Here is a 72,089-nt window from a genome sequence, read left to right on the forward strand (position 1 = left end):
CACTCTGTGGTTCATTTGGCCTTTGGGCATGATGGTGTCTGGAGGCAGAAACAGAGAGCCGGAGGAGGACACGGAGAGCTGGAAGAGGACACAGAGCGCTGGAAGAGGACACGGAGAACAAAGAAGGACACGGGGAGCCAAAGAAGGACATGGGGAGCCAAAGAAGGACACAGGGAGCTGGAGGAGGGAACAGGGAGCCAGAGGAGGGAACGGGGAGCCAGAGGAGGGAACGGGGAGCCAGAGGAGGACACAGGGAGCCGGAGGAAGGAAAGGAGAGCCGAAGGAGAACATGGGGAGCCGAAGGAGGGAACGGAGAGCCAGAGGAGAGAACTGAGAGCCAAAAGGAGGACACAGGGAGCCAGAGGAGAGAGCAGAGAGTCAAATAAGGGCCTGGGGAGCCGGAGGGGGAAATGGAGAGCCAAAAGAGGGAATGGAGAGCCGGAGGAGGAAACGGAGAGCCAAAAGGAGGGAACAGAGAGCCGGAAGAGGACACAGGGAGCCAAAGAAAGACACAGGGAGCCAAAGAAGGACAAGGGGAGACAAAGAAGCAGACAGGGAGCTGGAGGAGGGAACGGGGAGCCAGAGGAGGGAACAGGAAGCCAGAAGAGGACGCAGGGAGCCGGAGAAAGGAAAGGAGAGCCGAAGGAGAACATGGGGAGCCGAAGGAGGGAACGGAGAGCCAGAGTAGAGAACTGAGAGCCAAAAGGAGGACACAGGAAGCCAAAGGAGAGAACAGAGAGTCAAATAAGGGCCTGGGGAGCCGGAGGGGGAAATGGAGAGCCAAAGGAGGGAATGGAGAGCCGGAAGAGGACACGGGGAGCCGGAGGAAGGAACGGAGAGCCAACCGGGGACACAGGGAGCCGGAGGAGAGAGCAGAGAGTCAAATGAGGGTCCAGGGAGCCAGAGGAGGAAATAGAGAGCCGGAGGAGGACACAGGGAGCCGGAGGAGGGAACAGAGAGCCGAAGGATAAAACAGAGAGCCCGAGGACACGGGGAGCCAGAGGAGGGCATGGAGGCCCAGAGATTAGGGAACATTTGATGGGCAGTCAGGGGTGATTGGTGTGGTGGTCTGGGGAGTTACAAGCACAGATCTCCCTGTATAACTTTATTAAAAACTATACAGGGAGATTGGTGCTTGTAACTCTCCTCTGCCACACTGATCATCTGTGGGAGGCTGCCTGGCACCGTCCTGGCCGGGGACAGACTTGGTCTGACAATAGTGTCTTCATTCCGGGGACGTCTGGTCACCCTATTTATAAGATCCCACACCAAAATGGCTGCAGAAGTTACAGCATCCAATCAGACATCTGGTCCCTCAGACACCAGCCCCTTGAGCCACAATAAAATGTCTGCAGTACAGAGGACAGCGTGGTCTGCGGCCGGGCACCTGTTCCCCCTCCCTCCAGTGTTTGCAGCTTTTCCCTGCAGTCAGTCAGCTCCTTCACAGGACACACAGGCTGGTTTCTCACAGGAGCCCGCACTGCTGGTCTAGGATAGGATCACAGCACACGTTCTATTGTAGGCTCCTGGCGAGAGCTTTGTTTGCTTCCATAGTTCGGCCTCTAGTGAGCTGTGTGCTGATTGGTTCAGCTCCGTAACATTCATTGGTGTGGAGCGGAGGCCTCGCCCGGTATGTTTCCCCATTGGTTGTGTGAGTGGGCGTGTGTGGAAAAAGACAGTCCAGTGGAAGTACGGTGTGAGGTGAGTAGGTGTGTATGTAGTCCGTAAAGTGAGCTGCACTGTGAGAGAACGGAGAGTAGGTCGGGGTACTGAGAGACATAAATCTTATTATGAGCGTCCTGAGTGGGCTTATCCTGACACCTCATACATATACATATTATACATGGCTTCAGACAAGGACACAACTAGTCATGTCCGGGGATCCTCCATATGAAGAACATCCACACCCTGATCTCATATTATTATATTATTATAGGTGTCAGGAAGTGATGGCAATCCCATATAATGGGGACACATGTCACATCTCAGCTGCTGACAGATATTGGGGAGTTTAATCACACTTACTGACGCTTTTCTGGAGGTACAATATCCCTACTAAGGATGAGCTCCGGCGTGTTGCACAGTCCACGTGCAGAGCCCGCCAAGAAGTCGGCGCTGCCAGCTGAGCATCAGGACAATGTCTCCCTGCCTGTGATTAGCGCAGCGCGGTGCCGACTTCTTGGCGGGCTCTGCACGTGGACTGTACGAACATGCCGGAGCTCATCCTTAATCCCTACTGACACTTTTCTGGAGGTACAATATCCCTACTGTCACATTTCTGAAGGTACACTATCCCCACTGACAGTTTTCTGGAGGAACAATACCCCTACTGACACTTTTCTGACGGTACAAGATCCCTACTGACACTTTTCTGGAGGTACAATATCCCTACTGACACTTTTTTGGGGGTACAATATCCCTACTGACACTGCTGGAGGTACAATATCCCTACTGACACTTTTCTGGAGGTACAATATCCCTACTGACACTTTTCTGGAGGTACAATATCCCTACTGACACTTTTCTGGAGGTACAATATCCCTACTGACACTTTTCTGGAGGTAAAATATCCCTACTGACACTTTTCTGGAGGTACGATATCCCTACTGACACTGCTGGAGGTACAATATCCCTACTGACACTTTTCTGGAGGTACGATATCCCTACTGACACTTTTCTGGAGGTACGATATCCCTACTGACACTGCTGGAGGTAAAATATCCCTACTGACACTTTTCTGGAGGTACAATATCCCTACTGACACTTTTCTGGAGGTACGATATCCCTACTGACACTTTGCTGGAGGTACAATATCCCTACTGACACTTTTCTGGAGGTAAAATATCCCTACTGACACTTTTCTGGAGGTACAATATCCCTACTGACACTTTTCTGGAGGTACAATATCCCTACTGACACTTTTCTGGAGGTACAATATCCCTACTGACACTTTTCTGGAGGTACGATATCCCTACTGACACTTTTCTGGAGGTACGATATCCCTACTGACACTGCTGGAGGTAAAATATCCCTACTGACACTTTTCTGGAGGTACAATATCCCTACTGACACTTTTCTGGAGGTACGATATCCCTACTGACACTTTGCTGGAGGTACAATATCCCTACTGACACTTTTCTGGAGGTAAAATATCCCTACTGACACTTTTCTGGAGGTACAATATCCCTACTGACACTTTTCTGGAGGTACAATATCCCTACTGACACTTTTCTGGAGGTACAATATCCCTACTGACACTTTTCTGGAGGTACAATATCCTACTGACACTTTTCTGGAGGTCCATAAATCCCCGCCACCCATTCTGGAGTCTTTTCCAACACATGCAGCACATTCAGGGAGTTTATAATGGCACCAATATTAACCACCTCCCATTCAGGCCATTTCTTATACTTCACTCATACAGCTAAAAATCTACTACTTTTTTTGCTAGAAAATTACCCCCAAACATTAATATATATATATATCTACACAGTATATACAGTAATTGTTTTAGCAGAGACCCTATAGAGTAAAATTGTGGGTGTTGCAGTTTTTTATATCACAGTATTTGCGCAAAGGTTTTTCAAACACAATTTTTTGTGGAAAAAAAACGCTTTCCCGAATTAAAAAAACAAAACTAAAGTTACCAATTCTTTTTTTTTATAATGTGAAAGATAATGTTATGCCGAGTAAATAGATACCTAACATGTCACGCTTTAAAAATATGTCTGCCCGTGGAATGGCGGCAAACTACAGTGCTTAAAATTCTCCATAGGCGACAATTTAAACCGTTTACAGATGTGTGTGGGAGTAACGTATGCGTTTACATTTGTGTGTAAGCTAATTTTTTTTTTTTATATTAACTTTATTGCTATCACAAGGGATGAACAACATCCCTTGTGACAGCATGGGCTGTGACAGATCCTCTTTATGGAGAGATTTGGGGTCTATTAGACCCCAAATCTCTCCTCTGGCCTCACATGTAGCCGATCAGTCCGATCTGTGATGCTTTCCTGGCCGCTGGAGGCAAGGTAAACAAAGGGGTGGAACAGGAAGTGACAAGCTACTGGTCGCTCCCAGTTTCCGTGGTTACAGAGAGGAACAATGCCAGTTCCTCTCTCTCTGTACAGGGCAGCCAGCCACCAGTTGCATTGCTCCAGGCCTCCGTGATGGGACCAGAGAGCCCAGGGGAGGCAGCAGTGGGGGGTGGGACCCCTCTCCACCCCCTGCAAACGTGATTGAATGGCTAATCAGCCAATTGGATCACTTCTGCATGAGAGAAAATCGCTGGCTGAAAAGAATGATAACGGGACAATGCTTGTAGGGGCAGGAATCATCCCGGTATAACCACTTCCCATCCAAGGATGTACAGGTACGTACTTTAGGTGGGAAGTGGTTAAAATGCACCAAATTCAGGAATAATTGCCTCCACTTTGTAGATAATAAAAGTGAAGGTACTGTTTGTTAAAGCGGGGGTTCACCCTTAGAGGGCACTTTTTCCCCTTAGATGTATGCTCGTTTTCTCTAGGGGAATCGGCTATTTGTTTTAAAATATGTGCAGTACTTACCCGTTTACGAGATGCATCTTCTCCGCCGCTTCCGGGTATGGGCTGCGGGAATGGGCGTTCCTTCTTGATTGACAGGCTTCCGAGAGGCTTCCGACGGTCGCATTCATCGCGTCACGATTTTCCGAAAGAAGCCGAACGTCGGTGCGCAGGCGCAGTATAGAGCCGCACCGACGTTCGGCTTCTTTCAGCTACTCGTGACGCGATGGATGCGACCGTCGGAAGCCTCTCGGAAGACTGTCAATCAAGAAGGAACGCCCGCTCCCGAAGACCCATACCCGGAAGCGACGGAGAAGATGCATCTCGAAAACGGGTAAGTACTGCTCATATTTTAATACAAATAGCCGATTCCCCTAGACCGAACGAGCAGGAAGCTAAGGGGAGAAAAAAAAAAATTTAACAAATGGGTGAACTCCCGCTTTAAGAACACTATTGGCTTCACACCCGACTGCCTCCTAGAGTGACACTGCAGTGGATGGAGGATCTACAGACACTAGTTCCCCGTCAGGTCCACTCTGTCCTTATGATGGGCAGCAGGCACTGTGCAGATTCTATAGTCAATAACAGGCTAACTATTGGCTAAGGCTGCATTCACACCTGAGCGTTTTGTCGCCTGAAGCGCAACGCCCCAAAACGCTAGAGGGGAAAAAATACATTATTCTCTATGGAGATGGTTCACATCTCCACTACAAAACGCCTGACGCCGAACGCCTGAAGCCCAAACAAGTTCTGGACCCTTTTTTGTCGCTCGAATTGAGCGTATTAGGGCGTTTTACATTGGTGACCCCAGACCTGTACAAAATTGCGGTAAATCGCGGTAAAAACGCAGCGTTTTGCGCCGCAAATCGCGGTAAAAAACGCCGCAAAATGCTACGCTCAGGTGTGAATGCAGCCTAAGGATCTGCCCACTGCCTGCTATTAATCACAAGGGGAGTAGACCTGATGGGGAACTAGTGTCTGTGAATCCCCCAGCCATATACAAAACTTGTTACTGCTGATCTGTCTTTGTAATAGCTGCAGGAGCAGGATTAGGCACTTGAAGACTAAGACCCCTTTCATACTGAGGAGTTTTTCAGGCTGTACAGCGCTAAAAATAGCGCTGCTATACCGCCTGAAAAACTCCTGCACTGCGTACTCAATATGAAAGCCCGAGGCGATGCGCTGGCAGGAGACAAAAAAATCTCCTGCCAGCAGCATCTTTGAAACGGTGAGAGGAGCGGCATGTATACCGCTCCTTCACCGATCCTTCCCATTTAAAACTATGGGAAACCGCGGCAATACCGCCCGCAATGCGCCTCTGCAGAGGCGCATTGCGGGCGGTATTAACCCTTTATCGGCCGCTAGCGACAAATCGACGGTATAGCACACTGTACAGGGACCGCCCTGTCTTTTCTCCGCTCTCCCCTATGGGGGATCGGATGAACACGGACCGTGTGTCCGTGTTCATCCGATCCGCAGACGGAAGAAAAAATAGGGTTTTCTTCCATCCGCAAAATCGGATCTTTGCGGAGGCGGGTGATTACCCGCAATCACATAGGGACCAATGTATGTCCCGTTTTCATCCGCAAACGGATGGATGAAAATGCGGACATACGGTCCGCACATGTGAAAGGGGCCTAATAGTCACGTGTCAGGTATTTATTTGGAGGGATTTTGCACTTAAAGCGGTGGTTCCCCCTTAAAAACAACTTTTTTTTTTTCACGATTTTTTTTCACGATTGGCGAAAGGAGCCGAACGGCGATGTGCATGCGCAGTATAGCGCCGACTCGCCGTTCGGCTCCTTTCGCCAACCGTGACGCGGCTTACGCGACAGGGGAGAGCTCGTTTTTGGGCAAAACGTCAATCAACAGCATGTGAGGAACGCCCACTCCCGCGGGACTCGCAACCCGGATGCACAGGTGAAGATGCTGTATCAAGGTATGTACAGCAGCAAAAAAATAATAAGAGCCTTAATTCGATTGTAATGTGGGGGGGCAGTGGAATAAAAAAAAAGTTGTTTTTAAGGGGGAACCACCGCTTTAAGTGCATTCAAAACGCCAATTCGACAGTTTTGAATACAGATTATTATTTTTTTTAAATCTGGCGCCTTTACGCCTCCAGTAAGTGAAGTGACATAACTTCCGGGTTTCTATATCTGAGACCCGATTGAAGCTGATTCCAGCTTTGTTCAGGTTTCTGGCCAGCCAACGAACGTGCCAGCTGATCACTTGGGCCTCCCGATGGGACAGGAGAGCCCGGACAGAGCGACACGTTTGTAGACGTTAGAACTTTTGCGCAAACCAATCAATATACGCTTATTGACATATATATTTTTTTCTTTTTTTTTTTTTACCAAAAACATGTCGAAAAATACATATCGCCCTAAACTGAGGAAATTATTATTTTTTTTTTTAAATGGGATATTTACTATAGCAAAAAGTAAAAGGTAATGGGGGTTATTTGCGAAAGGCAAATCCACTGCAAAGTGGATTTGCCTTTTGTAAATAATCCCCATTGTGTTTTTTTAAATATTGTCACAGTTTTTTTTGTTTATAGCGCAAATAATAAAAACCACAGATGTGATCAAATACCACCAAAAGCAGGCTCTATTTATGGGAAAAAAAGGACATCAATTTTGTTTGGGTGCAACATTGTCAGTTAAAGCGACGCAGTGCCGGTTCGCTAAAAATGGCCTAATATGGTTAAAGGTGTTGTAAAGGATTTTTTTCCCCCCTAAATAGCTTAATTTACAGAGGCTTTCTCCCTGATGTGGAGAAAGCCTCTTGAGGGGGGAGGGGGCGAGCAGGCAAGTCAGGACACTCTCTACTTTGCAGATAGATAAAGGAACTGTGTATTAGTGGGCGTCCTGACTCTCCTGCTCGCCCCCTCCCCCCTCAAGAGGTTTCCTCCACACCAGGGAGAAAGCCTTGCATGTATGTGTGTAGTTACAGACAGAAGAAAAGGAAGTGAGGATTTCTCAGAAGAAATAAGGACATTTAAAAGCAAAATTGAAGGATGAGGTAAGTGAAGGAGGACTGCACTAAGGTAAAGGAAGCTATTTAGGGAAAAAAATGTTTTCCTTTACAACCCCTTTAATATTTTCAAACACAATTAAGGTTTCCTATTTAGAATAATAAGCTGTCATGTTAGTAAAACAGCGATATCAGAAGCGATTAAATCATACAGTTTGTAGTGAACATAGATTTGCAAAACAATGGGCTAAAGGAATATTCCTGAACTTTGTTTTATCTCATGGCTACTGTAAAATTGTGTGAATGCATCAATGCAGTGTATGTTATCTCAGCTTGCGGAGCTTGAATTCATTGAATGAATGTAAATATTATGTTATAATATATATATATTGCAGAATATACAGCCTCACGCTACATAACTAAGCTCCATTTCATGCTGAATAAACTAATAGCCAGATTCAGCAAGACTGGCATAACTTTGAGGCGGTGTAGCGTATCGCATTTACGCTACACCGCCGTAAGTCAGAGAGGCAAGTGCTGTATTCACAAAGCACTTGCCTCCTAAGTTACGGCGGCGTAGCGTAAATGGGCCGGCCTAAGCGTGCCTAATTCAAATGTGGAACAGGGGGGCGTGTTTTATGTAAATGACTGGTGACCCGACTTGATTGACGTTTTTTTACGAACGGCGCATGCGCCGTTCGTGAAAGAATCCCAGTGCGCATGCGTCGGATAGAATGCCTAATATACGTCGAACACTGCCTACGACGTGACGTAACTTACGCACAGCCCTATTCGCGTACGACTTACGCAAACAACGTAAAAAGATAGGCCTGTTCCGACGTCCATACCTTGCATGGGCTGCGCCACCTAGGGAGCAGCTTTATTTTTACGCCGGCGTATCTCTTCTGTAAACGGCATAACTAATTGCGACAGGCGTACGTAAGTTCGTGAATCGGCGTATCTTGCTCATTTGCATATTTGATGCAGAAAACAACGGAAGCGCCACCTAGCGGCCAGCCTAAATTTGCACCCTAAGATACGACGGCGTAGGAGACTTACGCCGCTCGTATCTTAGCCTAATTTAAGCGTATCTGGTTTCCAGAATACGCTTACATTTACGACGGCGTAGATTCAGAGTTACGACGGCGTATCTACTGATACGCCGGCGTAACCCTACGTGAATCTAGCTATAAATGATTAATGTATCTTAAAGTGGTTGTAAACCCACATTTTTGACTTTTGCCTACAGGTAAGCCTATAATAAGGCTTACCTGTAGGTATAAAGAATATCTCTTAAACCTGTATATCATCGCCGCTCCAGCCAATCACAGCGCTGGAGCGGCGATACCTGGAAGACACGCCGAGTCAAGATGACATCTCGCGTGGACCAGGTAAGTTCCTCTCACCTCGTTCCGAGGTAAGTATTTCATAATGAGCTAATATGCGGTGCATACTAGCTCATTATGGCTTTTGCCTTTCAGGTGAAAAAAAAAAAAAAAAAAAAAATTAATCGCGGGTTTACAACCGCTTTAAATAGAAAACTATCTTTAGATAGATTTTTACTTCAAAAGCATTTTAATAAAATAAATTTGATAAAAATAAAAAAATAAATCGATTTAAATAAAAATAATCAGATTATTTTTTGGGGGTGGATCTATAGCCGCTTAAGGACCGGCGCACGACTTTTTACGTTGACAGAATGGCACAGCTGTACAGGTATGTCCCCTTTTAATTTGCCGCAGTGTGGTCGCGAGCTCCGTGACTGTGTCCATGAGGCCCGTGGACTCGATGTCCGCCGGTGTCCCGCGATCGGGTCACAGAGCTGAAGAACAGGGAGATGTCAGTGTAAACACAACATCTCTCCGTTCTTCCTAGTGACATGTCACTGATCGCCTGCCATCGGGAACTGCGATCAGTGATGTGTCACTCATAGCCACGCCCCCTAACAGTTAGAATCACTCCTTAGGACACACTTAACCCCTTCAGCACCCCCTACAGGTTAACCCCTTCACTTCCAGTGTCATTTTTACAGTACTCGGTGCATTTTTATAGCACTGATCGCTGTATAAATGACAATGGTGTCAAAAGTGTTCGATGTGTCCGCCATAATGTCGCAGTCACGATAAAAATCGATGATGGCCGCCATTACTAGTAAAAAAAAAAATTATTAATAAAAATGCCACAAAACTATCCCCTATTTTGTAGCCTCTATAACTTTTGTACAAACCAATCAATAAACGCTTATTTGAATTTTTTTTTTTACCAAAAATATGTAGAATAATATGTATCGGCCTAAACTGAGGACATTTTATATATATATATATATATAATATATATACACATTTTGGGCATATTTATTATAGCAACAGCTCTATTTTTGTTTATAGCGCAAAAAAAAAAAACACAGAAGTGATCAAATACCACCAAAAGAAAGCTCTATTTGTGGGGGGAAAAAGGACGTCAATTTTGTTTGGGAGCCACGTCGCACGACCGCGCAATTGTTAGTTAAAGCGACACAGTGCTGAATCTCAAAAAGTGGCCTGGTCTTTTGCAAGCCAAATACTCCGGGGCTGAAGTGGTTAACCACTTCCATACTGGACCAATTCTGGCACTCCTCTCCTACATGTAAAAATCATCATTTTTTCGCTGGAAAATTACTCTGTTTTTTTTAGCAGACATCCTAGGGAATAAAATGGCAGTCATTGCAAATTTTTATCTCGCTTGGTATTTGCACAAGAATTTTTCAAACGCCTTTTTCTGGGAGATAAAAAAGTTTCACAAATTAAAAAATAAAACAGTAAAGTTAGCCCAATTTTTTGTATAATGTGAAAGATGACGTTACACCGAGTAAAAAGATATCCAACATGTCACGCTTTAAAATTGCTCACACTCATGGAATGGCGTCAAGCTTTGGTTTTTAAAAATCACCATAGGCGACGCTTTAATTTTTTTTTACAGGTTAGCGCTTTTTAGAGTGTAGTCTAGTGCTAGAATTGTTGCTCGCGCTCTAACGCACAGGGCGATAACTCGCATGTGTAGTTTGAACGGCATTTACATATGTGGGCGGGACTTGCGTGTGTTCGCTTCTGAGCGCGAGCTGACGGGAGACAGGGGCTTTTTTTTTTTACTTTAATTTAAAAAAAAATACACTTTCTTTTACATTTTTTTATTTATTTTTTAAACATACCTTGTAATAGGAATCTATCGTGACAGGTCCTCTTTATAGAGAGAGTTGGGGGTCAATAAGACCTCACCTCTATCTACTCCAGGCTGGAAAGCATGAGATTGAGAAAAAAAATATTCACCGATCTCATGCTGACAGCCGCGACTTTGTTTACATCCGTGGCCCGGACGTGACCTCATAACATCGGGCCCGGGCCTCTGACGGTCATAGATACTGGTAAATCTCTATGATCATCATCCGGCAAAGGCGATTCTTTCTCTGGGTCCCCGATGGCGCGGGAGAGCTCTGAGAAGCACTGGATGGCGGTAGGAGGGGGGTGTTCCGCTTCCATCGCCTGTAAGAACGATCAAGCGGCGGAACTGCCGCTATGATCATTCTTATCGTGCACAGAATCAACACCAGAAAATAATGATATCTGAATGATACCTGTAGCTGCAGGCAGAGGCGGCTCTCTAATTAGGCAAATTAGGCGGTCGCCTAAGGCCTCGCGCTCACAGGGGCCCCGCCTAATTTGCTTAATTAAAGAGCTGCCTCTACTGACAGCCGGGATCTCCTTCCCTGCCCCCGCCATCAGCACAGTGGTGAGTCCGCTCGCTGCTACATGGAGAGATAGCGTGTTGTTTTCAAGATGATCGGAGCTCACGTACAGCTCCGGATCTCAGTCAGAGCCAGCGCTCCGCCTCTCAACTCCGCCCCCCAAGTTCGGCTCTCACACCTTGCTTGCAGCGGTACCCGATTCCTGCCGATAAGGTAATGTGAGCTAAGTGGGGTCTCTGGGGGTACTCTAATGTAAGAGGCATCATTCTGCTCCCCCTGTACTGTGCCCACTCTTCCTCCCCCTGTGCTGTGCCCTCCTGCTCCCTCCTTTACTGTACTGTCTTGCCATGTGCCCACTTACCCTCCCCCTACTGTACCCTCCTTCCCCGGTACTGTGCCCACTTACCCATCCCCCATACTGTACTCTCCTGCCCCGGTACTGTGCCCACTTACCCTCCTCCTGTTCTGCACCCCCTGCCCCGATACTGTGCCCACTTACCTCCGTGCTCCCCTTCTCCCTGCTTTACTGTACCCTCCTGCCCCCTGTACTGTGCCCACTTACCCTCCCCCCAAGTGCTGTGCCCTCCTACTCCCCCGTACAAAATCTTCTGCCCCCCCCCTGTACTGTACTGTGCCCACTTACCCCCTGTGCTCTACCCTCCTGCCCCGTACCCACTTACCCTCCCTCTGTGCTGTGCCCACCTGCTCCCTCCTTTACTATATCCTCCTGCCCCTGTACTGTGCCCACTTACCCCCCCCCTGTGCTTTCCCCTTCTGCTCTCCCCTGTACTGTACCCTCCTGCACTGTGCCCACTTACCCTCCCCCTGTGCTGTGCCCTCCTGCTCCCTCATTTACTGTACCCTCCTGTCCCCTGTACTGTACCCACTTACCCCCATCCTGCTCCCTCCTTTACTGTACCCTTCTGTCCCCTGTACTGTGCCCACCTACCCCCCTGTGCTCTCCTGCACCCTGCTTTACTGCACCCCCTGTCCCCTGTACTGTGCCCACTTACCCTCCCTGTGCTTTGCCCTCCTGCTCACCCTGTACTGTACCCTCCTACCCCCTGTTCTGTGCCAACTTACCCTCCCCCTGTGCTGTACCCTCCTGCCTGCTGCACTGTGCCCACTTACGCTTCCCCTGTGCTGTGCCCTCCTGCTCCCTCCTTTACTGTACCCTCCTGCCCACTTACCCTCCCCATGCTGTGCCATCCTGCTCCCCCTGTACTGTACCCTCCTACCGCCTGTACTGTACCCTCCTCTCTCCTTTAATGTACACTCCTGCCCCCTGTACTGTGCCCTCCTGCTCCCCCTGTGCTGTGCCCTCCTGCTCCCCCTGTACTGTACCCTCCTGCTCCCCCTGTACTGTGCCCATTTACCCTCCCCCTGTGCTGTGCCCTCCTGCTCGACCCTGTGCTGTGCCCACTTCCCCTTTCCCCTGTTCTGTGCCCTCCTGCTCCCACCTTTATTGTACCCTCCTGTCCCCTGTGCTGTGCCCACTTACCCCCCCCCCCCCGTGCTGTGCCCTCCTGCTCCCTCCTTTATTTACCCTCCTGCCCCCTGTACTGTGCCCACTTGCCCTCCCCCTGTGCTTTGCCCTCCCTTACTGTACCATCCTGCCCCCTGTACTGTGCCCACTTACCCTCCCTGTGCTGTGCCCTCCTGCTCCCCTGTACTGTACCCTCCTGCTTCCTCTACTGTGCCCACTTACCCTCCCCCTGTGCTTTGCCCTCCTTCTCCCCCTGTACTGTACCCTCCTGCCACCTGTTCTGTTCCCACTTACCCTCCTCCTGTGCCCTTCTGCTCCCCCCTGTACTGTGCCCACTTACCCCCCCCTGTGCTTTGCCCTTCTGCCCCCCCTGTACTGTACCCTCCTGCCACCTGTTCTATGCCCGCTTACCCTCCCTCTGTGCTGTGCCTTCCTGCTCCCCCTGTACTGTACCCTCCTGCCCCCTGTACTGTGCCCACTTACCCTCCCCCTGTGCTGTGCCCTCCTGCTCCCCATGTACTGTACACGCCTACTCCCTGTACAGTGTCCACTTACCCTCCCCACCTTGTGTTGTGCCCTCCTGCTCCCTCCTTTACTGTACCCTTCTGCCCCTGTACTGTGCCCACTTACCCTCCCCATGCTGTGCCCTCCTGCTCCCCCTGTACTGTACCCTCCTACCCCTTGTACTGTGCCATCCTCTCTCCTTTAATGTACACTCCTGCCCCCTGTACTGTGCCCACTTACCTTCCCCCGTGCTGTGCCTCCTGCTCCCCTGTACTGTGCCCACTTACCCTCCCCCTGTGCTTTGCCCTCCTTCTCCCTCTGTACTGTACCCTCCTGCCACCTGTTCTGTTCCCACTTCCCCTTCCCCTGTGCTGTGCCCTCCTGCTCTCCTGTACTGTAACATCCTGCCCCCTGTACTGTGCCCACTTACCCTCCCCCTGTGCTTTGCCCTCCTGCTCCCCCTGTACTGTACCCTCCTACCCCCTGTACTGTGCCCTCCTCTCTCCTTTAATGTACACTCCTGCCCCCTGTAGTGTGCCCACTTACCCTCCCCCCATGCTGTGCCCTCCTGCTCCCCTGTACTGTAACCCCCTGTACTGTGCCCACTTACCCTCCCCCTGTGCTTTGCCCTCCTGCTCCCTCCTTTAATGTATGCTCCTGCCCCCTGTAGTGTGCCCACTTACCCTCCCCCCGTGCTGTGCCCTCCTGCTCCCCAGTACTGTAACCTCCTGCCCCCTGTACTGTTCCCACTTACCCTCCCCCTGTGCTTTGCCCTCCTGCTCCCTCCTTTAATGTATGCTCCTGCCCCCTGTAGTGTGCCCACTTTCCCTCCCCCCGTGCTGTGCCCTCCTGCTCCCCAGTACTGTAACCTCCTGCCCCCTGTACTGTGCCCACTTACCATCCCCCTGTGCTTTGCCCTCCTGCTCCCTCCTTTAATGTATGCTCCTGCCCCCTGTAGTGTGCCCATTTACCCTCCGCCTGTACTGTATCCTCCTTATACAGTAAATTGTTATCGCTTGAATTATTTTTCCCATCAGTGGGGCCTCATGGCTAAGTTTTGCCTAAGGCCTCACAAAGCCTAGAGCCGCCTCTGGCTGCAGGCATCATTCAGATATCCCCTTGAAAGTCAAGGACGTCATATGACAGCGTGCGGTAGGGAAGTGGGTAAAAAAAAATCATTGATTTATATCCACCCTGGTTGGTCTCCATTTTTAGGCACTGCTGAGGTTGTAGAGGTCAATTTGCCCCCTGCTCAAGAAAGCACATGTACAGGCCTGTCTGAAGTTTGTAATGAACATCTGAATGATTCAGAGGAGAACTGGGTGAAAGTGTTGTGGTCAGATGAGACCAAAATCGAGAGCTCATTGGTATCAACTTAACTCGCTGTGTTTGGAGGAGGAGGAATGCTGCCTATAACCCCAAGGACACCATCCTCACCGATAAACATGGAGGTGGAAATATTATGCTTTGGGGGTGTTTTTCTGCTAAGGGGACAGGACAACTTCATTGCATCAAAGGGACGATGGACGGGGCCGTGTACCATCAAATCTTGGGGGAGAACCTCCTTCCCTCAGCCAGGGCATTGAAAATGGGTTGTGGATTCCAGCATGACAATGACCCAAAACACATGGCCAAGGCAACAAAGGAGTGTCTCAAGAAGCAGCACATTAAGGTCCTGGAGTGTCCTGAGAAGAAGCACATTAAAGCGGAGTTCCACCCACTTTTGAGAGGTGGTCTTAAACGAAAGACCACCTTTCCACCCCTTGTTTTTGAATATATATATAAAAAAAATTCTTCTTCTATAGTACCTTTTTTATGAAGTACAGCCTGTACTTCCTATCCATCCGGTCCGCGGCGCAGGACGTCCTTTCCTTTTGTGCTGCGAGCCCCCCTGCTGTCTTCTGGGACCCGTGTGTGTCCCAGAAGACAGCTGGCCATTCACAAAGCGCTGCGCAACTCGCACATGCACAGTAGGAAACGGGCAGTGAAGCCGCAAAGCTCCACTGCCAGTTTTCCTTAGTTAGAATGGCGGCACCTGCACCCGATCCGATGGACGGGGCGACATCGCAGGCTCCCTGGACAGGTAAGTGTCCTTATTAAAATCCACTTCAGCCAGGGAAAATGTTCCCCCTTAATGACCAAGCCATTTTTTGCAAAATGGCACTGGATCGCTTTAACAATTGCGTGCCCGTGCGACGCTGTACCCAAACTAAATTTACATCCTTTTTTTTCCCCCCACAAATAGAGCTTTCTTTTGGTGGTATTTGATCACCTCTGTGGTTTTTATTTTTTGCGCTATAAACAAAAAAAGGCCAACAATTTTGAAAAAATATATATTTGTAACTTTTTTGCTATAATAAATATGGAAAAAAAAATGAATTTATTCATCCGTTTAGACCAGTGCTTCTCAATTATTTTCTGTCATGCCCCCCCTAGGAAGAAGAAAACATTTCGCGCCCCCCCGCGCGACTGTAAATAGTATCATTTGACTATAAAATTGTTATAAGTACACCTCTGCATAACACTGTATCCACATATCCCCCCACACAGTATTGCCCTTCTTCACATATCCCCCCACACACAGTATTGCCCTTCTTCACATATCCCCCCCACACAGTATTGCCCCATCACATATCCCCCCCACACAGTATTGCCCCATCACATATACCCCCACACAGTATTGCCCCCTTTACATGACCCCATCACATACCCCCCCCCCCCCCCATAAAGTATTGCCCCCTTTACATGACCCCCATCACATATCCTGCACACAGTTTCCCCCATCACATAACCCCCCTTTTCCCCCCACAGCACAGCCCCCACTCCTCGTCCTTAACATTTCCATATATTTTTCCTCCCTTCCTCCCTCTCCACTCCTACCTGTAACTTTTCAGCGCGGAGAGCAGGAGGCGGGACATTCGTCAAGTGAAGCCGCAGCAGCACTGGGCGGGGCGGGGAGACTTTTGGGCGAACTGGCGATTGGCTGCTAGGACCGCCTCCTAGCAGCCAATCACCTGCCGTCCAACATGACAGGCTGCTACCTCTCTGGTTCCGTCCCCCAGTTCAAAAATGTCCCGCCTCCCGCCGTCCGCTCCTCTAACTAGCGGAGGAGGCTGGGGACAGAAGCGGATACTAAATGGCGAGATCGCCGTGGTCCGGAACGAGCCCCCCTTTGTGGAGCCTCAGGCCCCCCCTGGGGGGCGCGCCCCACTATTTGAGAAGCACTGGTTTAGACCAATATGTAGTCTTCAACGTATTTTTGGTAAAAAAAAAATCACAATAAGTGTATGTTGATTGGTTTGGGCAAAAGTTATAGCGTCTACAAAATGGGGGTTAGATTTATGGCGTTTTAATTAATATTTATTTTTTTACTAGTAATGGCGGTGATGAACAATTTTTATCAGGACTGCAACATTGCGGCGGACAGATCAGACACTTTTGACCCTTTTTTGGGACCAGTGACATTTATACAGCGATCGGTGCTATAAAAATGCACTGATAACTGTAGTTCTGTCTCTCACTGTTAAAGTATACGGCCTCCCGACCTGGTGCCGATGCGCGTGCCTGGCGGCCGCAATGTCCGCCAGGCAACCGCGATCGACAGTCACAGAGCCAGGGACGTGGATCTCGGCCTAAACTGAGAAAAAAATAGTTTTTTTACATGGATATTTATTACAGCAAAAAGTAAAAAATATTGTGTTTTTTTTCTAAATTGTTTCTCTATTTTTGTTTTATAGCACAAAAAATTAAAACGCAGAGGTGATCAAATACCATGACCGCGCAATTTGTCATTCAAAGCGTGACAGTGCTGAAAGCTGAAAATTCGCCTGGGCAGGAAGGGGGTATTTGTGCCCAGTAAGCAAGTGGTTAAAGCGGGGGGTTCCGGGCATCATTTTTTTTTTTTTTGCAAGCTAAAATTAATCACAATAAATAGTCCCTAAAACATATTAATAACTTCCCTAATCATTCCAGAAATCATTGCAAACACTTGCCTTTTATCCTCCAGCTCATGTTGTGGCCGTATCCATCATATGTGTGGGCATGTGAAGCCCAGTTCCTTTTTCTTCCTGGTTTTCAGGGAGAGGTGCATGCTGGGTGATTTTTAGGCACAGTAATGCCCAGGAGGCAATGGGGTCTTAGGAAGTTGGACCACCTAGGACCAGGAAATAGGCAGATTACAAAATCTGCCTAGTAACAGCCAGATAGAAGTGAGTAAAAAAATTGTATTTTTTTTTTTTTTTACATTAACCACTTGCTTACTGGGAACATAAACCCCCTTCGTGCCCAGGCGAAATTTCAGCTTCCGGCACTGCGTCGCTTTAACTGACAATTGCGCGGTCGTGCGACGTGGTTCCCAAACAAAATTGACGTCTTTTTTTCCCCACAAATATAGCTTTATTTTGGTGGTATTTGATCACCTCTGCGGTTTTTATTTTTTGCGCTATAAACAAAAAAAGAGCGACAATTTAAAAAAAATATATATATTTTTTTTACTTGTTGCTATAATAAATAACCCATTTTTTTTTTTTAAACTATTTTTTTTCTCAGTTAAGGCCGATACGTATTTTTCGACGTATTTTTGTAAAAAAAAAAAAAAAATCGCAATAAGCGACTGGTTTGCGCAAAAGTTATAGCGCCTACAAAATGGGGGATAGATTTATATATATATATTTTTTTTTTACTTGTAATGGCGGCGATTTGCGATTTTTTTTATTTTTTTATTTTTTTTTTTGTCAGGGCTGCGATATTGCGGCGGACGTATCGGACACTTTTGACACAATTTTGGGACCATTCACATTTATACAGCGATCAGTGCTATAAAAATGCACTAATTACTGTATAAATGTGACTGGCAGTGAAGGGGTTAACACTAGGGGGTGAGGAAGGGGTTAAATGTATTCCCTCATTGTGTTCTTACTGTGTGGGGGGAGGGGACTGACTGGGGGAGGTGACCGATGCTGTGTCCTTATGTAAAGGGACACAGATCGGTCTCGCACTCGCATCGGCTCCCGAGCGATGCGCCGGGCACGTTGTTTCCCCGCTGCGCGCCCCCAGCGGCGCGCACAGGGAACAACAACAGCAGGACGTCCATCGACGTCCACCCGGCACTTGAGAGCCGCGCTGTGGACGTCTTTCGACCATAGCGCGGATCTCAAGTGGTTAAAGGCAAGCTGTTAATAGAAAGTTCATTCTTAGGGTGGAACTCCGCTTTAATCCCTATTTCTGGGCTAAATCTGCCTCCAAATTAATGTACTAGCTGTCCCCAAAAACATGTACTATATGATCAGGTATACTGCAAAATCTAAAAATACCATCCCAATACATACCAAAAGCATAAAAACTAGCTATTCTATAGCTCTCTGGACATGTCGGGGTTGGACTTGAGGCCCCTTAGATTTGTCAGGTTGATCACCATCACTCTAGGAGGAGATGTGGGAGTTTCAGGCCACAGACAGCCCAGAAATGTAGCATTTGCAGTGTAGTGTAGATGACTTGCTATGTGATTTTGATTCACATGCTGTTTATTTTTTGCTTGTTCTCAGGTTTCCTTGGAGGATGGTGGGATATGACCCTCACTCAAAGGGACGTCTTCTGTCTACCACTGAAGTAGCTACTGCTGGTTCACTTTCTGGACTGGTGACAAGGGCCTTCATTAGTCCTCTGGATGTCATAAAAATTCGCTTCCAGGTATTTCTATATATTTTCTACTAGAAATGGTGGGGTTCTTATTCTTAAAGTGAACCTGTGGATGGCATTAAAGCGGAGTTCCGGACACAATTTCACTTTTTAAATATAAATAGCCCTGTAACACACAAGCTTAATGTATTCTAGTAAAGTTAGTCTGTAAACTAAGGTCCGTTTTGTTAGGTTGTTACAGCATTTAGACACTTTATAAAATAGAAATTGACTGGGGCCATCTTAAGTGTGGGCATCATGAAGCCAGACTGTATGACTTCCTGGATTTCAGCCTTGCAGATCTCGCACATGCCCAGTGCTTCACAAGCAGTGTAATAGGTTTCAGATCAGGTTTCAGCACCTGTACTGTCCAAGTCACATGATTCTTCGAGACTGGGGAGTGCACAGACTCCTGGAAAGTTACACCCACTACATTCCCAGGAGTCTGTGTGGTGTAGGTTAGGAAGCTTAAGCACCTAGTTGCAGGAAGAGGAAAGATAAACTATTCTGCCTAGCAACAACACTTTGAAGGCATCTAAAAAAAAAAAATGTTTTCTTAAAGGACTAATGACATTTTTTTAATACTACTGATGTAATGTTATATTTATGGGTGGAACTCCACTTTAAGTTGTTAAGTGAATACTTTAATAAATTTAAGTACAAGCACTTTCAGGTGCCTACACACCTGCTTTCGTTTTACATAGAGTACACTGCAAACCCAGAAAATTGAAATGCTCAGTTACTTTCTTTGGCCCCTCCATTTGGACTTATTGGTGAGAAAGGCAGCCTATAATAATGATGGGCCAGTACTGGGAGTGGGCAGGCCAAACCTGGTGCCATTGGCGATGCATGCCAAAGCAACACACTTTTTTTTCTTAGATTCCAACTAGAAATTACAGCGTAGGCAAAATCCACAAACGTGGATCTTCCAGCAGCCTTTAAGGATAAAAAAGCAGCTCCAGCTTCCTGTCTGGCACTGTTCCCAGCAGATACACCTGTTTGTCGAATCAGCGCTGCTGTTTTCTGGGTTGGATGATGCTCAGCATTCTCAAACTCACTTCCTGTGAGCCCAGGGTGTCAAGGGCATGCCTCCTACTCTGGACTCACAGGAATATGCTGCAGAGAGCAATAACATGTCATCTTGCGGCACACCAATCTGCATCGTTTTGGATCCCGTCCACTGCCAGGAAATAAAGGGATGAAGAGCACCTGGGATGTCACTAGAATGAAGGTGCCTAAAAAAATAAAAGTCTTCAGGGGTAGCGGAGGAAAGAGAAAAACAAGCAGGGAGATTTATAGACCAGAGTCAGGCTTTAAAGTTTGCAAACACATTTAGGCGCTTACACAAATTGGTTTTGAATTGATAGCTTAAATCCTCCATGTATTCATTTTAAGAGCCCTTTCACACTGTTTTTAGCGGCACTTTACCGTTGGATTTGCGGCGCTATTCGGCTGCTAGCGGGGCGATTTTAAACCCCCGCTAGCTTTCAAAAAAGGGTTACAACTGCCCACAAACCACCATGCGGTGCTGTCCATTGATTTCAATCGATATCTCAAGCTTTGAACATCTCAAAGAGCACTGTTCAACCCATCATCCGAAAATGGAAAGAGTATGGCACAACTGCAAACCTACCAAGACATGGCCGTCCACCTAAACTGACAGGCCGGGCAAGGAGAACATTAATCAGAGAAGCAGCCAAGAGGCCGATGGTAACTCTGGAGGAGCTGCAGAGATCCACAGCTCAGGTGGGAGAATCTGTCCACAGGACAACTATTAGTCGTGCACTCCACAAATCTGGCCTTTATGGAAGAGTGGCAAGAAGAAAGCCATTGTTGAAAGAAAGACATAAGAAGTCCTATTTGCAGTTTGTGAGAAGCCGTGTGGAGGACACAGCAAACATGTGGGAGAAGATGCTCTGGTCAGATAAAACCCAAATTTGTACTTTTTGGCCTAAAAGCAAAACACTATGTGTGGCAGAAAACCAACACTGCACATCACCCTGAATACACCATCCCCACCGTGAAACATGGTGGTGGCAGCATCATGTTGTGGGGATGCTTTTCTTCAGCAGAGACAGGGAAGCTGGTCAGAGTTGATGGAGTCTGCAAAAGACTTGAGACTGGGGCGGAGGTTCACCTTCCAGCAGGACAATGACCCTAAACATACAGCCAGAGCTACAATGGAATGGTTTAGATCAAAGTATATTCATGTGTTAGAATGGCCCAGTCAAAGTCCAGATCTAAATACAATTGAGAATCTGTGGCAAGACATGAAAATTGCTGTTCACAGACACTCTCCATCCAATCAGACAGAGCTTGAGCTATTTTGCAAAGAAGAATGGACAAAAATGTCCCTCTCTAGATGTGCAAAGCTGGTAGAGACATCCCCAAAAAGACTTGCAGCTGTAATTGCAGTGAAAGGGGGTTCTACAAAGTATTGACTCAAGGGGGTGCTATACAAATGCATGCCATACTTTACACATATGTATTTGAAAACATTTGAAAAACCATTTATAATTTTCCTTCCACGTCACAATTATGAGCCACTTTGTGTTGGTCTATTACATAAAATCCCAATAAAATACATTAATGTTTTTGGTTGTAACATGACAAAATGTGGAAAATTTCAAGGGGTATGAATACTTTTTCAAGGCACTGTAAGTAGATGTCAGGCTGCCCCAACTCCCAGGACACAAAGACTACTAATTTCATTTGTGCATTTTTTTGTTTTTTATAGCAAAAAAAACCCCATTAAGGAATATAGTGATCTCTCTGTTTTTTTATTTCACAGCTGCAAATTGAGGGTCTGAGTAGTCATGGAGCCCATGGGAAGTATAGTGGTATTGTACAGGCATTCAGACTGATTCTGAAGGAGGAAGGCTTGCCTGGGTTCTGGAAAGGACATGTCCCAGCACAGCTCCTCTCTGTCACCTATGGTGCTGTACAGGTGAGTTCACTTACCTCATTGTATTCGTTAGGACTCTCTACAGTGGAATAAAAAGAATGGGTGCATTTACATCCAAGCTGCACTTTTTATTATTGGGATGTCCCTTATGTGTTTGAGGATAACATCAAGTATCTCAGGCACTATCCTTTCCTATTATTCAAAACAATTTCATAAAATATGTCTCACTAAATGTGCTGGATGTGAGAGAAGGGAAGATTTCCCTTGACTTTCTTTGTCTATGACAGGGGTTCTGAAGTACATTAAAGCGGTGGTTCACCCACACTAACAACATTTTGGCATTAAATTAGGCATAGTAGCGCGAGCTACAGTATGCCTGTATTGATTTTTTTAGCCCGGTACTCACTGTGCAATCGTATATAGAAGATTCCGACTCCCCGCGGGGAATGGGCGTTCCTATCAAGAGGGAGGATGATTGACGGCCGGCTATGGCACGTCACGCTCCCCGAAGATAGCCGGAACAGGTCTCTGCTCTTTGCGGCGCTATACGGCGCCTGCGCAGAGACTATGCGCAGGCGCCGTGAAGCGCCAAGTCCTATTTAGGCTGTTTCCGGAGAAGCGTGACGTGCCATAGCCGGCCGTCAATCATCCTCCCTCTTGATAGGAACGCCCATTCCCCGCGGGGAGTCGGAATCTTCTATACAGGCATACCCCACTTTTAAGTACACAATGGGACCAGAGCATGTATGTAAAACGAAAATGTACTTAAAGTGAAACAATACCTTTTTTCACTTATAGGGTGTAGTGGGGGGTCAGGGGGTGTAGTGGGGGTGTTAGGAGCTGTAGTTAAGGTCTCAGGGGCTGTAGTGGGGGTGTCAGGGGCACACTGGAACAGGACAGGCTATGCTCTCTGAGCTTCAGCTCCTTCTACTGTGGCTGCAAAATGTCTGTACAGTGCTTGTAAGGCACTTTACATACACTCGTGGGTATGTCCTTACTCGCGAGTGTATGTAAAGTGAGTGTACTTAAAGCGGGGTATGCCTGTATAGGATTGCACAGTGAGTACGGGGCTAAAAAAATCAATACAGGCATACTGTAGCTCGCACTACTATGCCTAATTTAATGCTATAAAAAAAAAAAAAATTTATTAGGGTGAACCACCGCTTTAAGTGAAGGGACATGTATCCAATTGGGACACACACAGCAACAACAATTTAGATCCTCTGTGAAGTGTTTTTTCTCCTATGTTAGGGAGAGAGTCTACCACTTCCCACAATAAAAATAAAAGTTTTGGCTGAAGCTAGGCTTGTTAAAGTCCCTTTCAAGTGGGGCCAATCCTTTACTATACTATGAAAATGGGTAAAGGGTTTAACCTTTTCAGCCCCGGAAGATTTAGCTGCTCAATGACTTGGCCATTTCTTGCGATACGACACTGTATTGCTTTAACTAACAATTGTGCGGCCATGCACCGCTGGACGCAAAGAAAATGTATGTACCCCCCCCGCAAATAGAGCTTTCTTTTGGGGGTATGTGATCATCTCTGCTGTTTTTATTTTTTGCGCTATAAAAAAAGGGCACCAATTTTTAAAAAAACACAATATTTTGTACTTCTCCATTTTTTCTTTAACCACTTCCCGACCTCCTCATGTACATTTACGTCGGCAGAATGGCACGGACAGGCACAATCACGTACCTGTACGTGCCTGCCTAGACGTGGGTGGGGGGTCCGATCGGGACCCCCCCCCCGGTACATGCGGAGGTCGGGTCCGCTCGGGGAGCGATCCGGGACGACGGCGCGGCTATTTGTTTATAGCCGCTCCGTCGCGATCGCTCCCCGGAGCTGAAGAACGGGGAGAGCCGTATGTAAACACGGCTTCCCCGTGCTTCACTGTGGCGGCGCATCGATCGAGTGATCCCTTTTATTAGGGAGACTCGATCGATAATGTCAGTCCTACAGCCACACCCCCCTACACTAGTAAACACATACACAGTGATCCCTAAATGTTACAGCGCCCCCTGTGTTTAACTCCCAAACTGCAACTGTCATTTTCACAATAAACAATGCAATTTAAATGCATTTTTTGCTGTGAAAATTACAATGGTCCCAAAAATGTGTCAAAATTGTCTGAAGTGTCCGCCATAATGTCGCAGTCACGAAAAAAATCGCTGATCGCCGCCATTACTAGTAAAAAAAATAAAAATGCAAAAAAACTATCCCCTATTTTGTAAACGCTATAAATTTTGCGCAAACCAACCGATAAACGATTATTGTGATTTTTTTTTTTACCAAAAATAGGTAGAAGAATACGTATCGGCCTAAACTGAGGAAAAAAAAAATTTTATATATGTTTTTGGGGGATATTTATTACAGCAAAAAGTAAAAAATTATTGCATTTTTTTCAAAATTGTCGCTCTATTTTTGTTTATAGCGCAAAAAATAAAAACCGCAGAGGTGATCAAATACCACCAAAAGAAAGCTCTATTTGTGGGGAAAAAAGGACGACAATTTTTGTTTGGGAGCCACGTCACACGACCGCGCAATTGTCTGTTAAAGCGACGCAGTCCCGAACTGTAAAAACCCCTTGGGTCTTTAGCCAGCATATTGGTCCGGGGCTTAAGTGGTTAAAGGCAAATTTTTTCCTCAGTTTAGACTGATATGTATTCTACATATTTTTGGTAAAAAATTTAAATAAGCATATATTGTTTGGTTTGTGCAAAAGTTATAGCGTCTACAAATAGAGGATAGATTTATGGAATTTTTATTATTATTATTTTTTTACTAGTAATGGCAGCGATCTGCGAATTTTTTCGGGACTGCGATATTGCAGCGGACACTTTTGACACATTTTTGGGACCATTGACAATTATACAGCGATTAGTGCTATAAAAATGCACTGATTGCTGTATAAATGTCACTGTCAAGGAAGGGGTTAACACTAGGGGGCAATCAAGGGGTTAACTGTGTTCCCTCACTGTGTTCTAACTGTAGTGGATTAGGACTGACTGGGGGAGGAGACCAATCGGTGTTAATACTTAGTATGAACACACAATCAGTCGCCTCTCCCCTGAAAGAACCGGGATCTGTGTGTCTACACACACAGATTCCAGTTCTCGCTCTGTCACAAGTGATCGTGGGTGCACGGTGGTGATCGCGCCTGCCGGGCACTTGCATTAGCTCCAGCGGCGAGCTGCGCGTGCCCCCCTAGTGACCAAAAGGCAAAGTGACGTAAGGTAACATCGCTTCGCCCAGCTGTGCCATTCTGCCACAGTGCACTGCTGTCAGCTTCAGACAGGAATCATGGTGGGTACTAGCAGTCGCAGTAGGTTATAGAGGTTTTGTTCTGCCCATTATTTTATGTCTGTCTGTTTTGTTGTGTTGGGGTTCAACTTTCTCCCTGTCTCTTCAACCTACAGTTTGTAAGTTTTGAAGTCCTAACTGAAGGTATTCATACATCCACCTCCTTGGACCCACGAGCACCCGCAGTTCACTTTATGTGTGGAGGTCTGGCTGCCTGTTCAGCAACTCTCACTGTACAACCCCTGGACACACTGAGGACACGCTTCGCTGCTCAGGGGGAACCCAAGGTAAGTTGGACTTTTCTTGAAGGGAATGCATGGTGATTGTTTTTATATAATTTCTTTATTTTTATGGTCTGGACTAAAAAAAAAGAATGTTAAAGGCTAACTCCACCTTTTGCACCCGGTTTTGATAAAGCGGTTCCCATATATTTATTCCACCCTTATATATAGCTGTTTGTTTGGAGTTGGGCTTCAAGTATAATTATTGGCATTGCTCATCGCAGCTGATGATACACATTCAGTGACTTGAAAAATTATTCATACCCCTTAAAAATTTCAACATTTTGTCATGTTGCAACCAAAAACATAAATGTATTTTATGTGATCGACCAACACAAAGTGGCACATAATTGTGACCAAACAGGTCAGGGATAAAGATGTGGAGAAGTTTAAAGCAAGGTTAAGTTAAAAAAATATATATATATCCCAAGCACTGTTCTATCCATCATTCGAAAGTATGGTGGATAAGAGTATGGCACAACATCAAACCTACCAAGACATGGCCGTCCACCTAAACTGACAGGCCGGGCAAGGAGAGCATTAATCAGAGAAGCAGCCAAGAGGCCCATAGTAACTCTGGAGGAGCTGCAGAGATCCACAGCTCAGGTGGGAGAATCTGTCCACAGGACAACTATTGGTCGTGCACTCCACAAATCTGCCCTTTATGGGAGAGTGACAAGAAGAAAGCCATAAGAAGTCCAGTTTGCGAGAAGCCGTGTGGGGGAAACGGCAAATGTGTGGAAGAAGATGCTCTGGTCAGATGAGACCAAAATTAAACTTTTTGTCCTAAAAACGAATTGCTATTTGTGGCAGAAAACGAATACTGCACATCACTCTGAACACACCTCCCCCACCGTGAAACATGGTGGTGGCAGCATCATGTTGTGGGGATGCTTTTCTTCAGCAGGGACAGGGAAGCTGGTCAGAGTTGATTGGAAGATGGATGGAGACAAATACAGGACAATCTTAGAAGAAAACCTGTTGGAGTCTACAAAAGACTTGAGACTGGGGCGGAGGTTCACCTTCCAGCGGGACAACGACCCTAAACATGCAGCCAGACCTACAATGGAATGGTTTAGATCAAAGCACATTCATGTGTTGGAATGCCTAGTCAAAGTCCAGACCTAAATCCATTTGAGAATCTGTGGCAAGATTTTAAAATTGCTGTTCACAGACGCTCTATATACAATCTGAACTTGGGATATTTTGAAAAGAAGAATGGGCAAAAATGTCAGTCTAGATGTGCAAAGCTGGTAGAGACATCCCCAAAAAGACTTGAAAGGTGATTCTATAAAGTATTAACTGAATACAGATGCACGCCACACATTTCACATATTTATTTGGAAAACCATTTGTCATTTTCCTTTCACTTCACAATTATGTGCCACTTTGTGTTGGTCTATCACATAAAATCCCAATAAAATACATTTATGTATTTTATTGTAACATGACAAAATGTGGAAAATTTCAAGGGGGTATGAATACTTTTTCAAGGCACTGTAAGTTCAATACTGAAGGGTTGTTGGAAGAGCGGGCTTGAAGTTAAATATAACCAGATTCTCCAATACCCAAATCTATAAGGCCACATTGGAGTTTTTTGCCTGATGTAATGTAATTTGTGTACATTAAAGTGTGGCCTGCAATGCGTACTAATGTCCTTCTATGATACATAGGTTTTAGTATACTTTGTGGAAAACTCTGGCCATGTCATACTTTTATACATCATAATGTGATTGAGCAGCAAGGCCACGTAATTGCAACTACTGCAAATGCATAGGACTTCTTAATCTTAAATCTTCATGCAGATAAGCATAGAGCTCACATTTAAAACCATCACAATTACAAAAGGAACATAACCTTGTATGTATATTTGCCGGAAGATTTGTCTCAACTGACATCTTCATTTTAATTAAGCCTTGTCAGTACATGGAAAGGCATGGGATAACACATGGCTATGAATAAGGGTTTTTACCAAAACGCGTAAGCTGCTGTAACTTGCACACTGTACCCTTTATCAATAAAGTACCTTTATTGGGAGTTGGCGGCTCTTCACCTCATACTCTCATGCTGTTTAAAGTGCCAGGAAGACACTGAGCTTTGGAGCACCATTGGTCTTCCTCGCGGGGAAATTAACCTAGGCATATATCTTTTTTTTTTTTATTTTTTTTTTTTTTTTTAATGCAATAACCCAGACCAATATTGATGCTGATTCATTGCAGTAATGCATGATTTGCAGTTTTTTTTGTGGCCCTGTTACTATGCACAGCTGCACCAGATTATGTGTTCTCTACTTTTAGTAAATCCCCTGCAATGAGTCTATAATGTAATTTAATAAAGGAATCCTGAAATGAGAGACATGTCATTGCTGACCTTCTTCTGAAAATAGTTGTTGCCTGTTGTCTGACTTTGGTACTTTGAGAGACAGCCCTGGAATAAGTACACACCTTACAAGCCAGAATTAAGTCAGACCATCTGAATACGTGCACTGAGTGACTTAGAAAGTATTGAAGCCTCTATTATTTCATAAACATTTTGCAAAGGCTGCCTACATAGTATCTATCTACAGGTTAGAACAAATGAGATCACTTTCCCTTAACTGATGTGTGATGAATGCAAAATGTCTCTGAGCATAAAAAATACTAATTGTAAAATGTAAGGCTCCAAAATATGAAACACAAGATTTTTGCAATGAATTATCGGACTTTTTCATTAACAAAATTGAAAAAATTAGTGAAACAATTAAGCAAAAAATAAAAAAAAACGCGATTTTGTACAGGTCTAGGGTCACCAATGTAAAACGCCCAAATACGCTCAATTCGAGCGACAAAAAAGGGTCCAGAACTTGTTTGGGCTTCAGGCGTTCGGCGTCAGGCGTTTTGTAGTGGAGATGTGAACCATCTCCATAGAGAATAATGTATCCTTTCCCCTCTAGCGTTTTGGGGCGTCGCGCTTCAGGCAACAAAACGCTCAGGTGTGAATGCAGCCTAAAGCAAGGCATAATTAAACCCCTTCTAAAAAAAAAAAAGACCCAAACAACCGTCGACCTATAACCGGCCTCAACGTCTTCTCCAAGGTTATTGAGAAAGCAGTAGTACTACAACATCATTTAGACACCCACAAACTACTGGACCCACTACAATCGGCTTTCCGTCCAGGACACGGGATGGAAACAGCACTTCTCAAAATATGGGATGACGCTCTCGAAGCAGCAGACAACGGAGAATCTTGTCTTCTGATACTTCTGGACCTTAGTGCTGCCTTTGACACAGTAGACCACAAATTGTTGCTTACTCGCCTCGCAGAAGTAGCTAGAGTTGCAGACTCAGATCTATCATGGTTTTCATCATTCCTGGAAAAACGATCCCAGACAGTGAAACTAGAACCTATTACTTCGGAAACACGTATCGTGTCATGCGGAGTCCCCCAAGGATCACCCCTATCGCCCGATCGTACTATTCAACATTTACCTCTGCCCACTCCTAAAAATTATCAGTAACCAAGACCTACTCTATCACTCCTACGCGGACGACACTCAACTTTATTTTAGTATCAGCAACAAAAAGGACCAATACCCCGTATTAGAACAATGCCTCACTCTGATAGACAACTGAATGACAGAGAGTCACCTCAAACTCAATGGATCAAAAACCGAACTCCTTCTACTCCATGCAAGAGACTTGCCAGGATGACATGGATGCCCATCTTGGGACAAACCATTACCCCTAGCACCAAAGTCAAAAGCCTCCAGAGTAATTTTTGACTCTGACATGACAATGGATGCACAAATAGGATCAGTAGTTAGCGGATCTCACCATCTTCTACGTCTGCTACGAAGACTCGTTCCCTTCATCCCGAAAGAGGACACAGCAGTAGTCTTAGGAACAATTATTAACTCTAGACTAGATTATGCAAATTCCCTCTACCTCGGACTCCCAAAATACCAGATTGCCCATCTCCAAGTCATCCAGAACACGGCGGCATGACTGGTAACAGGAAAAAAAAACCTGGGAATCAATCACTCCGTCCCTGAGATCCCTCCATTGGCTGGCCGTAAAGGACCGAGTCACATTTAAGGCCCTATGCCTGACGCACAAATGTGTACACGGAAGCGCCCCCCAATATTTAGGTGAGAAAATAAAATACCAAAACCCCAATCGCGTTCTTCGATCAACTAACCAAAAACTACTACAAATCCCCAAAGCCCGCTACGAGACCAAAGGAGAACGAAGATTTGCAGTCCAAGGACCTCGACTGTGGAACGCATTACCAACTAACATCCTAACGGAAGTGGATCACCAGGCCTTCAGAAAAAAACTCAAGACCCACCTATTCTGAAGGCTAAATAGAAGGAAATTGGATGGCAAGTGCCTTGAAGCGATTTAGTTCGCATTTGTAGCGCTATATAAGTTATTCACTCACTACAAAAGATGTATAGTATATGTTATGAATATTGTCTCTTTACAGTACATTTGTTTGGGAAGAACAGTTCTGTGTACATAATGATCTTCTATAAAATGCAAAGCACCTCTAATTTACTGTTTCTTTCCAAGGTGTATAGAACACTCCGCCATGCCATTGTCACTGTGTTCAAGACAGAAGGATTTCTCACATTTTACCGGGGGCTCAGTCCTACTCTATTAGCAGTGTTTCCATATGCCGGCCTTCAGTTCTCTTCCTATAATCTGTTACAGAGAGTTTGGAATGCTCCCTCACCACCAGACCATGATAGAAGAGGTACGGAAACCTGACTGCATGTTCACATGTCATCCTCTATTCTTTCCCACAACTAGTTACAGTAATTATTTAGGAATCTTATGGGCAAGTAAATTGTGTGTGTGTGGTATGAATATACGGTACAACCACTTGCCTTCCCTATAAACTACTTATAAGGTGGCACTGCTGCACCGGATCACATACCTAGTATGTGATCTGACACTTCCAGGTGTGGAATACGCATGCGCACCGCCGGTGAACCGCTCTGATTTATACACAGCAGGAACTGATCCGTGGGTACTGCGGACTTGATGTCCATGACACCCACTGATCATTCAGCACAGAGGCAGAACGGTGGTCTCCCTATGTAAACAAGGAAGATAACTGTCAGTAGGGAAGGCATGGTTCCTGTTTTTCTGCAAAGCAGGGACAAGGACCCATGTCTCCCCCTAGTAAAAGCACCTCCCGCAATAAACTAGCTAGGCACACGTTTAACCCTTTTATCACCCCTGATGTTAACCCCTTCCCAGCCAGTATCATTAGTACAGTGACTGCATATTTTTAGCACTCACCACTGTACTAGTGTCACTGGTCCTCAAAAAGTGTCACTTAGTGTCCAACTGTCCACCACAATTATCGCAGTCTCGCTATAAGTTGCTGATCGCCACCATTACTAGTAAAAATATCCCATAGTTTGTAGACGCTATAACTTTTGTACAAACCAATCAATATACACTTATTGGGTTTTTGTTTTACAAAAACATGTAGCAGAATACAAATTGGCCTAAATTTATGAAGAAATTCGATTTTTGTTTCAATTTTTTTATTGGATATGTTTTATAGCAGAAAGTAAAACATATTGTTGTTGTTTTTTCAAAATTGTTGCTCTACTTTTTGTTATTGGCGCAAAAAATTAAAACCGCAGAGGTCATCAAATGCCACCAAAAGAAAGCTCTATTTGTGGGGAAAAGGACCTAAATTTTATTTGAGTACATCGTTGCATGACCGCGCAATTGTCCGTTAAAATAATGCAGTGCCATATCGCAAAAGATGGCCTGTTCATGAAGGGGGGTAAAAATCTTCCGGACCTGAAGTGGATAATTAAGGTGTGTGTGTATAATATATGCACCCATTTCGGTTATAGGATGGTGCTGATATCAAATATGTGTTTTTCAATATAGTAAAAAGGAAAACCTTGATATGAAAAAATATATATGCAGGTGATAAAAAACAAAACTATAGGGGAACAAGTACTGGAAGGTTCTTCAATCCAACTAACATGTTAATTTGTCGGTAATTCCTTGTCTTCTGATTTCAGCACCGGTTGCTTTTAAAGCTTGATTTTAGGGAAATATGAAAAACATTTAAGTATGTGAAATCTGACTCTATATTATCTTCATATAACCTGTTACACGGCAGAACGGCAGACAAAGAGAGGCTATGTATTACAAAAGATGTTGAAAGTAGTGGATTATTAATTTAAAGTGTGAATCCACCCTAAAACTAAAATCCCTGCATCTACAGTAATTTTATGAAGCCGATCCGATCTTCAGCGGCGGAAGCTCTGCAGAGGACAACAGCTGTGAAATGAATGGGATGTGACGTCACCCATAGACTTACCGTACTATGGGGCTTTCGTTGTCGGATAGGTGCTCTGCACCCACCTCCACAGCGAAGGCGCAGATGACAGCTCAGCGTAGGATTGGGTCGGATCGGCTGCAAAAAAGGTAGGTATACTGATTTTTTTTTTTCTTTACAGGGCTAGATAGGTTAGTGTTAGATCGCTGTTGTTCTATAGATGGTGGGATTTTAGTGTTAGGGTGGACATCTACTTTTAAGGAATGTTAACGTAATTAAATTTCCTCTGTTACTGTTCAAATGGTCTTTTTTATCAACTTTTATATTTTCTACTACACATATAAATGATTACTTTTTTACTTATATTCTTTAAACAGGTAACTTGAAGAACCTCCTTTGTGGTAGTGGGGCTGGAGTGATTAGTAAAACAGCCACTTATCCGCTGGATCTGCTTAAAAAAAGGCTCCAGGTTGGGGGCTTTGAGCAGGCAAGAGCAGCATTTGGAGAGGTAAGAACTTCTACTTCTTGGGCTAGGGATGGGGATGCCTTGCATGTGCCATTGAGCAAAATATACAAATACATTAAAAGAATTAAGGCAAAGCTATGAGCGAATACAAAAGGCGCACATTTAATCCTGTTACAGAATGTATTCATGAACAAATAGTTAAAGCCATTCTCTATAGCAGTGATGGTGAACCTTGGCACCCCAGATGTTTTGGAACTACATTTCCCATGAGGCTCAACTACACTGCAGAGTGCATGAGCATCATGGGAAATGTAGTTCCAAAACATCTGGAGTGCCAAGGTTCACCATCACTGCTCTATAGTTTTAATGATTTAACTTGCCTGTAATGAAGGACGTACCACATTGTGCCTGCAGCTGGATTTTGTAGAAATCTTGCAAGAATGCCCTGTCCTCTTCCTGTCTCTGAACTTCCAGCACTGCTGGGGTTATTAGCTTTGGGTCTTCAGTGAAACTGCTTTGAAATAGTTCCCGACCAGAACTCGCCCCCCTCCTCTCTTTTTCCTCTATTGAGAAAGATTTTTTCATTTCCTGTAACACAATCTGTGAATGAGAGAGAAAATCTGGTTGCTCATCAGATTCTTCCCCCAGTCACAGCCCTGTACACACGATCGGTTTGTCTGATGAAAATGGACCGATGGACTGTTTTCATTGGATGAACCGATCGTCTGTGGGCCCCCATCGGTTTTTTAACCATCGGTGAAAAAAAATAGAACATGTTTTTTAAATTTTTCTTATGGTTAAAAAAACCATTAAAAAAAAAACGATCCTCTGTGGGGAAGTCCATCGGTCAAAAATCCACGCATACTCAGAATCAAGTCGACGCATGCTCGGAAGCATTGAACTTCATTTTTCTCAGCACGTCGTAGTGTTTTACGTCACCGCGTTGGACGTGATCGAATTTTTAACCGGTGTGTAGGCAAGACTGATGAAAGTCCACTTCATCGGATATCTGATGAAAAAATCCATCAGATTAGATTCCATCAGATATCCGTTCGTGTGTACAGGGCTTTACAGTCAATGAAAGCAATTACATTTTTTTTTTTTTTAAAGTGGGTGGGTTCACAGAAGATCCAAATCTGTTAACTCCCACAGCACCAGAAGGGAAGTAGGAAGAGGACAGGGCATCCCTCTGCACAGCGGGTAGGGGTAAGTTGGCTCACTAAAGGTATAGATTGTTTTATATAACTAGATTTCAACTTCAAATGTATTTTTACATATTAACACCATTCTAATATTTCTAACAGCTATTGTGCAGTGGTAGTATGAAGAGTATAGGAAAGTGCTGTCAGGTGTTTACACAGAGTGCTTGTTGGTGGGATGATAGAGCACAGGGATGACTTCATCAATTAGCTTGTTTCTTCACTATTCAGGCAAAGGCTGGAGCAGGCCTTTGACCTGCCTATGTTGTCTGGAAGGGGTGAGTGAGAGACAGTGGAGTAAAACAATTCACAGATTTATTTTTCAGTTGTTTAGTTGCTTGCCTGAAGGTTAGGCTTAATAATTGTTAACCACTTAACCACTTCCCGACCCCCGCATGTACATATACGTCCACAATATGGCACGTACAGGCACATGGGCGTACACGTACGTCCTCGCCTATTAGCGGGTGGGGGGTCCGATCGGGACCCCCCCCGCTACATGCGGAGGTCGGGTCCGCTCGGGGAGCGATCCGGGACCACGGCGCGGCTATTTGTTTATAGCCGCTCCGTCGCGATCGCTCCCCGGAGCTGAAGAACGAGGAGAGCCGTGTGTAAACACGGCTTCCCCGTCCTTCACTATGGCGGCGCATCGATCGCGTCATTCCCTTTATAGGGAAGACACGATCGATGACGTCATTCCTACAGCCACACCCCCAAACAGTTGTAAACACATACTAGGTGCACCCTAACTCCTACAGCGCCACCTGTGGTTAACTCCCAAACTGCAACTGTCATTTTCACAATAAAGAATGCAATTTAAATGCATTTTTTGCTGTGAAAATGACAATGGTCCCAAAAATGTGTCAAAATTGTCCGAAGTGTCCGCCATAATGTCGCAGTCACGAAAAAAATTGCTGATCGCCGCCATTAGTAGTAAAAAATAAATAAAAAATAAAAATGCAATAAAACTATCCCCTATTTTGTAAACACTATAAATTTTGCGCAAACCAATCGATAAACGCTTATTGCGATTTTTTTTTTACTAAAAATAGGTAGAAGAATACGTATCGGCCTAAACTGAGGAAAAAAAATGTTTTTATATATGTTTTTGGGGGATATTTATTACAGCAAAAAGTAAAAAATATTGCTTTTTTTTTCAAAATTGTCGCTCTATTTTTGTTTATAGCGCAAAAACTAAAAACCGCAGATGTGATCAAATACCACCAAAAGAAAGCTCTATTTGTGGGGAAAAAAGGACGCCAATTTTGTTTGGGAGCCACGTCGCACGACCGCGCAATTGTCTGTTAAAGCGACGCAGTCCCGAACTGTAAAAACACCTTGGGTCTTTAGGCTGCATATTGGTCCGGGGCTTAAGTGGTTAAGGACCTTGCCTGTTTTTCAGACTCAGTGTTTACAAGTTTAAAAAAGTTATTTTTTTTTTATAGAAAATTACTTCGAACCCCCAAACATTATATATTGTTTTTTTTTTCTAACACCCTAGAGCAGGCATGTCCAAAGTCCAGCCCGGGGGCCAATTGCGGCCCCCGTTCCAGTTTAATGTGGCCCCCCTGGTAATATGGATATATACTGTATTTATCGACGCTGCCTCGGAGGGGACAGGGAGAGGGGGAACGAGTGCTGTCAAATTACATACAGCAACTGTATACTTACTCAGCAACATCTGTAATAGGAAGTCCCGTCTCCTGGGCTGCCATTGGACGACTCCTCTGTCTATCATAGGAGGCGGGAGAAATTGTATTAAAGTGGCTGCTGTGTAAACAGGAGATTCTCCTGTATGTAATCTGTTGGTGCTCATCCCGCCCCCCCCCCCCTCTTCCCTCCGAGGCTGCAGATGGACATCGATTAGGCTGCATTCATGGCAATGGCGAGGCTGCAGATGGGCACTGATTAGGCTGCATTGATGGGCAATGACCCTTATTTTGTTTCACAGTTTTTTTATTTACATTTTTTTCCCCTGAAACTTCCCTCCTAAAGTGAAGGTGTGCGTTATACGCCGATAAATACGGTATATCCAAATTACACGTCCACACTCATCTCTTCACCACACACAGCCACAAAGGCAAGGGAATTTGTGATGGGTAGTGTATTAGTGCTCGAAACGAACACACTTAGACCAAATTTTAATGGTTCAAAGATTGTCAGGCAAAATGGTCGCCCCTTACGCATGTTCACTTCATCAAATCTGTCCCTCTTTGAAAAAATCACTGTTTTGAATAAAAAAATAAGACAATATTAAAGTTAGCCCATTTTTTTTTATATTGTGAAAGATAATGTTACGCCAAGTAAATTGATACCCAATATGTCGCGCTTCAAAATTGCGCCCGCTCGTGGGATGGCGTCAAACTTTTACCCTTAAAAGTCTCTATAGGCGACGTTTAAAAAATTCTATAGGTTGCATCTTTTGAGTTACAGAGGTGGTCTAGGGCTAGAATTATTGCTCTCACTCTAGCGATTGCGGCGATACCTCACTTGTGTGGTTTGAACAGCGTTTTCATATGCGGGCGCTACTCACGTATGCGTTCGCTTCTGCGCGTGAGCTCGTCGGGATGGGGTGTGTTAAAACATTTTTTGGGGGTTTTCTTATTTATTTTACTTGATTTTATTTATTTTTACATGGTTTTAAAAAGAAAAAAAATGGGTCACTTTTATTCCTATTACAAGGAATGTAAACATCCCTTGTAATCGAAAAAAGCATGACAGGTCCTCTTAAATATGAGATCTGGGGTCACTAAGACCTCAGATCTCATATTTAAACTAAAATGCAATAAAAAGAAATAATGACAACAAAAAAAATTGTCTTTTAAGACGTATGGGTGGAAGTGACGTTTTGACGTCGCTTCTGCCCTGCTATGGTATGGAGAAGGGTGGGGGCAATCTTCCCCTCACTCGTCTCTATACCCAGCTAAGAAAAGGACCAGATTGCCTCCGCCGATACCGACGGCGGGAGGGGAGGCCCCGCTCCCGCCACTGATAATGGTGATCTCGCCGGCGAATCTGCCACAGAGACCACCATTATCGTTTACAGGACCGCTCACTGAAAAGATGGATATCTTGGTTGTGGCAGCAGCTGCTGCCGTTACCGAGATATCCATCTTTAAAGTGCTGAAGTATATATACATGAGCGGGTCCTTTTAAAGGGTTTGTAAAGGATTTTTTTTTTTTATCTTAATAGCTTCCTTTACCTTAATGCAGTGCTGTTTTCATGTCCTCATTGTTCGTTTTTGCTCTCAAGTTGCTGTAATTCTTCTCTGATCTCCACACTTCCTGGTTGTCTGTTTCCTGATAACCACAGTACTAGGAGCTTTCTCTCTGTGGTCACTAATCAAGGAGGTGTGATTACTGTGTGTCTAAAACCCCTCAGCACCAATCAGTTTCGTTTTCCAAACTATTACTGCCCTGTATTGGCTCTGTGGCTCTGTACAGCTCAGTGGCAGGAAACAACATGCAAAAACAAAACTAGAAACTGCAGGCACATTATATGATTGATTTTTATCTATTTTTAATCATTTTTAAAAGGAATCCGTTAACTATTATGTCTCTATACCCTGTAAACAGTCATTTCAGCAAAAAAAATGTTTTCCTTTACAACTCCTTTAAGTGGTTAATTAGCTGCTTGCCTATATTTTTTCATTTTGTATGACTGACCATAACCTGCTTTAAGCTATGCACACCAATGCAATTTGACAGTTCAAAATCGCATGACAAGTCGCACCCTATTTGCGGCAATAGAACCATTAAAATCGCTTCGACTCAAGTCGCAGCGACTTTGAAAAAGATACTTGCACTACTTTTTTGTGATTTCGTTGCGAATTGCATTGACTTCTATTAAATGAAGTTGCAGGCTGCAATGAAATCGCACATCTAAATCACACTGATCTGCAGCTTTGAATTTGCAGTGCGATTTTTAAATCCACATTGGTGTGAACAGGGGCTAAAGGATATCTACCAGTCTTTAGATGTGGTGGCTGCTTTAGTTTTTACTTTTGGCAAGTACAGAAAATGCACTCTGGCCTTGCCAGGAATACAGTGTGCATGTCATTTCCTGTTAACTGGACTCCGCAATGTTTTCAGCCTCCCATAAACTACTAATCCTTTACATCCCATGTAAAGGCAATAAAGAGGGGAAGTCCAGCCTGAATGACGACCATGACTCTCTCTGTGACGGCCACTCCGTTTAGTGGCACCGCCTTCCCTAATCCAGGATTGGATTTTGACTGACGGACCAACCGGGGGAGGGGGTTGGTTTGTTTGCACCAGCCGCCACTGCTCTCTCTATAGAATACATAATGCTCTGCAGCCAGCAATGATTTTTCAAAACTGGCAAAAAACAAGCATGGTTTCCTTTTTCATAGGCACATCCTGTTGGTGCACAGAAATTGCCCACAAATGTCATAATTTCCTGTTGGATCACTGCTTTTTTTGGGACATTCAGGGAAAATTGACTGCTTCTCTTGAAAGCCCGTCTCCATCTTCACCCACCCTCTGAGGCATCCCTGCTACTTGTCTGTTCATCTAGGAACCCTTGTCTTTGAGTGTGGGGAAGTATGTGATCACTGCCCTTCTGGTTTTCCAGAGGATGATGGTTTTTGACAGAAATTTTTATTTCAATAAGCATTAAAGGAAAGAGATTAAGAAGTGGGGTAAAGCGGGAGATATTGCCCTGGTTGAAATTATAACCGCATGCTACGATTATGCCTACTGTATGCTGTATATATTACAAAATTTGAAGTTTGAATCTGGCTGTGAGTTCCACACTGGTTTCACATGGCTGTGACCAGCCATTTTTTAATACTGTTTTTTTATGTCATGTGATGCTGCAGCTTGCCAAATGGAAAGTCCTGTGCCAGCATTGCTGGCCTTCAGATAGCTCTGCCTAAAGCCGGTGACACACAGAGCAAATTTCTTTCCTGTAATCACTCAATACCATCCTCAATACATACAGTTTTGATGCAGGAATCTCTCCTGCCAGGCCATTGTCTTCTCCTGGCGGAAGGGTGGGGGAAGCTATCCCATGGGGAGAAGACAGTGATTCATGCTAGTGGCTAAAGTCCCTGCTAGCAATAATCGTAGGTAAGACCCGGAATGCTAGCTGTACCCAAGTTGATCAATCAACTTGGTTCATTAAGCCTGCCCATATACAATTTGAATCTTGGCTGGTTCCTGCTGAACTGGCTGAGATTCGAATTGTGTATGGCCTGCCTAACCCCTGTGTGAGAATGTCTGATAGTAGATCTGTTGATTAATCTACACACAATTCCCTAACTATACTAATCTCCAGCAACACATTACATCACGGCTTGAAAAATCCCATGTCGCCATGGCATCTAGAAGTTGCGTCCTGGCGCTTGGACTTTTGCCAGCCCATTCACTTTTGGCACCAGGTGCAGGGATGCACAATTCCAGACGCTTGGGACATGTAGTTGCACTGCCTTTTTGAATCCTTCCACACATTAACCGTTGCACATAAAATGCCCCACCCCCTTGTATATGCACTTATGTAAGCGCATGCGCCTGAAAACGTTGATTGTGATACACATGTTTCATATTGCCGCGTATGCCCAAGCGAGAGCAATAATTCCAGCACCAGACTTCCATCATAACGCTAAACTGATGACCTACTGGAGGCTTTTAAAGCGTTGCCTATGGAAAATATAGGATACTGAAGTTTGTCACCATTTTCACGAGCGCACGCAAAATTAAGGTTTGACATGTTCGGTTTCTATTTACTTGGTGCAACCGTGGCATTTATAGTTTACCAAAAAATTGGCAAATTTTGTGCTCCCTAAAACAAACTTGATGTGTGTTTTAACTGATTTTGTGTTTCCTAGACCTTTCGTGTGATATGAAAAAATTGGAACTACCGCTATTTTATTCTCTAGGGTGTCATAAGGCTACATAAGAGGTTTTGTCGTTCTGGCTCCTAATTTTTTTAGCTGGCTCCTAGATTCAAAGCAAATTTGTCAAGCCCTGCATTACATGATTGGAACTAATCTACTTATGGTTTGTCATGGCATATTGGTGAACAAAGTACGTCCCATGAGACCACATTAGCTATCTTGCTTCTGATAAATTAGAAAGTCGGGTTCTTTTCTCTAAATAAAGGCCCTTTTCCCTGTAATGTCCTCTTACTATCTTTTCATGAATGCTTGTTTCCTGTTTTTCCTAAGCAAGCCTCTATATATATATATATATATATATATATATATATATATATATATATATATATATATATATATATATATATAGTAAAGGATACCAATGTCTCTGTCAGCTTTGTTCAGTTATTAGACTTGCTCGACCGCCTATGAATACTATTCTTCTGACTTAAAGAAGTTGTAAAGACAAAAATATTTTCCTCTTAAATTAAAGTCTGACAGTAGCTGATAAAGTAAAAAGTAATGTTTTGCATTATAACTAGTTTGATACCTTTTGAAATCGAGCCGTTTTATTCACCTCCGTCACTCCTGAATCATTATTCTCACTGACTTCCTGGTTTGCGGTGCGCATTCATTCTTGCTACATCACGGCCTAATGGGAACTACAGTTCCCATTAGGCTTAGCCTCCATGCCTGTGAGGGATAAGAGAGCATCTTCACGCAGGGCTGTAGTCATAGGAAGGGGGTGATAACATTCTGCTTTCCACCATGCAAAACGGCTCAGATGCTGGTGGAAAGCAAGAAGAGGAGAGACAGGAAATGGCATTTTCAAACCTGGATTACTGTATTTTGGAGGTCAAAAGGAAAAACTAGGTAAGTGATATTTAAATGCTCTAGCATACAGCAATCAATTGATCTAATAAAAAACAAACCTTTAGTGTTCCTTTAATTATTCCAACAGGTCAGAACATACCGGGGTCTCAGAGACTGTGTATGTCGTATATACATGGAAGAAGGCTTAAGAGGTTTCTTCAAAGGATTGTCCCCAAGTCTGCTCAAAGCTGCTGTTTCAACTGGACTCACCTTCTTCTGCTATGAGATGTTCTGCAGCATGTTGTGGGGTCTGAAGGAAACCAGAGAAAGTCAGAAGGTGGAAAAATGAATCTGTAAAATCTGATCTATTGCAGAGGAACTACAAGTGCAGTACCACCCATGTTCTTATCTCTCTGTGAGAGTTGATTTATCTAAGATTTCACTGGCTGTCCCAATTCAGCAGTTGAGTTGGAAAGCCTATTTTTTTACAGTTTTGACCATGCAGGAATTTGACCATTTGTCAGATCCAGACATACAGCACTTGCATCAGCCCATGGTTGCTCTATATTAGGTATGGTTGAACATTTTATCCAGGCTGCCTGATATCCTTACAGATATTGATTGATAGAAGTCTGTTTCATCCAATGCACAATGTAAACATTGATAGGACTGTAAATATAGTCTGTAACAAACAATTTAAGAAATTGCGGAAGTGCCCACATTTCAAATCTCTATTACTATTGACAGAAAGGGGTGCTGTGATGCTGCCAGTTCATTGTGCACAAAGAGGGTGTTTGGAAGTCTCCAGATGCCCCATGTTGCAGCTCATACATATGGACTCTTAAACACAGAGGTGTTGGAAATCAATTCATAAGAGATCATAATAATGGAACCGATTGCACAGATAGCACTCCTTTATGAAAACTAGTAAAGAGGACACAGAATCTGACTGGCAGAATTACATTCATTTTCCATGGTGCTAATTTTTAGGGCCAGTGTTCATATGCCCCAAGAGGTGTATTAGAAAACATATCGTGACAACATTAATTAGACTTTATCACCCCCTCTGTTTTTCTTGTAATGTCCCACTAACTATAAAACGTAAAGTCCCACGAATTGCGGCTAGTGCAAAATATTGGCATGTGCGTTAAATTACCCCTATACTGTTTATGCTGCAGCCTCAATATAAACCAAAAGCACATAAACAGGAACTCCACCCCCCACCCCACTTACCCTAGCTTTTTTTCCCTACAACTTAAGCTGGCCATAGATGGAGTGATTTTCTTTCCTGCAGCCACGGGTTGTAGGAAAGAAAATCACTTGATTCCCCCATCAACACAGTGTTCTCTGGGCGGGGGTCCCCACTGAGAGAACACATTGATCATTACTGCTATTGGCTATAATAGCCGCTAGCCACAATCGCATGTAAATGCTGACAGGCTGGTTGTACCGAAGTTGATTAATTGATCAACTTGGTTACAAACATCTGTGGCCAGCTTTAGCTCCATTAGCGGGGCAAATTGCTTGGTGGATTTCGAACTTGTTTTAAACCCTGCTTGGTTATTTTTACCTACAAGTAAGCCTATAATGACCTGTAGCTCAAATGAATATCTCCTTAACGTGCACCATTTAGGATATATTTACCCTGCATGCAGCCAACGACATCACTGGCGCATGTTCTCTGAAGGTCCGGAATACCTTGCTAGGACTTGGACAGAGCTTGGTGCCGGAACTGAGGGCACCCATGCGCATGTGACGTCAGACAATTACATAGCTGGAGTGCGCTAACCCGGAAGAAAGACAGGGCACTCAGCGGGGACATTACAGCGCTGGCGGCCTTCGTTCCAAATTGAGTATTTCATGATGTGCTAATATGCAATGCATACTAGCACATTATGCCATTGCCTTGCAGTTTGTTTGTTTTTTGCAACGTACATGGTTTACAACTGCTTTAGTAAAACTTGAATAGTAAATGGGGATCCATTCCATTGACGATGAGTGTCTGTGGCATGTATGTTGGTTTTAAAAAAAAAAAAACGTTTAATCTATTTATTTACTAATTATAAAATCATTCAGTGTATTTTTCTTAAAACCGTTTCAAGTGCCTCAATATATCTCCTGGAATACCTAATCTGTATACTGTTGCTCCCCACTGTCCAATCACATGAAGCCAGTGGGCAAACTATAGCTAAAATGCAAGGGAGAAAAGTGAGGTCAATGAGACCATTAACGTATATGTACTGTATGTTATCTGTGTGTATATATAGTGGTTTGCCTGGTGTTCATTGTTTATTATGAATGGGTTTTGGAATGAGGGACATGGTCTTGCACAGAGCAGCCCTGATCCTTTTCTTTTTGGGTTCCCCACCAGTGCTTCTGGCTATCCTCCCCAAGTCCCCCAAAAGCAAGCATCTTGCTTTAGAAGCAGGCTTGCTCCTGAGCCATGGTCCTGTGAATGGATATTGTCTAGTCACACACACAATGTGGCGTGGTCCAGGCCAAACTCTCCTAACTGGCTCACTGGCTGGGATTGGTAGCAGCAGGAGCTATCTGCTCCCATTGCTGTGTGAGCCAGTGCAGGAAGAGACACCAGGGAAAGCCGCTGCTGCCATGCACATTGCTGGATAGAGATGGATATAGGGGGGCTGGGTGGGAGCTGCACCCAGAAGAATACATTAAGGTAAAAAGAAAAAAAACATCTGCCTTTAGAATCACTTTAATACTTAATCAACAGGCATTATAAATGCAGCCTTTACACGTAGGAAAATGATGATGACTTTTACCTTAAATCCTTATACTGAAGTGTTATCTGTTGGTCCTAACGCCAGTCATACACTATACAATCACTATACAGTCTACTTTAGAGTTACCAAAACAATATAATATGAGGACAACCCTAAACCAATCATTCAATTTGTATGAAATAACACACTACATAATTGCTGGTAGATGTACAGAAATACAATCTGATTGTATAGTGGATGGTTAGCTTAAGATCCATTGCAGCTGCTGGCTAATATGGCTGAAGATGCTTTCATTTTAACTAATTTTTTACAAAGAAAACAAACCTATTTTTGACGTTACAAGGTTTCCTGTTGATGTGTTTGAAGAACAAAGTTTGCTGTGTTGGTTTGTGGATGGATGGTGAGTACTACGCGATCCAGCTACCTCCTGGTTTTGCTTTGTTGTACTTTTTTATTTTATGCACTGTTTTATCTTTGTTGAATGTAAGTCCTTTTCTAGGTCTGCATACTACTGTTTATACTTTTGACATATAATATACAATCTTCATTGTGCCCTTTGCGAGAAATATTGTAGCATTTGCTTAAAGCCCAACTCCAGGCAAATGTTTTTAAAAAATGTGAAAAAATAGGGGAGAGAAAACCGCGCTGCTAAAGACAAAGAGGGCAGCTGCTAGCACACAACATACAGATAATATGTGAGAAAAGTAAAATATAAAATTGTGCTGAGCTAATGAATAAATCTAGACCTGGTGTGGTCATGATGTGAACATGTACAAAAAAGGTGTGACCAAATATGCACAAAATATATAAATAGTGTGTAAACAATATACTTGCGGCAGCAAGTAAATATGCGTGAAAAACCAAGTGACAATAAATGTATTCCAATATTGAAAAGTGGTCATGAGTCACTTCAGAAAAGGGTCCATATAAACGGTTAATGATGTCAATCAGGTGTAATCCTCACCAGCAAGGTGAGATATGAGGCATGGAACAGTGATGATGATGGCAATCTTGATGATAAAACCAATATGTAAATAAACATAAATCCAGAAAAGGTATAAGATGGGTACTCTTACCGTGTGGCGTGGACCCAAAACCTCTCAGAAATGGGTCAAATAGGCAAAGGTAAGAGTGATGGTATCTCCAGCACCTCCAAAGGTCATCTCTGGTATAATCCGGAAGTTCCTCCCATCTGTTCCCCGATATTTTCCAGAAATTCAAAAGCTCCAAACTCAATCACTGATTCCCAGCAGCTCAATGTTGTGGATAGCAATGATCCAAGAAAAAGTATTATCCCTCCAGGGATTTACGATATGGCATAAATAGGAACAAGAAAAAAAAGCCTCCACATAGCGTAGGTCAAAAAAGTAAACCCAAGGGATTTATTAAAATTAAACACAAGGCAAAAAGAACAAAGATAAAAACAAGGATAAAATATAAATGGTTGTAAAAATCCAGCCATAGTTACAATGGTGATCACTGATAAAAAAGGCGCAGGATAACCAACAAACATAGAACCCTATGCATTTCGTCCTACAGGACTTCTACAGGCGCCTTTTTTTATCAGTGATCACCATTGTAACTATCGCTGGATTTTTACAACCATTTATATTTTATCCTTGTTTTTATCTTTGTTCTTTTTGCCTTGTGTTTAATTTTAATAAATCCCTTGGGTTTACTTTTTTGACCTACGCTTTTTTTTCTTGTTCCTTTTTAGCCATATCATAAATCCCTGGAGGGATAATACTTATTTTTGGATCCTTGCTATCCACAACATTAAGCTGCTGGGAACCAGTGATTGAGTTTGGAGCTTTTGAATTTCTGGAAAATATTGGGAAACGGATGGGAGGAACTTCCGGATTATACCAGAGATGACCTTTGGAGGTGCTGGAGATACCATCACTCTTACCTTTGCCTATTTGACCCATTTCTGAGAGGTTTTGGGTCCACGCCACACGGTAAGGCCTCGTACACACGATAGGTTAACCAGAGGACAACGGTCTGAAGGACCGTTGTCTTGGGTTAACCTATGAAGCTGACTGATGGTCCGTCGTGCCTACACACTATCAGTTAAAAAACCGATCGTGTCAGAACGCGGTGACGTAAAACACAGCGACGTGCTGAAAAAAACGAAGTTCAATGCTTCCAAGCATGCGTCGACTTGATTCTGAGCATGCGTGGATATTTAATATTCTACATGTTAGAATGCCCGTGCAAATTGATGTACATTGGGAGAACTAAACGTGCCATGAAAATCAGAATAGCCGAGCATGTGGCAAATATCAAGTCTGGATACAAAGTCCACAGTGTATCGCTCCACTTCAAACAGCATCATAATCAGAATCCGGCTGGCCTCAAGTTTTGGGGAGTTGACCACATCAAACCAGCATGGAGAGGCTCTAACCTTGTTAGAGAACTCTCAAAACGTGAAACTGAGTGGATCTACATTGTTGATACGCTGTTGCCAAAAGGCCTGAACGTTGAGCTTGATATAAACTGTTTTATTAGTGACTTTTAATCTTTTTAGATGATCCATACAATCCACTTTTATCTCGGCATGTTTTTTTAAGCATTTTAAGGTCATTTTGCCAGTTTTTATTGGGTCCTCCATATCCCTCACTTCTCTGGTCTCACCTACAAGATCACTGAATGTCCCTACTATCGACTGTTATTTATTATTTATTTATTTATTAATATTTATGGATATCGTTTGTATCCTTCTTCTTCTTATTTTTAAATTTACATATACATATACATATATTTATTTTTTGGTCTTTTTTGATACATTATTGCAGTACGCCTCTACTGCCCCATCACCTTCTTTTCGCACTCTGTCGAATCCATCCTACCCGATTCGACCATATCTACCCATTTTATGATATTTTGTATGGTTGGCATGTATCAACCCATATATCACCCTTGATCCTTATTGGGTGACTCAATATATGCTTATATACCATTCCATCGATAATGATATACTCTCTTCTATCCGATAACATGAAAATAGGGGTTTCACAATCATCACATAAGGAGTGCATAGTTACTACGAACACACGTATGAACTCTCTAATGATATGTGCATTGAACATGACCTCTAAGTCGGTCGCCGTTTTCTGACACTTTTTAAGGTATATCATTTTTAGATATATATATATATTTTTACTATTTTTAATAGCTTCTATACAGGTGTTCCAGAGCGAGTTCATAAATATCATTTCTCTTTGATGTTTTGAGTCACTCAGAACCAGCCCTTTTACTATTATTAGTAACAGCACAAACCTATACCTGCAGCGTCGGGTCTGTGTTTTCTATAACATCTATGGCCTGAGCCTGTTCTCTGCTGTGCATTAACCCCCGCCCTAGTCTATAATGATTGGCCGCAGGATGCATAGTCTTTGGATGTGTAGTACACGGCCCGTGGATTAATTTACATATTACCCGCCCAGGTCCTACGTGATTGGCTGCTACGTCGAATTCCCTAGTTTTGTGTAATTCTTTTTTAGACCTCCCTTACTTACACGTCATTGAATAACATATCCTGGATTGCTGGAATTGTTTACAAACAATTCCCCCTGCTATCTGATGGCATATGCATCCAGTTTTGTTTTGTTCTTCAGAGATGTAATTCTCGATTAAAGTGCAGCAGTATATACGTCTACGTTTCCCTGCTAGCCCCAAACAGCACAGCTGACGTCCGCCCCTCCTCCCGGTCCGGTTTGCACCAATCATGACCGCTAGGGCGGTTTGCTCACATCCAATAGCTGTAGCCGATGGGGTACAAAGGGATAGTGACAGCGCTGAGTAGCCACGCCCTCTGTCGAAGTCGGAAGTGACGAAACGCGTCAGGGAGTGGCTACAACAGCGCAACACGGAAGCCTTCCTGCGTTCCACAGCCATCCATTGCTACATCAGCGTTACAAGCACTCGTGCGGCCCCTGGTGCCCAGAGGACGGCGGTGACGACAGGAATTACAGGCTTGCTATTTTTGTTCATTCCTTGTGTATTTTCTGTACGGGCATTTGCATATGGGGATTGTTCTCCTTTACATCTTAGCTACTATTGTTTAACAATATTTCACCATTGAGTGTTTCTATTTTGCTTACATGCACCTTCAATAAGAATGACCGTCGCAGAGTGTAAGAACAGTGGAAGATGTGCCTAAGTGGATAATTATTTCCTAGTGGTAAGCCTGCACCCCATAAGGGAGCATTATCACTTCTATTGGTGAATCTTGAATAAGGTATAGGGTGCACTGACGCCTTGTTTTCTGATCACCAAACACATCACCCCTGTTTCTTCCTTTAAGCTCTTATCTGGGGCTAATCACTTTAAAACTTTTTTAGCGCTGTTTTTATCGTTTGAACCACGGTTCTTTATTTATGATACTTTGTTTTATATATCTTTTAGTGGATATTTAACCGATGAACGTGCCTACTAACGATTGTTTTTTTCCCATTGGTTAGGAATCCATAGGTTAATTTTAAAGCAATGTAGAAACAGAAATCAGTGCAGCGCAAGCCAATTATAAATGTAAATAAATTAAAGTGAACAAAATGCAAAAAATTATTATTAAATAAGTGCACAAGTCCGCATAGGATAGAAAGTCCACTGTAAAGCAATCCACACAAAGGAAATCCACATTAAAGAGCAGATCCAGCGATCGGAACTTTAGAAATCTTCACCATGTGAAAGGGAAAAAGAGACACCCAAAACTGAAAATGTGCTCCTCCACCAGTGTGATTGGGTACTCTCACCTTGTTGTAAGACCACTGTTTTACCAAATGTAAGACACAGGGAGCTGATGTACTGGTTGAATCCTCATTAAGCAGCCATATCAAATGGTCAGGGACATTTGGAGAGAAAGACACAATCTAAGAACCTCCGCTGGGTCATAAAACTTTTAATATTAAAAAGATGTACAGGCTACTCACAAACTCCACGATTCAAACAGGCGTATAAACAATTAGGCAGACGGAAGAGTTCCTGGGACACAGCGCCGAGCGACGTGAAATAGCTCCCCTTGTATACTAATTTTAAAGCAAGTTGGCTTTTTTTTAACCTAAGGTTAAATAACCTATGGGGCCTACACACGATCAGTTTGGACAGATGAAAACGGTCCTTCAGACCGTTCTCCTCTGGTTAACCTATCGTGTGTACGAGGCCTAAGAGTAACCATCATATACCTTTTCTGGATTTATGTTTATTTACATATTGGTTTTATCATCAAGATTGCCATCATCATCACTGTTCCATGCCTCATATCTCACCTTGCTGGCGAGGAGTACACCTGATTGACATCATTAACCGTTTACATGGACCCTTTTCTGAAGTGACTCATGACCACTTTTAATAATACTTTTTAATATTGGAATACATTTATTGTCACTTGGTTTTTCACGTATATTTACTTGCTGCCGCAAGTATATTGTTAACACACTATTTATATATTTTGTGCATATTTGGTCACACCTTTTTTGTACATGTTCACATCATGACCACACAGGTCTAGATTTATTCATTAGCGCAGCATAATTTTATATTTTAAATGTTGTTTTTTACCCCATGCAGTGGGGCTGTGCCTGCACCCCATGGGTTGATTGATTGATTGATTTTTGTGTAGGGGTGAACACAGAGCCTATTCTCACCTTATCGTTCGATCCTCCAGAAATCAGTGCTCCCCCACACCCTACAGTGGACTGTTCCTGACGTCTTCATGTGCAGAGCCAGTCTATGGGCGTGATGACGTCTGGAGTTCAGCTTTGAATCATTTTACTGCTAGAAATGTGCAGTTTCTTCTTTTCTTTGAGTCACAGCATTCATAATACCAGAGTTTTACATGCCACTGCTGAAAATTGTTATTTGAATACCAATTTTGTATTACTGTAATGTTTACAGAGGATCTTCCAGCCTGGGTGGAATTAAATCAGCAGCTACAAATACTGTAGCTGCTGACTTTTAATATAAGGACACTTACATGGCCAGGGATCCCACAATGTCGGGAGCCCAAGTCGATTCATCCATCGGCTCCGGAATTCACTAATGGAAACAGGAAGTGAAGCCTTGTGGCTTCACAGTCTGTTTCCTGCTGCGCATGCGCAAGTCGCGTTGTGCTTTATGAATGGTGCTGCTGTCCTCTGGAACCCGTGTGTCTCCCAGGAAAGGGGGGGGGGAGGCTGAAAATTGCGTTGATCGATTCAGTGATCTTACCCGGGAGTGGGTACCTGGTTTTCACAGGTATCTTCTTCCCACCCGAAAGGTGCCAAATGTGACAGCAGAGGGGGGGAGGAAGCAAGCGAGCAGAGCTTCCCCTTTTGTGTGGAGCTCCACTTTAAGCTTTTTTTTAATTCAACAGCTACAAATACTGTTGCAGCTGCTGACTTTTAAGGCCTTATTCACACCGTGTACAGAGACGTCAGTTTTGTCTGCACGCATTCTGCAAGGGCACAAAAAACAATTGTTCTCTATGGGGTTGATTTACTAAAGGCAAATAGACTGTGCACTTTGTAGTGCGGTTGCTCCAGAGCTTACTAAATGAGCAGACGCTCTGCTGACTTCCATCATCCAATCATGTGCAAGCAAAAATGCAATTTTTTTTAATTTTCCTTGCATGTGATTGGGAACTTTTGAAAAGTGAACCCTTACCTCCTTTACTAAGCTCTGGAGCAACTACACTTTGCAGAGTGCATGGTCTATTTTGCCTTTAGTAAATCATGTGCAGATTTTGTTCTGCGCAGGAATCTGCAATGAGGGACATCAACACTGTGGTGTGAGTGGGGAACATAACTGATGTGCATAAAAACTGACTGAAACGCTCATGAAAACGAATCTGGTTTTGAAAATCTGCGCGGTTTTCCCATTAGTTTTCATGATGTATGGTGTGAAAGAGCCCTGGAGTCCAGCACTTTCTTCCTGCAGCTGATTCTTACTGTTGTGGGCCCCCCCGTGCCACCGTCTTCGATATGGGAGCCAACTGTTGCATCTTGACAAACCACAGCCGGCTCCCCACTGCAAAAGCATGAGCTTTGTCCCTATGCAGCATGAAAAATCATGTGAGAATCGTTCAACCAGCAAGTACGCTTGTTCTTGTGTGCTAGTGTGACTGCAGCCTAAAAATTTTCAAAATAGAGTTTTTAATAAAAAATAAATACATTTTAAAGCCCCCTGCCCCCATATACATGCACATATAAGTGCAAACACATGGGTCGGGTGCATGTATATGAAGTATACATATGCAATGAGCAAATATGGCTGCCTCTACATACATATACATGGGAACAAGTGTGTTTTTTTTGTTTTCAGGAAAATCATTAAGGACCCATTGGCACCTCTACAGTGCAATGTGTCACAGTAATGCGTACTTTGAGTGTGTTAGTAGGTTGCAGTACCATTCATTATTAATGCCACCCTGAAGCACTAATCCAATGTACATGCATTGCAGCACACCACAACATGACTGCAGTACACACTACTGTGTGTTGTGCTTCGCTGTATTATGTCTGATTTTTGATCTGTTTTGTTGCATTTACAGCCAATTCAAATGAATGAGCAACTTTAAATTACTGCAACACAATGCACCAAGATTACTTTCCCTTGTGTATCTTAAAATACTATAATTCAAGCATTGTATATTTCTAGTTTCTGATAAGGGGGAGTATGGAGTCGGTATTGTAACCACCATATTTATCATAATATGCAGTCTTTTATAATAAAGTTATATCATATTTTACTATATGGTATGTACTATATATGGTATGTACAGTGTATTTATGTGCCAATTTGCACTGAAGAATTTTACCTTGGAGATGTTACTTTTTTTGGCAACCATTAAATGTTATTTATCAATAAATAATTTTTTTTGTGTGTGTTTATGTTCGGAGTAATGCTTTAATAGAAGTATAATTAAACATTTTTTTATGTAAAGTATGTTTTTAATGTGAATTATGTATGAACAGTTTAGGCAGAAATAAGATTACGCCCCATTGTCTTATTTATTGCCATTAATTGTGTGGAGGTGGGGTTCTAGGCAGGACCAACTTATAAAGTGGGTGTGATTTGGGTGTACCCAGCAGAAAAATGGGCAGTCAACCTGCAGACCAAGGGTGGGGTTAATATTGTTCCAGGGCCATGATGTTAGTAAGTATGACAGTGGTCACCAGAACATACAGAGGGATAATAATTACGTTTAGGCATAGTGTATTCATGGTCTGGAACCATACAGACGGAAGTGACGACAGCAAGCCCTGCCCAATGCGTTTCACCACACTAACGTCATCAGGAGTGGCCGCTCCTGATGACGTCAGTGTGACAAATGGACCAATGAGCTTTGGCCCAGAGAAGAGGGCTGAATTTCTGGACCATGTTCAGATATGGCTTCCTCTTTGATGGAACAATAGAAAATAAAAGAATCCTTGAATCCACACTCCCTTTAGCGATAACCTAAATAATTAATTAGTGTACCGGCAGATTCGCCAGGACTAGACGGGATACCAGCCAACAAGCAAAAAAACTATATAAAAAAGGGGGTTTGGAGGGGACAAGGGAGCCCCCAGAAAGTAAAAAAAGGTGGGTCAACCATGGCTTAAGGTACAAAAATATGAAAAAGGCTTTATTGGGGGTATCATATACATTAAATATCAAGCATATTTGAGGAACAATGTATCCATTATAACACAGTATATCTCACAATACCTAACCATTTAATTAAAAAAAAAACATGCTGCAGCAAATATAAATTAAAAATGCAGAGCGCTCTGACAGGCATCAAACATTTGCAAACTCCATTTGTGCAGAAAAGAGAGGTACCGCAAAAAACAGTCAATGTGCTGTTAGATAAGTGTGGAATTTTGGTGATATTGGTATTTTGAAAAACGCACATATACACATCCAGAGTATTTGATGCACTATAATGATGAAGAAATGACTCAACATTATGCCGCGTACACACGGTCGTTTTTTGTGATGAAATAAAACTACATTTTTTATCATGAAACAAAACAACGTTTTTCAAACTTCATTTTAAAAAACGACATTGCCTACACACCATCGTTTTTTTCAAAATGCTCTAGCAAAGCGCGGTTACGTTCAGCACGTACGACGGCACTCTGTTCCATTCAAGCTTGCGTCATAACTTGCTTCTGAGCATGCACGGGTTTAAAAAAGGTTGTTTTAAACGTCGTTTTACCCACACACTATCATTTTAAATGACATAAAAAATTGAAGCATGTTCAAATTTTTTTTTGTTGTTTTTCAGAACACATAAAACTATGTTTTCCCCACACACGGTCATTTTAAATGACGTTTTTAAAAATTTTGTTTTTTTTTCATCACAAAAAAACAACCGCTCAATGGCTTGTGTGAATGGTGAATCAAAGCCAAACCAAAGTTCAAACACACAGATCCACAGAAATCTCTAGATCATCAACAGCCTTCACTTGTGCTGATTTAACCACCTATGTGCTGAAAATGCAGGGTTCCAGACACTGAAAGCATCCAAATCAAGGAGCATATATAACTAGTTCTCAGACTCTTAATATTAGGTGATTCATTCAGGTCCTTAAAACTGACCGGAATAAGTGGATAGTTTCACACTTCACTGGGACAGCAGGTGTCCATTAAACCTCCATAGAGGAAAAAGGAGCAGGCATATATGAGCCGGGACCAGTGCGTTCTGAAGCTCCAGCGTTAGAGCTGTAAAAACGCCAGACGTTTTAAAAAACTCGCAAAAAACGCTACCGCAGCGTTTTTGAGCTCCAGCTCAAAAAAATAAAAAAAATAAATAAAACATGGACAGGTGCTTTTAAGCTGTAAAAAAGGCTAAACAGAGTGGCTGTAAAAACGTCCATGGAAATGAAGCCTAAGAGTCTGAGAACTTGCTATATATGCTCCTTGATTTGGATGCTTTCAGTGTCTGGAACCCTGCATTTTCAGCACATAGGTGGTTAAATCAGCACAAGTGCTCTGAAGGCTGTTGATGATCTAGAGATTTCTGTGGATCTGTGTGTTTGAACTTTGGTTTGGCTTTGATTCACCATTCACAGGAGCCATTGAGCCCAATGTTGAGTAATTTCTTCATCATTATAGATAGTGCATCAAATACTCTGGATGTGTATATGTGCGTTTTTTCAAACTACCAAGATCACCAAAATTCCACACTTATCTAACAGCACATTATTGACTGTTTTTTGCGGTACCTCTCTTTTCTGCACAAATGGCGTTTGCAAATTTTTGATGCCTCTCAGAGCGCTCTGCATTTTTAATTTATATTTGCTGCAGTGTGTTTTTTCTTAATTAAATGGTTAGGTATTGTGAGATATACAGGCATACCCCACTTTTAAGTATACAATGGGACCAGAGCATGTATGTAAAACGAAAATGTACTTACTCGCGAGTGTATGTAAAGTGAGTGTACTTAAAGCGGGGTATGCCTGTACTGTGTTATAATGGATACATTGTTCCTCACACATGCTTGATATTTTATGTATATGATACCCCCACCCCTAATAAAGCCTTTTTCAAATTTTTGTACCTTAAGCCATTGTTGACACGCCTTTTTTTTTTGCTTTCTGGGGGCTCCCTTGTCCCCTCCAAACACCCTTTTTTTATATCCTCTTTGATAGAGAATTATCTTACATTTTTTGAGCAGAGTGAAGTGTGTTCACAGACAGTGATTTGTGGAAATATTCCTGTGCCCATGCAGTGATGTCCATCACAGAATCATGCCTGTTGTTTTAAATTGCAGTGCCATCTGAGGACTTGAAGATCAGGCATCCATTATTGCGTTTCGGCCTTATCTCTTGCGCACATGTGCATAGCGGAAAAATTTGTTTTGTTTAATTTCATTTAGATTCGTTAAACTATTTATTTTGCTTTGTTAAATTTGGTTGGTCTGTTGAATTAGTTTTCTTTTATTTTTTCTAATTTTATTTTTTTCCCTGATTTTTATTATTTGTTTATTTTTCTCAACTACCCGATTCTAAACATTTCGAATCACATTTAGATTTTTTTTTTTAATGCTGAAATTAATAAAATTATTTTATTTCACAAGCACTGGGGTAAAATATGCACATTTTCACACTACTACCATAATGCAATGCATCTCCCTTGGCCCTTGCACATTATATAGGGCCATCTGTGGCTGTCATTTTGTGAGAGGGGGAGGAGAGAACCAGTGTTATTGAGGTGCTGTGCTAATTTATTTAGACGAGATTCATTTGATGTGTTTTTGTGCTTTGTCTTTTGTGGAGAAGGTGGTTGTGTGTGAGGGTGAGCATTTTGTTGTTGTGCATGAAGGAGGTTATCCTGCTGATGGTGCTGTGTCTGAATGTGAGCCTGTATGTGAACTGGTGGGTGTGTTTAAGCAAGTGAAGTCAGGAGGAGAGTCAGAGCGTGTAGTTGATATTGAAAGTGGTGTGGGTGCGTTGGAGGGTGGTGATGTTGATGTGTGTAGAAGTAAGTGTGGACGGGAATGGAGTGGAGGCAGGGCCATCTTTTCCATTGGGCACGCTGGGCAGTTGCCCGGGGGCCCCGCTTGCCTGGGGGGCCCCACCGGCTGCCCAGCAACCCCAGTAAAAAATTGTGGAGAGTGACGGGTTAGCGGAAATCACAGAGAAGATCTGGTCCTCCACGAGTGCGGGGGGGTTGCTGATGTTAGGGGGGAGTGAATGCAAAAATGTAAGGGGGCACTGATATAAAGGTTCCCCCTCCTATATTAGTGTCCCCCCTTACCTTGGTGTATTTACTCTACGGAAGGTGGTCTCTGGTCACCAGAGTGCCCCCCACATCAGAGTTCCCCTTTACATCAGAGTCTGCAGGATTCCCCCTTACAATGCAAGGGGGAACTCAGTCTGCGGACCCTGATGTAAGTGGGAAAGAGAAAGCAGTGGACTCTGATATAAGGTGGTCTCTGGTCACCAGAGCCCCCCTCCACATCAGAGTTCCCCCCTTAGATCATGATCTGCAGCGTTCCCCTTTACATAAGAGTTCCCTTTCACTGTAAGGGGGAATCCTGCAGACTCTGATGTAAGAGGAAACATTTTTTTTTTTTGCTAATAGCACTAGCTATATGTTTATAGTTTAAATACTGACATTTGCATTGTTCGGCGCTGAAAACTGTAATTTTAGGTACTTTTTTTGCAGTGGCAGTAAAAAATGTGGTTCTGCCAGTAAATTTTATGATTTTTGTCAGTAAATTCTCGTGCGTGATTGTGTAGACAGGGCCCCAGTGCACTGTATTGCCCGGGGGCCTATAATGCTCTTAAGATGACACTGAGTGGAGGAGGAAGGGAGTACTCACACTGTTAGGAGTAAGTGTGGACGGGAATGGAGTGGAGGAAGAAGGGACGCGAATTGAGTGGAGGAGGAGGAAGGGAGTACTTACACTGTTAGGAGTAAGTGAAGGAGGGAGGAAGGAGCAGGATGATTTCTCCATTATGTGAGGACTCCCGATTCACACAAACCAAATGAATGCTGCCTATTGAGTGCACCCCAGAGTGTATCTGTCATCGGTAAGTAGAAATAATTACACACACTCTCTACTCCTCCCTCTCTTCACTTTTCTCCCTCTTGCGCTCTTTTTTTTTTCTTCTTCTTCTGTCACTATATTCATCTATCTACATTTTTGTACAATCAAATTTACAAAAACACATTTGTGCTTAGTGCAATAAAAACCATCCAGGACTGTTGCTTTTCATAAAAGGTGTGTACCTCTTTAACCACTTGCCTACTGGGCACTTTTACCCCCTTCCTGCCCAGAGCAATTTTCAGCATTCAGAGCTTTGAATGTCAATTGCGTGGTCATGCAACAATACTTGTATGACAATTTTTTTTCACACAAATAGAGCTTTCTTTTGGTGGTATTTAATTACTATTGTGTTTTTTTTTTCTAAACAAATGAGAAAAAAGGTGTTTTATACATTTTTGCAAACAAGTAATTTGTCTCCTTCACTGATGTGCACTGGTAGGCTAGACTGATGAGGGTACTCTGATGGGCACTGATAGGCGGCAGGGGTGGGCACTGATAGGTGGCACTCATGGGCAGCACTTAAAGGTGACACTGATGAGGAGGCACTTATGGGCACAGATTGGCAGCACTGGTGGACACAGATTGGCAGCACTGGTGGGCACAGATTGGCAGCGCTAAAGGGCACTGATGGACACTTCATAGGTGGCACTGATAGGCAGCACTAAAGGGCACTGATGGACAATGATAGGCAGCACCTAAAGGTGACACTAATGAGGAGGCACTTATTGGCAGCACTGGGACTGCATTGATAATCAGTGCCCTGATTATCAGTGTAGATGTCCCTTTAACACATTCCGGTTATTGGCTCTCCTTTCCTTACGCTAAAAGTATTGCCGATAACCAGTTTGTGTTTACATCGTGATCAGCTGTCATTGGACACAGCTGATCACATGGTAAAGGGCTGCTGTCATTGGCCCTTTATCCCGATCTGTGATTAGCTGTGTTTGAAGCAGGTGCGCAGGCAGCGTAATCAGGGGAGGACATCAATGGAAGCCCTCCTGGAAATGTAAGCCTGCACTTTAGCCGTCTTTTGGCTATAGCATGGGCAGGAAGTGGTTAATACAGAACTATAAAAAGTATATAGTGCTGTTCATTTGCTTATCAAATAAATAAATAAAGATTGACAGTAAGGCCACCCATACATGGTGCGAATCTCAGCCGGTTCAGCAAGAACTGGCTGAGAATAAATGTACCAATGTACACGATGAATGTACCAAGTTGATTAATCAATAACTTGGGTACAATCAGCCTGCTGGATTATTTTGTGATTATCACTAAAGGCTGCTATAGCCACTCGTTTCCCTCTCCTGCCCCCTGCCGGGAGAAGATGATGGCCTGGCAGGAGGGATGCATGCATCAACACTGTCTGTCTTAATGGGGAAATCAAGCCATATTTATCAGCGTAAAACACGCACCCTAACTTTCAGAGGGAAGTTTCAGGAAAAAAACTTACCACAGCCTCCTGCACAGTACATAGACACCCTGCACAGTACATAGACACCCTGCACAGTACACAGACCCCTGTACAGTACACAGACCCCCTGCATAGTACACAGACCCTCTGCGCAGTACCTAGACCCCCTCCATAGTACAAAGACCCCTAGCACAGTACACAGCCCCCCCTTCACAGTATCCCAGACATTATGGACAATTTCATGCTCATAACTTTGTGAGAACAGTTTAGGGATGGCCCCTTCCTGTTCCAACATGACTGCGCACCAGTCCACAAAGCAAGGTCCATAAAGTCATGGATGAGCGAGTTTGGGGTAAAGAACCTCAACCTGTTAGAACACATTTGGGTTGAATTGGAGCAGGGACTGCGAGTCATGCCTTCTCTTCCACATCAGTATCTGACCTCAGAAATGTGCGAATAACGAAAAAAAATCAGATTTGTTTTATTCAGTATGAAACTAACCGCACATATCTATTATCTAGCTTAGCCCTGGCAAAGTGAGTGGTGATGAGCGAAACGTGTTGGTTTCCTCCTTCGATCTTCAATCTTCCTCCTGACCCGACATGGAAATAAAATTGTACATTCATCGTGTCCATTAACGATTTTATTCTCAGCCAGTTCTTGCTGAACCGGCTGAGATTCGCACCATGTATGGGTGGCCTTACTGTCAATCTTTATTTATTTGATCAATTGTATCTGATCTGTTTACTTGTGGTGTGGAGCTTCTATCCCAGATTCATAGTCAACAACTATTTCTAACATTTAAACCGATTGAAGACCAGGCCTTTTCTGACACTTTTTGTTTATGTAAAAATCTGTATTTTTTTTATAGAAAGTTACTTAGAACCCCCAAACATTATATATATATTTTTTTTTAAAACAGAGGCCCTAGAGAATAAAACAATGGGTGTGTATGTTACGCCGAGTAAATTGCGCACACCCATGCTAAGACAACAAACTACGTAAATTTTATTATCCATAGGCGACGCTTTAAAAGCCTTTACAGGTTACCACACTAGATTTACACAGGAGGTCTGGTGCTAGAATAATTGCCCATGATCTGATGTTTGTAGTGATTCCTCACATGGGTGGTCGCTGTTTGTGCACTTGTGAGACTGACGTATGCCCTTTGCTTGTGAGTAAGGGGGGGGGGGGGGGGCCAAGGCACCCTAATTTTTTTTGTACTACTTTTTTTTCTTTACACTGTCTCTTTAAATTTTATTTTTTGATCACTTTTATCCATATCGCAGGGAATATAACTATCCCCTGTGATAGCAATAGGTACTCTGTAGACCTCAGATCTCTCCTCTGCCCAAGATTGGTGTGATCAGATGCTTTTTTTGAACCACTAAGGCCCTGTTCACACCAGATTTTCTGTAAACCTCTGAGCGTTCTGTAGCCTGAAGCAAAACGCCTCTCACTCAAAAAGTACATTTTTTTTTGGCAGATTACAAGCTTTTGGCCCCATAGACTTCAATAAAAACGCCTGAGAACATGGGACTTGAGCATTTTACATGCGTTTTGTCACTCTTTTTCTGCTGAAACAACAGCTCTCCAGCCCTAATTAGACCTGTGCAGAATGGAAAAAATTGTTTTGTTTCATTCTTTCTTAAATTTTGTTTTGCTTATTAATACAGGAGGTAGGGGGTCCCCGGGTACAGCTGCCACACCCCATGTACACGCCCATGACTGAAGCTATTAACCACTTGATATTTTGAAGGTTTTATTACTTTCATGACCAATTTTCTGTTTAGCACTGTGTCACTTTAACTGGTAATTGTGCGGTCATTCAACACTGTACACAAATTAAATTCATATCATTTTTTTTTCACACAAATAAATCTTTCTTTTGATAGTGTTTTATCACCACTGTTTTTTTTTTTTAGTTTTGCTATACACAGTGCCTTGAAAAAGTATTGAAATTTTCCATATTTTGTCATGTTACAACCAAAAACTTAAATGTATTTTATTGGGATTTTATGTGATAAACCAACACAAAGTGGCACATAATTAGCTGCTCCTGCAGCTTCTTCAGCTCCCATAGCCAGATCTGGCACATCTACCACCTCGGACTGGATCTCCTGGACCTGGGATCCTCCCATTCCTCCTCTGAGCTGCTGTGGAACGACCAATCTGCTATCTCTTCCAGGGACCTGGACTCTGCTTGCAGTCTCGGAGAACCCCAATCTATGGCCCTGTCATGTACCTTGTGACAGAGCCTGATGTGTAGAAGGAGACCTCACATACAGCCCCAACTCAAGGGCCAATTAAGTTACGACAGTGACCATGAGAGCGTGGTGGGGTAAGAGTGGCTGGAAGATCTTCCGTTGGTCGCAGAGGTGTGCGGCAGGTGCGTCACCCATCACCAGAGCTGGGCTGGGCTGAAGCAGCGCATGGCAGGAAGAACCGTAGATGAAGGCACATATCACTTACACAGAACCCCCTCCTCACCTCCCTGTCTGACTGACCTGCAGCTTGGCGATCTCCCGTGGTGAGCCCTGCTATCGCTGCTTCACTGAACCGGGGCTTATGCCGCGTACACACGATCATTTTTCGGCATGAAAAAAAACGTTTAAAAAAAAAATTTTAAATGATCGTGTGTGGGCTTCACATAATTTTTCAGGTTCTGAAAAATGACAACATTTTTTTTCGAACATGCTGCATTTTTTACCGACGTTTTAAACAATGTCGTTTTTCGGGTTGTAAAAAAATGATCGTGTGTGGGCTAAAACGACGTTAAAAACCTGCGCATGCTCAGAAGCTAAGTTATGAGACGGGAGCGCTCGTTCTGGTAAAACTACCGTTCATAATGGAGTAAGCACATTCATCACACTGTAACAGACAGAAAAGCGTGAATCGTCTTTTACTAACACGGAATCAGCTAAAGCAGCCCCAAGGGTGGTGTCATCCGCATGGAACTTCCCCTTCGTAGTGCCGTCGTACGTGTTGTACGTCACCGCGCTTTGCTAGAGCATTTTTTAAAAACGATGGTGTGTGGGCAACGTCGTTTTAATGATGAAGTTGGAAAAACTTTGTTTTTTCTACATGCCGAAAAATGATCTTGTGTACGTGGCATAAGAAATCCCCTCAGCTACCTGAAATGTCCCCTGTCAGGAGGGATGTTTTTGGAGCATTCTAATTGGTCCATGACGTCACATGGGCAGCGCCGACCAATCAGATCCTGCGTAAGAAGTAAAGAGAATTTCTAAGCCCCGATCCCGTGAGGTGGCTAATGCAGGGTTTAGAATGGGAGATCGCCATGCTGCAGGTCAGGTGCAGGTCAGCCGGACGGGGTCCTGTGAGATTTTTCTGTAGAGGTGAACTTACACTTTAAGCATGGCAGTTCACAGAACAATACAATATAAAGTCAGCACAATAAAACAAGTCTAAACTGTTTCAACAATTTGTATTAGGTTTACATTGTATGTATATTTGCAAATATATGTGAAGGCCCCTCTGCAAAGTGCGGTCCCTAACTCTACTCTAACGTAATTTCCAGATTGAGACATTTATGGCAATAAATAGATTTAGCAGCTAAACTAGTGCAAAAATGTTGATAAAACCAGGGCCGTCTTTAATATTCATTGGGCCCTGGGCAAACATTTTCTTTTGCCCCCCCCTCCCACCAATGCAATATTGCTCTCCACCTGCTTTGAAAAACAGTAAATAGTAGCTAAACTCCAAATCAGTTTAATGCAGCAGATCAGGCAGCAATTGGGATTGGTTGCCAGAGGTTAAAGCATAACATTACTGTTCACTGATTCGTTTCAGCACTTCATTTCTGCTGGTTTTGGTTGCTGCACATCATAAGAGGGGTGTGGGTGGTGGTGGTGAGGGGTGGATTGGTATCAGTGGCATGGGGGGGATTGGAGGGTGTGATCAGTGTAAGTGGGGGTTAGAGAGAGAAAGAGAGGGTGAGCTAGGGTGGTGAGAGAGAGAAGTGGGTGAAAGAGAGAAGGGTGAGAGAGGGGGGCGAAGGAGAGGGGGTGGGAGAAAGAGAGGTGATTGGGGATGAAAGAGGGGATGAGAGAGGGGGATTGGGGATGAGAGGAAGGGGGGATTGGGGATGAGAGAGAAAAGGGGGATGAGAGAGAGGGGCGGTTTGGGAAGAGAGAGGGGGTGGATTGGGGATGGGAGAGTAAGGGAGATGAGAGTGAGGGGGGTTGGGGGTGAGAGAGAAAGAAAGGGGATTGGGGATGAGAGAGGGGATTGGGGATGAGAGAGGGGATTGTGGATTAGAGAGGAGGATTGGGGATTAGAGAGGGGGATTGAGGATTAGAGAGGGGATTGAGGATTGGAAAGGGGGGTTGAGGATTAGAGAGGGGGGATTGGGGATGAAAAAGTGGGGATTGGGGGATGGGAGAGGGGATTGGGAGACGAGAGAGGGGATTGGGGATGAGAGAGGGGGATTGAGGATTAGAGAGGGGGGATTAAGGATTAGGGAGGGGGATTGGGGATGAGAAAGAGGGGATTGGGGACAAGAGAGGGGGGATTGGGGATGAGAAAGAGGGGATTGGGGATGAGAGGGGGGATTGGGGGATAAGAAAGAGGGGATTGGATGAGAAAGAGGGGATTGGGGGATGAGAAAGAGGGGATTGGGGGATGAGAGGGGGGATGAGAGAGGGGGGATTGGGGGATGAGAGAAGGGGGATAGAGAATGAGAGGGGGGCCTTAGCCCAGGCTGCAGTCCCTTCTGTGCACCCCCTGTCAGTCTGTGTATTGGTGTTGTGTATGTTGCCTGGTACATCATTCCATAGGCCAGCGGACAGGGGTGCTCTGATCCTTCCAGCGGATCCTTCCTAGACCATGGACCGGGTAGCACTAGCAGTCCCTGGCAGCATGCACCCCCCCGTCGGTCCAGGGGGGGGGGTAGGGGGGAGCGATCCACCTGTCCTCCAGGCTGCTGTCGGAGCTTTCAGAGGAAGGCAGAGCAGGGTAGCAGTCCCTGGCAGCATGCACCCCCCGCCGGTGCTGAGGGGGCCCGATCCGCCTGTCCTCCGGGCCGCTGTCGGAGCTTGCAGAGGAGGGGAGAGCAGGGTATTAGTCTCTGGCAGCATGCTGGTCCTCGGGGGGCCTGATCTGCCTGTCCTCTGGGCCACTGTCAGATCTTGGAGAGGAGGGGAGAGGAGTGTAGCAGTCCCTGTCTGTCGGAGCTTGCAGGAATCCAGACTCTGGGTGGCGCCAACGCATCAGGGTTCAGCCTACCGCTCCTCACATTCTGGTGGTCAGGGAACTTTTTCTCCTCCCAGCTCTCGCTTCCCCTTGCTCTAGGTCCAGGACTACCCATGCCAAGGGGCAGCTGCTTTGGGCCCCTCAACAATGACAGGGCCCTGGGCAGCTTCCCCTTTTGCCCTGCGGTAAAGACGACCCTGGATAAAACAGAGGTTTTTGTTGCATATATTTGCAAACATATGTGAAGTTACACAACACTCCCACAGCAGAGAGTGTGGATCTACTTTATGGCTTGTACTTGATCACAGTGACACATTGCGTAATCTATTCTGAATCTTGGGTGCTCGTAGTGATACAACGGATGGTGTTTATAAAGTTTGGAAAGTCACTAGCACTTGATTATTTTTACCCTTTATTGTGAGAGTAATGTCATATTATTCCAGACAATACATTATTACTGGTTTGCACACAACTAGAGCCAAATAGCAAAAAGAAAAAAAATACTGGCATCTGACCTCCCCTTTAGGTGATCCAACATCTGAAAAAAAAAACTGGCCTGCAACCTCCCCTTATAGCCAGTCCAACACACGCCTAATAAAAGTACCAGCCTCCAACCTCTGCTTTAGGTGATTCAACACAAATTTGAATAAAATACTGGCCTCCGACCTCCCCTTATAGCCAGTCCAACACACGCCTAATAAAAGTACCAGCCTCCAACCTCTGCTTTATGTGATTAAACACAAATTTGAATAAAATACTGGCCTCCGACCTCCCCTTATAGCCAATCCAACACACACCTAAAAAATACCAGCCTCCAACCTCCCCTTTAGGTAATCCAACACACATCTGAATAAAATACTGGCTTCCGACCTCCCATTATAGCCAGTCCAACACACACCTAAAGAAATACCAGCCTCACACCTCCGCTTTAGGTGATCCAACACACATCTGAATAAAATACTGGCCTCCAACCTCCCCTTATAGCCAGTCCAACACACACCTAAAAAATACCAGCCTCACACCTCTGCTTTAGGTGAGCCAAAAAAACACATCTAATCAAACTACTGGCCTCCGACCTCCCCTTATAGCCAGTCCAACACACACCTAAAAAAATACCAGCCTCACACATCCGCTTTAGGTGATCCAACACACATCTGAATAAAATACTGGCCTCCAACCTCCCCTTATAGCCAGTCCAACAGACGCCTAAAAAAAGTACCAGCCTCCAACCTCCACTTTAGGTGATCCAACACAAATCTGAATAAAATACTGGCCTCCGACCTCCTCTTATAGCCAGTCCAACACGCACCTAAAAGAATACCATCCTCCAATCTCCCCTTTAGGTGATTCAACACACTTTTGAATAAAATACTGGCCTCCGACCTCCCCTTATAGCCAGTCCAACACACGCCTAAAAAAATACCAGCCTCCAACCTCCCCTTTAGGTGATCCAACGCACATCTGAATAAAATATTGACCTCTGACCTCCCCTTATAGCCAGTCCAACACACACACCTAAAAAAATACTTGCCTCCAACCCCCGCTTTATGTGATCCAAAAAAACACGTCTGAATAAAATACTGGCCTCCGACCTCCCCTTATAGCCAGTCCAACAGATGTCTAAAAAAAGTACCAGCCTCCAACCCCCGCTTTAGGTGATCCAAGAAAAACACATCTGAATAAAATACTGGCCTCCGACCTCCCCTTATAGCCAGGTGAACACACACCTAAAAAAAATACCAGCCTCCAACCCCCGCTGTAGGTGATAAAAACAAACACATCTGAATAAAATACTGGCCTCAGACCTCCCCTTTTAGCCAGTCCAACACACGCCTAAAAAAAAGTACCAGTCTCCAACGTCCGCTTTAGGTGATCCAACACACATCTGAATAAAATACTGGCCTCCAACCTCCCCTTATAGCCAGTCCAACAGACGCCTAAAAAAAACAGCCTCCAATCTCTCCTTTAGGTAATCCAACACACATCTGAATAAAATACTGGCCTCCAACCTCCCTTTCTAGCCAGTCCAACAGATGCCTCAAAAAAGTACCAGCCTCCAACCCCCACTTTAGGTAATCCAAAAAAACACATCTGAATAAAATACTGGCCTCCGACCTCCCCTTATAGTCAGTCCAACAGACACCTAAAAAAAATACCAGCCTCCAACCTACCCTTTAGGTGATCCAACACACATCTGAATAAAATATTGGCCTCCAACCTCCCCTTACAGCCAGTCCAAAACACACCTAAAAAAAAGTACCAGCCTCCAACCCCTGCTTTAGGTAATAAAAAAAAACACATCTGAATAAAGTACTGGCCTCCGACCTCCTCTTATAGCCAGTCCAACACATGCCTAAAAAAAATACCAGCCTCCGACCTCCCCTTTAGGTGATCCAACACAAATATGAATAAAATAATGGCTTCCGACCTCCCCTTATACCCAGTTCAACAGACGCCTAAAAAAATACCAGCCTCACACATCCGCTTTAGGTGATCCAACATACATCTGAATAAAATACTGGCCTCCAACCTCCCCTTATAGCCAGTCCAACAGACGCCTAAAAAAATACCATCCTCCAACCTCCCCTTTAGGTGATCCAACACACATCTGAATAAAATACTGGCCTCCAACCTCCCCTTATAGCCAGTCCAACAGACGCCTAAAAAAATACCAGCCTCCAACCTCCCCTTTAGGTGATCCAACACACATCTAAATAAAATATTGGCCTCCAACCTCCCCTAATAGCCAGTCCAACACACACCTAAAAAAAGTACCAGCCTCCAACCTCCACTTTATGTGATAAAAAAAACACATCTGAATAAAATACTGGCCTCCGACCTCCCCTTATAGCCAGTCCAACACGCCTAAAAAAAGTACCAGCCTCCAACCTCCACTTTAGATGATAAAAAAAAAACACATCTGAATAAAATACTGGCTTCCGACCTCCTCTTATAGCCAGTCCAACACATGCCTAAAAAAATACCAGCCTCCAACCTCTGCTTTAGGTGATCCAACACACATCTGAATAAAATACTGGCTTCCGACCTCCCATTATAGCCAGTCCAACACACACCTAAAAAATACCAGCCTCACACCTCCGCTTTAGGTGAGCAAAAAAAACACATCTGAATAAAATACCGGCCTCCGACCTCCCCTTATAGCCAGTCCAACACACGCCTAAAAAAAGTACCAGCCTCCAACCTCCGCTGTAGGTGATAAAAAAAACACATCTGAATAAAATACTGGCCTCCGACCTCCCCTTTTAGCCAGTCCAACATGCCTAAAAAAGTACCAGTCTCCAACCTCCGCTTTAGGTGATCCAACACACATCTGAATAAAATACTGGCCTCCAACCTCCCTGTAACCGACATATGCATGCTGCCGAGACAGTTATAAGCTTCATGCAGGAAGGACTACAAGGAACTGCATGGCTTGTCACAATTGGATGTACCACATTGTATTCTGAGCTCAAAGGGTTAATTGGACAAGTCTCTTTCATTGCTGAATGCTAATGTTCCCTTCGCATAGCTAATGAGAACTCTCTTGTGGAGGTAACAGCCTCCTGTGAGGTGTATGCTGATGGGGATTATGTGTGAGTGATAATTGTTTTAAAGGTTAATTGAATTCTATTGTCTGATCAAGTTGAGGAGCCGAAACGGCTAGCGGCTGATTGGCTCAAGGAAAGGTCATTCTTTCAAAGTGTGTGTATTGAAGGCCCCCTGGGGGGGGGAGTGTCATTTGTTTCTGTACAGTTTGTAACGATATATAAGGAAGAAAAATGTGGCATTAAAACTCTGTCCTGCTTGACTCTGCAAACGTAGTCCGTCTCGTTTCTTGGAAGGGCGTTCGATGGGATATACCGGCGGTACCTGCATATCGCAGCTTGCCAGGGAAAAGGACGTCTCCAGCGGCTGAGACCCTCACACCAGTGGGTAGCCGTTACATTGGTTGGCAGCGGTGGGATGGTCCTTTTATCCAAAGAGCAAGTGCTGAATGGAGTCGCAGTACGCCAGGCTGAAAAGATCCACACTGAAAGATTTATTAGAGAGTCGTGGTAGGAGCGCCAGCAACAGACCACGGAGGGAGCTGATAGCTGAACTGCTGGAGCTGGACGAAATGGATGGATCCATGGAAGGAACGGAGCCCCTTGCACCGGTCAGCAAAGAAGATATAATTACTGGGATTGTACAGCGGAGATTATCTTTGTATCCAGAAACGTCCGTGGAACTAATCAACCAGCTGTTTCGGGAAGCAAGGGAAGAGATACAAACGAAGAGGGGACAAGAACTGGAACTGGTAAGAGCGAGACAGCCCATTACACCTGCAGTTCCTACCCCCCCACCTGCTGCTACAGGAAAGAAAATACCGTTCACTGCATTTAAAGCTTTTGTAGAAAGTGAGGAGGAAATCGATGGATATTTGGCGGACTTTGAGAGGCAGTGCTCACTACACCAGGTACCACCAGACCAATGGGTCACTATTTTGTCGGGGAAATTGTCGGGCAAAGCCAATGAAGCCTTTCGGGCTCTCGCGCCAGAGGATATTTTACAATATCAGCAAGTTAAAAAGGCGCTGCTAACCCGATATGCCGTAACGCCAGAAGCCTACCGCCGGCGCTTCCGGGAGTCCAAGAAGATGGCTGTGGACTCCCACATGGAATGGGCCAACCAGTTACAAAGGGTGGCATCCCTTTGGGTCCAAGGGTGCAAGGCCAACACCGGGGAGGAAGTATTGCAGCTGTTCCTAATGGAACATTTCTTCCAAGACCTGGCCGCAGACATACAAGACTGGGTACGAGATCGCCGGCCCGCTAACTTAAACGAGGCGGCTCGGCTAGCAGTTGAGTACGCGGAAACAAGGAAAGTAAGTCAGGGTACTACACGGCTGGCTCATAAGGTAGAACCGCGTACTCCAACCGTCACCCCAAGCACAGAGTTTCGGGCTCCAGTCCCACCACGTCCTCAGGGGCCTAGCAACTACCCCCGGGATTCGCCTAGGGTGACGTGCCATCACTGCAGCGACACGGGACATATTGCTCGTTATTGCCCTTTGAGAGCTACAAATAACAATTGGAGACGCACAGCACCCAACACAGAGGTCACTCCATCACGTCCCTCTGCGGCCCACTGCCTGAAGACCGAGGGGGGCCCTGAGGAATGTCTGGGAATTTGGTATGAGGCAGACCCAATACAAGCTGCCTCTCCGGATAACCGTCAGCATCACCGTCAGGAGGTACGAGTGAATGGACAAGTAGCACAAGGCCTAAGAGATTCCGGGACTAGTATCACTCTGATTCAAAAACATCTGGTAAAGCCAGAGAACGTGTCCACTCGCACAGTTGCCGTCCGGGTCGCAGGGGGTGCTGTATTTCGCGTACCCACCACCCGGGTGCACTTAGACTGGGGAGCCGGGTCAGGAAAGACCACAGTTGGTATCATGGACAACCTACCTGCCGAGGTGGTGCTGGGCAACGACATTGGCCCTCTGACTTTGGCTTATTTACCTACACCTGCTGCTGCTTGTCCTGGGACCACCCGCGTTGCTGGAATCAACTCGCTTGCTGCTGAGAACCGGGTAAGACTACCTTCCCCGACATGTACTGTAGATCCGGCACAATATCACAGTCTAAAATGGGAATGTGACAAGTTGGCCAGTGAGAAATCAGAGATGCAACAACACTATGTCATGTATTATGAGATGTCCCGTGGCTTGAACATTGAAATGCACAAACAGGCGGAAATTGTCAAGAGATTAAATGGGATTTGCATCCAGGTGGTGCCGTATCTGTCCCAAGAGCATCAGCAACAGGTTTTGGGAGCCATTGAGAGAGCAAAGCAAGTGACTGTTCCAGAATTGAATTCTATTCTTCACCGTCACCATCAGCTACCGACCTGGTAAGCCAATAGGAAGGCCGACGGACTGTTCAGGCAAACGGAACTTTTACCCTAACAGCAGACCGGACATCCCCAAGTTGATCCGAAAAGGATCAATCCGGGTCTGCCGGAGTGTTCCACAAAAGGGGAGTAGTGTAACGGACATATGCATGCTGCCGAGACAGTTATAAGCTTCATGCAGGAAGGACTACAAGGAACTGCATGGCTTGTCACAATTGGATGTACCACATTGTATTCTGAGCTCAAAGGGTTAATTGGACAAGTCTCTTTCATTGCTGAATGCTAATGTTCCCTTCGCATAGCTAATGAGAACTCTCTTGTGGAGGTAACAGCCTCCTGTGAGGTGTATGCTGATGGGGATTATGTGTGAGTGATAATTGTTTTAAAGGTTAATTGAATTCTATTGTCTGATCAAGTTGAGGAGCCGAAACGGCTAGCGGCTGATTGGCTCAAGGGAAGGTCATTCTTTCAAAGTGTGTGTATTGAAGGACCCGTGGGGGGGGGGGGGAGTGTCATTTGTTTCTGTACAGTTTGTAACGATATATAAGGAAGAAAAATGTGACATTAAAACTCTGTCCTTCTTGACTCTGCAAACGTAGTCCGTCTCGTTTCTTGGAAGGGCGTTCGATGGGATATACCGGCGGTACCTGCATATCGCAGCTTGCCAGGGAAAAGGACGTCTCCAGCGGCTGAGACCCTCACACCAGTGGGTAGCCGTTACACTCCCCTTATAGCCAGTCCAACAGACACCTAAAAAAAAAAACAGCCTCCAACCTCCCCTTTAGGTGATCCAACACACATCTGAATAAAATACTGGCCTCCAACCTCCCCTTCTAGCCAGTCCAACGGATGCCTCAAAAAAGTACCAGCCTCCAACCCCCACTTTAGGTGATCCAAAAAAAACACATCTGAATAAAATACTGGCCTCCGACCTCCCCTTATAGTCAGTCCAACAGACGCCTAAAAAAATACCAGCCTCCAGCCTCCCCTTTAGGTGATCCAACACACATCTGAATAAAATATTGGCCTCCAACCTCCCCTTACAGCCAGTCCAACACACACCTAAAAAAAGTACCAGCCTCCAACCCCCGCTTTAGGTAATAAAAAAAAAACACATCTGAATAAAGTACTGGCCTCTGACCTCCTCTTATAGCCAGTCCAACACATGCCTAATAAAAATACCAGCCTCTGACCTCCCCTTTAGGTGATCCAACACACATCTGAATAAAATAATGGCTTCCGACCTCCCCTTATACCCAGTCCAACACACACCTAAAAAATACCAGCCTCCAACCTCTGCTTTAGGTGATCCAACACACATCTGAATAAAATACTGGCCTCCAACCTCCCCTTTTAGCCAGTCCAACACACACCTAAAAAAATACCAGCCTCCAACCTCCACTTTATGTGATAAAAAAAACCACATCTGAATAAAATACTGGCCTCCGACCTCCTCTTATAGCCAGTCCAACACATGCCTAAAAAAATACCAGCCTCCAACCTCTGCTTTAGGTGATCCAACACACATCTGAATAAAATACTGGCTTCCGACCTCCCATTATAGCCAGTCCAACACACACCTAAAAAATTCCAGCCTCACACCTCCGCTTTAGGCGAGCAAAAAAAACACATCTGAATAAAATACCGGCCTCCGACTTCCCCTTATAGCCAGTCCAACACACGCCTAAAAAAAAGTACCAGCCTCCAACCTCCGCTGTAGGTGATAAAAAAAACACATCTGAATAAAATACTGGCCTCCGACCTCCCCTTTTAGCCAGTCCAACATGCCTAAAAAAGTACTAGTCTCCAACCTCCGCTTTAGGTGATCCAACACACATCTGAATAAAATACTGGCCTCCAACCTCCCCTTCTAGCCAGTCCAACAGATGCCTAAAAAAAGTACCAGCCTCCAACCCCTACTTTAGGTGATCCAAAAAAACACATCTGAATAAAATACTGGCCTCTGACCTCCCCTTATAGTCAGTCCAACAGACGCCTAAAAAAATACCAGCCTCCAGCCTCCCCTTTAGGTGATAAAAATAAACACATCTGAATAAAATACTGGCCTCCGACCTCCCCTTATAGCCAGTCCAACACACGCCTAAAAAAAGTACCAGCCTCCAACTTCCACTTTATGTGATAAAAAAAACACATCTGAATAAAATACTGGCCTCCGACCACCTCTTATAGCCAGTCCAACACATGCCTAAAAAAATACCAGCCTCCAACCTCTGCTTTAGGTGATCCAACACACATCTGAATAAAATACTGGCTTCCGACCTCCCATTATAGCCATTCCAACACACACCTAAAAAATACCAGCCTCACACCTCCGCTTTAGGTGAGCAAAAAAAACACATCTGAATAAAATACCGGCCTCCGACCTCCCCTTATAGCCAGTCCAACACACGCCTAAAAAAAGTACCAGCCTCCAACCTCCGCTGTAGGTGATAAAAAAAACACATCTGAATAAAATACTGGCTTCCGACCTCCCCTTATAGCCAGTCCAACACACACCTAAAAAAATACCAACCTCACACCTCCGCTTTAGGTGATCCAACACACATCTGAATAAAATACTGGCCTCCAACCTCCCCTTATAGCCAGTCCAACACACACCTAAACAAATACCAGCCTCACACCTCCGCTTTAGGTGAGCAAAAAAACACATCTGAATAAAAAACTGGCCTCCGACCTCCCCTTGTAGCCAGTCCAACACATGCCTAAAAAAAGTACCAGCCTCCAACCTCCACTTTAGGTGACCCAACACAAATCTGAATAAAATACTGGCCTCCGACCTCCTCTTATAGCCAGTCCAACACGCACCTAAAAGAATACCATCCTCCAATCTCCCCTTTAGGTGATTCAACACACTTTTGAATAAAATACTGGCCTCCGACCTCCCCTTATAGCCAGTCCAACACACGCCTAAAAAAATACCAGCCTCCAACCTCCCCTTTAGGTGATCCAACGCACATCTGAATAATTGAAGAAAAAAGGAGAGTGTCGCCTCTTTTAGAGTAAAGATACAGAAAGTAAAAAGGTGCCTACATCCCATTTAATATGAAGAATAATGAGACAAAAATAATTTGACGGCATTTGGCTGCTTGGGGCCAATGTACGTTAGTATTTAGGTCGAGGGAAGGGGGGAGGGATTTTGGAAGGGACTTTTCGCGGCACTGATAAAGACAATCTGATAAAAATATCAATATTTATTTAGCAAAAAAGAAAACAAGTATAATACAAGGACAATTTAAGAACAAACCCCACATTTCGCACACACGTGGACATTCTTGAGCCTAGTTGGACCGAGTGCTTAACATTTGCCCTTACCCTGGCAGTGTGAGATAGTACATACAAGGCTGTTAATGTCCGTTTCTCTGTGCCCCAGTAATCTGCGTACTTTTGCTGCAGTCTTGAGCCCGTCTAAATAAAATATCCCCCTCCACGCACCACAGAAGGCCTATACCAGGCTCCACGTCTGATCATATGACCAACCTGGAAAAAAATCTCCTCCTGAAGAAGCGGTAAATCGCCGCGAAACCGGTCGAGGTCATCGATTCCTTACATTAAGACACAGTCTGTTTTTTGCTTTCTGTTGCGAAATGTGGGGTTTGTTCTTAAATTGTCCTTTGTATTATATTTGTTTTCTTTTTTGCTAAATAAATATTGATATTTTTATCAGATTGTCTTTATCAGTGCCGCGAAAAGTCCCTTCCAAAATCCCTCCCCCCTTCCCTTGACCTAAATACTAACGTACATTGGCCCCAAGCAGCCAAATGCCGTCAAATTATTTTTGTCTCATTATTCTGCACATCTGAATAAAATATTGACCTCTGACCTCCCCTTTAGCCAGTCCAACACACACTCCTAAAAAATACTTGCCTCCAACCCCCGCTTTAGGTGATCCAAAAAAACACGTCTGAATAAAATTCTGGCCTCCGACCTCCCCTTATAGCCAGTCCAACAGATGCCTAAAAAAAGTACCAGCCTCCAACCCCCGCTTTAGGTGATCTAAGAAAAACACATCTGAATAAAATACTGGCCTCCGACCTCCCCTTATAGCCAGGCGAACACACACCTAAAAAAAATACCAGCCTTCAACCTCCGCTGTAGGTGATAAAAACAAACACATCTTAATAAAATACTGGCCTCAGACCTCCCCTTTTAGCCAGTCCAACACACGCCTAAAAAAAAGTACCAGTCTCCAACGTCCGCTTTAGGTGATCCAACACACATCTGAATAAAATA

General features: G+C 44.3%; 1 protein-coding gene across 1 annotated transcript; it reads left to right on the forward strand.

Annotated features, from left to right (window-relative positions):
* Positions 1-1,463: 1,463 nt before the first annotated feature.
* On the forward strand, positions 1,464-42,122 carry SLC25A19 (solute carrier family 25 member 19). The gene is made up of 7 exons (XM_040331810.1): positions 1,464-1,701; positions 18,772-18,916; positions 21,696-21,851; positions 25,224-25,394; positions 29,939-30,122; positions 32,057-32,187; positions 40,203-42,122. The coding sequence occupies exons 2-7, from the start codon at positions 18,785-18,787 to the stop codon at positions 40,401-40,403; spliced, it is 975 nt and encodes a 324-aa protein (XP_040187744.1). The 5' UTR covers positions 1,464-1,701; positions 18,772-18,784; the 3' UTR covers positions 40,404-42,122.
* Positions 42,123-72,089: the final 29,967 nt, after the last annotated feature.

This window comes from Rana temporaria, chromosome 12 (assembly GCF_905171775.1).
Source record: "Rana temporaria chromosome 12, aRanTem1.1, whole genome shotgun sequence".
Taxonomy (NCBI): Eukaryota; Metazoa; Chordata; class Amphibia; order Anura; family Ranidae; genus Rana; species Rana temporaria.

Excerpts from the sequence above, each read along its gene's own strand:
- SLC25A19 (XM_040331810.1), top strand. The coding sequence starts at position 18,785 with ATGGTGGGATATGACCCTCACTCAAAGGGACGTCTTCTGTCTACCACT. Across the intron at positions 21,852-25,223 it reads TCACCTATGGTGCTGTACAG|TTTGTAAGTTTTGAAGTCCT; the intron begins GTGAGTTCACTT and ends TTCAACCTACAG. Across the intron at positions 25,395-29,938 it reads CTGCTCAGGGGGAACCCAAG|GTGTATAGAACACTCCGCCA; the intron begins GTAAGTTGGACT and ends TTTCTTTCCAAG.